Raw genomic sequence first — 72089 nt, forward strand, 5'->3', positions numbered from 1 at the left:
GTGGATATAAAAGAGAATGGATCTGACATCTATCTTTTCATGTTATCTCTATAACTCGGAAGTTATAGAGCTCAACATGTAACACTAAACATGAGTGGAGTCATTTATGTACTTTACGTAGCAAGTGATCTCATCCTTGCTTGCCCCTTCCTCGGGCGTAGGCATCACTATATTAAGGACATACGCGATTTTCTCTACCATAAAAACAATTCTTAAGTTTCGAAGCCAATCCATGTAATTTGGACTAGTAAGGCAATTTACATCAAGTATGCCACTAAGAGATTTGAAAGTGACATGTTTCTGACAAATAGAAGATGTAGCATAAATAAATAACATACATATTTTATAAAAAATAAGCAATCAAGATATGGACTTCTATCTTGATGTTGTTGAATCTCGGATTTTGATAATGAAATCAATTGGTAAATTATTTGATCCAAACTATATATTAAGAAAAGTGTGCATGATTAACTACGATGGCGATCAAGGCATAAAGAAAAATGAAGTGCCAGAGTCAAAATCAAGAATTCTTTACGAGTTCGAGAGTTTGTCGGGAGTCCGGAGGTTCGTTTGAAGTGCCACCGGAGTTGACCGAGAAGAAGCTTGTCAGAACTCGCCAAGAAGATCATTGTAAAGTTCAGGAGCTTGCTGGGAGTCCATCGAAAGATTGTCGAGAGATCATCGGAAATCCACCAAAAGATCACTCGAAGCCCGCCGAAAGAAACCTAGACTTACCATACTTGTTTTGTTTAGTGTATGCCTCAAAAATCGAAGTTAGCACATAATTAGGGTAAGGTTTGGGAAGTAATCCTATTAAACCTGTTAAGGGCCTATTGGGCCCGTAATTGGACTGGTTTAGGCCGGATTCAAGGCCTAAATAGGTTGTTGAACCGTGTTTGGCAATGGCACCGCCCGACTGGGGCGATGGAACTGCCTAGGGCTTAGTCACCAAGAAGCTTGGGCGGTGGTACCGTCGACAATTATTGCTGTCAAGCAGTGGTACCGCCCTATTAGGCGATGGTACCGCCCTGTCAAGCGATGGTACCATTAGAGCCTAGTCTCCGAGGCTTTGTCAAGTGGTAGTACCGCCAAACTGGGTGATGGTACCACCTAGTGTTAGAGTGTCAGACGGTAGTACCACCCAATACTGACGGTGGTACCGCTAGTACCCCGAAAACCCGGAATAAGATACTTTTAGGCTTCAATTTTGAAGCCATTGGGGCCTATAAATACCTCATTCCTTTCTGCATGAAAGTATATCAAACTGTGAACAAAATCTTGAAGTGTTGGAGTATGAAAAAATTGTAAAAGTGCTAAGTGTTCTCCTCCCTCTCTAAGTTTTATGATCATTCAAGTGAGGTGTGAAGCTGGTAAGAGTTCTCTCCTAAACCCGTGAAAATGAGAAAGTATTGTTAGAGGGTGCTTGGTCTTCGCCCATTGAAGGAAGACCATTAGTGGATGCTAGTGACCTCGACGGAGGAGGAATCAGAAGTGGACTATTATGGACTTAGCTAGTTTTACCTAAGTCGTGCGGCACATGTACGTGTCCATCCGCAAAGGTCAGCCTCCCCGAAACCTCCTATGGTCCCTTAGGACATACAAAAGAGAAAACGGGTTAGAGAAAGTGCCTTACTCGAGATCCACAAGCAATCATTTTAGGAAACACTTCATAACCAATGTAAATTACAAACAGACTTCATAAACTCTGAACGGTCGCACAACAAAGGATCCAAAATGGTCCACTATAGATCGAAATCTCCCACAAGTGTTCACATGACACAACTTTTATTTACAAGCCAAAAATGGCCACCAAACCTAACTAAATTGGGGCTGTTAAGCCTTTAACTGTCCCTCTATATGCTATGTAAAGCATAAACAAACCAAAAGACATGGACATACATGAGCATTATATTAAACATCATGTTTACAGTTTTATCCATGATAGGACGTAAGTCACAACGGCTGAACCATTATAAATCCAGTGTGTTCTTTCCTTACTACTTTCTTTCATTACTTATCTGCACTCTATGCTTTACATTTACCCTAAGTCATTACTTTCATTACTTTCCGATATGGGCTTTGATGAAATGATTTTGTCGAACGAAACTTTCCAAATCAACGTAATTTTTATCGCTGCACTAATTCACCCCCCCTCTTAGTGATGTATTGATCCTAATAATTGGTATTAGAGCAGGTCACTCTCATTTTGGTTTGAAACCCCAAAGAGATGGCGTTTGATGGCAACCAAGAGGGTCACTCAATCACACGTCCACCCATATTCAATGGGACGAATTACACCTATTGGAAAAATAGAATGAGGATTTTTTTAATTTTTATGGATTTTGAGTTATGGAACATTGTGGAAAACGATTTTCAAAAGTCTTCTCTTCCAATGAACAATTGGAATGAGTTGGAGAAGAAGACTTTCTCTTTAAATGCCAAGGCTATGAATGTTTTGTTTTACGATTTAGATAAAAATAAGTTTAATCGAGTATCTATTTGTGAAATGATGTTCGATATTTGGCATATACTCGAAATCATGCACGAAGGTACTAGTAGAGTAAATGAGTCCAAAATAAATCTTTTAGTCCATACTTATGAATTGTTTCGGATGAAACCAAGTGAGACCATTGGAGACATATACACCTAGTTTACGGATGTCATCAATGGTCTAAAAGCGCTTGATAAAAAATTTTCTAACTTTGAACTCGTTAATAAAATATTAAAATCTCTTCCAAAGAGTTGGGACCCTAAAGTTACGGCAATTCAAAAGGCCAAGGATTTGAATAATTTCCCTCTCGCAGAACTTATCGGGTCGTTAATGTCCTATGAGATGACTTGCAATGCTCATAAAGAGCTTGAGAATAACCTTCCAAAGAATAGGAAGGATATGATACTAAGAACTTATGAAGACCACTTAAAAGGAAGTTCAAATGATGAGGACTGTGATGATGACTTGGGACTCTTGACAAGAAAGTTCAAAAAATTCATAAAAATAAATAAATTTTAAAATAATATTAAAAATAAAATTGAACCTAAGAAAGAATAACTTATATGCTACGAATATAAAAAGCCAGGACATTTCAAAAGTGAATATCCCCAAGTGAAGAAGAAACAACCAAAGAAGAAGAGGGTGCTCAAAGCAACATGGGATGATTCGAGCTATTCTGAAGATGAAGAACAAAGCAACAAGAAAATCACCAACAACGCACTAATGGCTATCAAAGATGAGGTAAGTGGTTCTTTAGATACAAATTTATCTTTCAATGAGCTTTTAAGTACCTTTTATGATTTGTTCGATGAATGTAGAATAATACGCAACAAGTATAACTATGCACTAAGTATAGTGCTTTTCAATATTATGATACGCTTCTTGATGATGGTATAATACATGCAAAACTCTAAGAATTAGGTATGTTAAATCTTTCTGATGCATGAGTTTCTCTTTTATACTTCTCGGATTTCTTGATTTTTTGTAACTTAAATTTTCTTTTTAAATTGAGATCGTTTCCTATGAATTCTTTATCATTCTATTTACAAGAAAAGAGATTTGATTTATGAAGTTTGATTCATGGATTTTTGATTTTTCATTTGATGATCCTTTCCCATGAATTCTTCCTCACTCTTCTCACGAAAGAAGAATTTTTATTCAAGGACTTTTAGTATGTGATGATCATTTGCAAGAATAGGGATTTGATTTTGTATGGACATCTTGATTCTTTTAATGAATCCTTTCTCTTTGCTAAAATAGAAGCTTGATTCAATGAAACTCATTTATTATGGATTTGACTTGGTTCAAATCCTTTCATGAATTTGGTTCTTGATTTCTTATGGAGAATAAATTCCTCCCTTACTCTTCTTCCTCTTCTTCTTATTTTTATAATAAAGGAAGAAAGAAACTTGCATATCTTAAGAAGAACCAGAAAGTTTCTAAGCAAAAATGCTAGCTTCTCACTTTTTATACAAAGTTTTTACTAAACTTCTCATGTTTGCTAGCATGGATAAATTGGTGTAGAACCTACTTGAATATTTCAAAAAAAAAAAACACTTGCATTGTTGAATGGTTCTCCTTTTTGTTGATGACAAAAGGGGAGAAATGTAGCAAATTGATAACAACTTGACATTATGAATGCTTGAAATAATGTGTAAAATGTATCATATCATAAATGCTTGAATGTATTACGAATACTTGAAATATGATTGGTATCATCTAATATATCGTAAATACCTAAAAAATATCAAAATGTATCGCATATGCATCATATGTATCATAAATGCTTAAAACGCATCGTAATATGGCATGGATACTTGAAAATGTTTCATTCTTAAAATCATGCTTGATTTCGTATCATAATGATAAATGTGACAAATTGATGACAACTTGGCATTATAAATGTTTGAAATAATGTGTAAAATGTATCATATCATAAATGCTTGAATGTATTGTGAATACTTGTTGAAATATGATTGGTATCGTCTAATACATCGTAAATACATGAAAAATATCAAAATGTATCACATATGCATCGTATGTATTCATAGACCTTGAATTCAAGAGTGACTTTTCTCAAGTATGGCATATAGATAGGGAGAGTTAAGGTTAACTCCGTCATCAATTGATTGTCATCATCAAAAAGGGGAAGATTGTTGAATTTTGAATTTTGATGATGAAATCAATTGGTAAATTGTTTGATCCAATCTATATATTGAGAAAAATATACAGGATTAACTACTATAACGATCAAGGCATAAAATAAAACGAAATACCGAAGTCAAGATTGAGAATTCTTTGGGAGTTCGAGAGTTCATCGGGAGTCCGGAGGTTCGTTGGAAGTGCCGCCAGAATTTGCCAAGAAGAAGCTCATCGGAACTCGCTAAGAAGATCATCGTGAAGTCCAAGAGCTTGCCGGGAGTCCGCTGGAAGATTGCCGAAAGATCGTCGGAAGTCCGCCGGAAGATCGTCGGAAGCTCACTGGAAGAAACCTAGACATATCAGACTTGTTTTGTTTAGTGTATGCCTTAAATGAAGTTAGCTTATAATTAGGGTTAGGTTTGGGAGGTAATCCCATTAAACCTATTACGAGCCAACTAGACCCGTAATTGGACTGGTTTGGGCTGGATTCAAAGTCCAAACAGGTTGCTAAACCTTGTCTGACGCTGGCACCACCATACTAGGGCGATGGAACCGCCCAGGGCTCAATCACCAAGAAGCCTGGGCAGTGGTACCATCGATAATTATTGCTGCCAAGTGGTGGTACCGTCCTGTTAGGCGGTGGTACCATCCTGTCAAGCGATGGTACCACTAGAGCCCAGTATTCGAGACTCTGTTAGGTGGTAGTACCGCCAGGCCGGGAAGTGGTACCACCCAATGTCAAAGTGTCAAGCAGTGGTACCGCTAGTACCCCGAAAACCCGGGATGAGACACTTTTAGACTCTAATTTTGAAGCCATTATGGCCTATAAATATCCCATTCCTTTCTGCATGAAAGTATATCAAACTGTGAATAAAATCTTAAAGTGTTGAGGTGTGAAAGATTTACAAAAGTGATGTGTCCTCCTCCTCCCTCTCTATGTTTTATGATCATTGAAGTGAGGTGCGAGACTTGTAAGGGTTCTTTCCTAAACCCATGAAAAGGAGAAAGTATTGTAAGAGAGTGGTTAGTCTTCACCCATTAAAGGAAGACCATTAGTGGACGCCGGTGACCTCGACGGAGGAGAAATCGGAAGTGGACGTCAGTCACAATGACCGAACCATTATAAATCCGATGTGTTCTTTCCTTACTGCTTTCTTTCATTACTTATCTACACTCTAGGCTTTACATTTATCCTAAGTTATTACTTTCATTACTTTTCGATACGAGCTTTGACGAAACAATTTTATCAAACGAAACTTTCCAATCAACATAATTTTTATCACTGCACTAATCCCCTCCCCCCTCTTAGTGACGTATTGATCCTAACAAGCTTAGGGTGGTATTTTATATTTTCCCTATTGATTAGATTTTTTTGAAATTACAAGAACATTTGCATAAATATGTTTAGCCTCAGGTCTAGTGTCAGTGCCATACAAGACGGTTTTAACTATCATGGTCTTCATGACAATAATTTTCAAGAAAAGTTACTCTTTGAAAGTCTAGTTCTACTTTTTCGGTTGTCTATCATGTCCTACCGAATCTTTAAGAAAATATGTACATGCCAAATTCTCATGAAGAATTTGTTCACTTTTGTTTGTATTTTGCAATATGGAAAATTTGTTCCACGTCCAACCCAATAGGTATTATGTTTAATCATATATACCCTAACATGTATCAAGAAGCAAATATACACAAATCTAAATCTTTAAGGTTACACGTAAAATCTAGAGGGACAAATATGGTATTATAAAGGTTTGGCAAGTATATATACAAAAATTTGAAGATAAGCAAGCAAAATACAAAGTAACAAGGCTTCTTATGAATCAACAAACACAGTAGAAAGACATACCCTAGGTGTTAACAATGGTTCTGCTGTCGTTGATGACGAGAACAATAACTACTCCAGGGGTCTGAATAAGGGTGCATCTGCACCGTAAAAGATGCAAAGCATTTATTAAATACGCATATTAACGAATAACATCAATACATATGAAAGGTGACTATCGTGATAAACACGTATCACAAATGCTATGTGATATACAAGACATACAAGAATAAATATGTGTACACATATCACAAATCCTATTGTGATATACAAAAACTAATAAATATGTATATTAATGCATATCGTGAATATTTCTACAAAAAGTTCATTCTGATTATCCTCATAACATTGATGTGAAAAAGCATATGAAAAGTTGCTAAGTAACCTACTATATAACATTTTTAATTCAAAAGGAAAAAAGATTGACTTGATCTATCCCTAGAAGGTCAGGGTCGAGTATGAGCCACTATTAGAAAACAGGGTATGACTTATGCAATAACATGGGGCTGGCTATAACGCTTTCTTTTTCTCAAAAACTGCTAGTCCAATATTGACTCATTCTATTCCCAGTCTCTGGTACATTAAATCTAAGTTTGTACACATGATAAACAAAGTTCACTTACAGTTCATTGATACATCGTCTTCGGTCAGAGTCAAGTATCCTGATTATCCTCATGACATTGATGTGAAAAAGCATATGAAAAGTTGCCAAGTAACCTACTAGATAACATTTTTAATTCAAAAGGAAAAAAGATTGACTTGATCCATCCCTAGAAGGTCAGGGTCGAGTATGAGCCACTATTAGAAAACAGGGTACGACTTATGCAATAACATGGGGCTGGCTATAACGCTTTCTTTTTCTCAAAAACTGCTAGTCCAATATTGACTCATTCTATTCCCAGTCTCTGGTACATTAAATCTAAATTTGTACACATGATAAACAAAGTTCACTTATAGTTCATTGATACATCTTCGGTCTTCTGGAAGAGAGTTTTCGAGTTCAAACTGAAGAGACAGCAAGTCAGACTGCAATCCTGAAATCTGCTGAACTATACCATGTGCTGATACATATGTCGGTAATGCTGATTGAGAATCTAAAAGAAAAGCATATCAGTGTAACTAAATATATTATAATCAAGGTTGTATTGAGTCATTATGAATATCAAGGATTACTCGAATGGATGCTTAGAAGATCCCGGACACTATGCAGAAATGTATCACGGTCATCAACTGCCCCTTGTTCATGTACTTCTGATGCAGCTTGAATAAGGGAGAGACAATGACCCTGCATGGCAAGCAAAAGCCAAAACACAAGTGACATACAAGAATATTTCTATTTGGTAATCTCCCTAAAGCATAAAAGTTTAAATGGGAATGAGGATAGGATTTGAACAAATAGAACACAAGCATTGGTATCAATTTGGAACTTGAACCAGCCCTCCTACATATGATGCTGAAATGATGAATAGTTGTTTGCATACCACGCGACCATTGCCTGCTGATAGATAGCCTTCCAACTCTGACTCAATCACTTCAAGCAATGAATAAGCCCCAAGTATCGTCTTTCGCTCCAGTTGACAAGTTATTTTCAAAAATTGATGTCTGGCAAGTTGATTAACTAGATGACTAATATACTGCAAAACATGAGATTCTTTAGTATGATCCACCATCATGAATTCAACAAAAGAAGAAAAGAATGTGCCAATAGAATCATATTGTTGAAAATAGAATGATGAGATCAAAACAGTGCTTGAAGTACTCCGCCGAATACAAAAAAGACGATAAGAAGTCACAACCACAATTTTCACATTTTGATACTAAATAAATGAATAAATCCATATTGTCATGTCATTATGTAGACAGGCTTCTTTTACCCATTGAAAAGGGATCAAAAGTGCACAATTTTGTTGTTCTACCCAGTAATTTTGCTGCATGACAGTCACTGCCAGATTCATTAATTTTACAAGTCATGTATAACAATACATTGTCCTCGTACTCGGTGAAGACTTCTGATAGGAGGATTTTTTGGATGGAAAGTCAATATCTCAGCTAAAAAGCTAGAGTTTTTTTATTACTTTTGCAAACAATTCGCGATGATGTTAAGTCTATAATGGTTGTCATCACCTTGTGCTTCTTTCCCTCTCACTCTCACACTCACTCATTTTCATTGTCACACTCTTTCTTCCTCTCTCTTGTAGTCCTTATTTCATAATCCTAATTGATAAAATGATATACACTGTCTATTTTTCGCTTCAAAGGAAAAGGGATAGTCCTTGTACAAGGGATAAAGTTCCAGGTTGTTTCATCATCAACACATTAAAGAGAATTGCCTAAATAATTACTTCAAACATATTTTCAGCCAAATATATTACCATCAGATATGGGGACATCTAGATGGTGGTACCAAAAAAAGTTTTCATTGGTTACTCTTCTGCACAGAACTTCTGGCATTACTCATTTGTAAATTTAATTTTCTTATAAGAAACAAGGATCACCATGTTGTTTAGAACAGGATGGCATAGGTCAAAAGTGTACACATAGAAAGGCGCTGGCACCAAAAATGATGTCCCAAAAACAACAAGAATAAAAAAAAGACTAGATATTAAATAAACAATCTGCAAAGTTAAACAAAAATTATTTGTTGCCTCATTTTAATAACAGTTCCAGCATGATGGAGAAATCAACAAACAATACTATTGTTATAACACCAAATATCAGGAAGCCCCAGCATTTACAATCAGGATTGCTTGCCATTGATACTAGCACCATAAACAGTGCACACTATATTGTTTACATGAAACCATGGAACTTTCCATTGCTCTGCAGGCAAGAAGGTGCAGTTTCAAAAAAAAAAAGAAAAATTCACATCAGAGCACACCTTTGTGTTAGTAAGGGCCAGCATCTGATCCTGCATGGAGTGCTTATTATTTGACCTAATTCTTAACAGGTAAATGCTGATTTGAGGTCTCATACAGCATACTGTGTCAGGTTTAGCCAACAGGAATTCACAGTCGTCTGAAAGGTATGGACAATTCAAGCTGTGTTCTTCAAATACAACTATAATGGGTAATCGGATAAACAGATATTACAAAGGATTTTATTAAATTAACTCAAATATTACAGGGAGACTCCATGGTTGAAGAACAAAAAAGAAGGAGTTCAATTAAAAAGTTGGCATTTAAGGGAGGAAAATTCAAGGAAAAGAATGTCTCTCATGTGAAATTTTATTCTTAGCCAAACCATAATTCCTCATGCTTAATGAACTGCATGTTAGTCCATATTCCATTAGATGCTACAGGATTTGACTCGTGTGAATTTGATTACTTGTGAAGAAGCAAGACAAAAAGTTGCATATGCCATATAGTGCACTAAAGAGTAGAAGTGTGTGGATTTTTGTCAGTTTTATTCTTCCCGTGAGTAGTTACCACCAATGCACTCTCACCCAATTCCATCACTAGCCTCTCTTCATCTTGAACACACATGTCAATTAATTCATTGATTGACCATTTGTCATTATGTGTATTATATGAAATCTTAAAAGGCTTGTATTAATGTGGAAGGGTATTCATAATATAGTGCACCAGGAAAGATTTTGACATATTAACCTCGGGTTTCTTAAGTTGAGTTGTAATATCTCGCATTTGCATTATATGCTCATGCACACCATTTATGTTGGTGAGTCCGAAGGATGAGAATATCATTATTAGGGTACTTGCTAGTGCCTTTTTTGAAGTGATGAATTGCTCATTGATAACTTGTAGCAAGTCTCGGACCTTCTCATGTTGGTCAACAGAACCATGTATGCCAACAGTTATTTTAGCCTTGATAAACATTACGTTGGGCCGATTGGATCGCTCCCATCGCTCATATAATGCGACCTCAACTAGAGTACTGGTATTAGTGACTGTAGGTGGTTTGTCCTTCCTAATGGCATAATCAATATCCATCCGCTCTAAATAGAGGAGAATCCTTTCCTTCCATATCTTATAGTTATCACCCTGAGAATGTCACATCGAATATCAAAGAAATTAACAGTTTGAGAAACGACATAAAATCAAATATGTTATGTCAAAATTTAAGGCTTAATAGATTAAATTGCATGTTTTACCAATGTTAAACATCCCAAAAGATAAATCTTATGACATAAAAATTGGCTATGGGTTAATATTTTAATTCAAATAGTCTTTATGAAAAAACTATCAAATTATATTCCAATTCATAATCCATGTGGGTAAATTATAAATTAATATAATCAAATATTCATATATAATATATAAGCATTTTACCGACTAAAAATACTGAAAATGTTATATTTTCATGATTTTCAACATGAAATATATCAAAAGGTTTAAAAACGAAACCAAAATCAAGCCATATTCATGGTATAAAAATAAAAACTCTTTCATATCAAGGTAAAGGTTAATCGCTTTGATACCAACTGTTAGAAAATTTAATACGAAAATGTGTTTCTAAACCACCATAATAGGAACACAAGAAAACTAATGCGGAAATGAAAATTGTGTACCTCTAGCCATTGTTGTCGAAAATTTCAACAATGGTTTCTCTTTGTATTTTGACACTTCTAGGCTCAGAACTCTCACATTAGATGGTGTTGGAAATCCTTTAGACTTGAGAGAGAGATAGAGCCAAAACCAAAACTCTCGTTTATATAGACGTTCTCCCATCAAGAACATTTATTGGTGCCTTCTAGTAGTCAAGAAATCTATTGGTGCCTAATGGATCCTTCCTATGTTAAACCATAAAGATAAACTTTAGGCCACTATACAACAAACTAAAAATGAAGATATTCAAAGATTGATTATAAACACAATAGAATCTTTAAGACTAGGTGTGGTCTTTGCCATTTGATTTCCCTTGTTAAGAGCGAGCTTAAGAGAATCATCAATATTGGTAGCACCATAAAGGTTTGGGATGACCCTTGGCTTTGTAATATTCCTTCGAGCAGATGGCCCACTTACTTTAATATTAATGTTGCTATGAACATTGATACCATATCTGATCTTATTATTAGAGGAAACTGAAATTTAATTATTTTGTAAGATCTTTTCCACCCTCTTTTGATTTGAAGTAATTTTTATATTCATATTCCCCAAGTCCCATATGCTGATGCATGGATCTAGACCCTTACCCCTAAAGGTCTAATCAACGCCAATGATGCATCTAGATTTATTAAAGAGGATGACTAGAATAAGAAAACTTATTAGACAAGTTGAAAGGCATTATGGTAACTTGTAGTTGCCCAAAGATCAAACCTTTCATTGGGAAACTTTTAAAACGGCCTACCTACAACCAATCAATTTGCTCAAATCTTGCACTTTTAATCTTAACTATACCTGATTTGCCACCTCTTTACTGACTTCTCCAAACATTTTCTTTTTTAGTATAATTTGCTACCTCTATTTGGTCCTTAGTTATGAAAAGACTTCTATACTCCCTCCTATCCTTCAATAGCTAGGATGAAGAGTCCTGGTTAGAGGAAGGAACAAACTTGTTGCTAATGAAATTATAATTTCAACATGACGGGCTCGGACTAGGTACTTGACTTCAGCACCCTTTCCAGAGCCAATATAAATCCTTTGATTTTGATAAGTAAGCCTAAACAAAACTCTGGATCAGTGAGAATAACCGAAATCCTGATCACAAGCACTTTAGAAAGAGTAGTGAATGTTGAAACTAGATAGCATAAGCCAAGAAAATTCGTTCTACCAAGTGACACTATCCAATCATTCCGTATCTACATAATGTAATTCTAGTTACCTGAGAAATGAACGGTCCAAAACCATTAATAAATTGCTCACTAATTTCATCAGACACCTTAATAAGCAAAGACCGGAGGTCAAGGAGTTTATAGATTATTAAATTTTGGTTGTACTATTCCATGATAATTTTAAAAAACAGAGGGAAAGACCCATGTTATAGGAATGTCATTTGGTCACTAATCCTTGTAAAAAATGATAAATAACAATCACCATGAAAGAACTCTAGGATCACAAGAAATGCAGCTTTGTATTTAATATTCTATTTAAAACCACAAAAATATATAGAAAAATATATTTTTCTTTAGAATTTCTGACTTCTTCATAATCTCGAGCTCAAAGCAACATTAACATAACCAATGAATCCGACAGTACCTAAACTTATTCAGCCAGATAGCAAGCAACCACGATTGTGAGTGTTTGAATTATAGTCACAAACATTGAAAAGTTCAACATTATATGACCCTAATAAATATAACCAATCATACAACATTTCTAATCTTCACCTGTTGTTTTGTTGTTGGCAACACTTTATGAATTTTGAAGGAGACAAATACAACAGGATGTATAAGTTACTAAATATGACATGTCATGTAAGTCTGGGTAAGTGACATCAATGAAATATTTTCTATGTAACATTAGAGGATAGAGTTTATGCCAAAAAAACCCTCAAAAAGATATATTTCTGAATTTCATCATTCAATGACCCAAAGCAATAATATACTCCTAAATTCTGGACCTCTAGAAATGCACACTTAGAGAAACCATAGGACTATTCACTATATCATGTTCAACCGAGAGAATAAGAAACATACTTTTGATCAAGATTCACAATTTTGGTTTGTACTGGCTCGGTACGGTACATATCGAGGAATACCATATCGAGAAGTACATCTAAAATAGGATACAAGTCGGTAATGATTGAAATTTCGACTGTTACTGCCTAATACAACCCTGTATCGAGCGATACGGGGCCAAAAATTTGGCACCGGCTGATAGCAGGCAGTCCGCGTGTCGAGAGGCTCTTGGACCAGTACGTACTGCCTATATCGGGCAGTACACATCGAAATTAAAAACCATGTTTTTGATAAGTGGAGCAGTATAAGCTAATTGTGCAAATTATAAGTGATTAATCAATAGAAAAAGTATTATCTTTAGTGCCTTTATATTCAACTCCAACAAGGTAGGCTTTCTTTGGACAAACCTACATTCTTAATATGATAATTCTTTAGTTTTAAAATGATGGAAAAATGAGCTAAATATCAGTTTGCAATATATTTTTGCAGAAAAGTGCAAAGTGAAAGCACACAAATCAACAAGAAAAAGAAAAAGCTAAAGGAATTGATATGTGTAAAAATATTATTGATGAATGCTCTTGTGACAAATGAATATCTAGAATGCAATTCAAGAATTAGTTAATGTCTCTTTTTTCCTTCTTACATAAATATAGCAGAGACTAACAAAAGTCACAATTCCTATAGAGTAATTGCTAATAGTTCACAAGAAATATTATAGAATGTTGAGGGGCAAACCATAAGTTAAACAAGAATGAGAAGCAAGTAAACAAATAGACTATTCAATAATAAAATTTGAGAAACCCCTAAATATATTTTCTAGTAAAGGTCTAATATAATAGTTAAAAAAAAAAGATAAATGAACATGATTCTCAAATTCCAATAAGTGAAGCATCAATGCTCTGAGCCTCTTTGTCCCTAATGAACAAAAGAAAAAATGTGCTTTGATCATAAAATAAAAGAAAGATAAGCCTCAACATATGACTAAAGCATCACAAATGGCAATTTATAAGAAAGCTTTTGCAGGTGAAATATCCATGTAGCATGAACCATGAAACAATTTGCTAACAAGCTAATCATCATGATGATTGTCGTGATGTTATAATAAGCATTTCATGACTTAAATATTTCTACTGGAATTATCATGAAAATTTAAACTTTTTACCATATGTGATATTAGGAATTGCAAACAATAATCACAACAGCTGTTGCTAACTTAATCTCATTAAATAAACTGGGAATTGGCATGAAGAAATACTGATTCAGATGTTAGTTTTATGCTTGCAAGGCGCATAATTCAAACCACAAGGTGTGGATGCTGAAACTTGTGATAAATGATAGCAACACCATAATTAAAAATACTGAAACAGTAGCCATGTCATTAGTTGGTGAGCATTTGTATGAAACTTAACGAGCTTCTCTAACAATCTCATGAAGATTGCTACTAGTCTTCTACAAGCCAACAGCTGATTCAGCAAAAGATAAATCCCAGAGACTAAAATAATCACAAATTAGAACCTTTAGACTCGACTAAGATCCTTTTATCCAAATGGACCAGAACTACACTATCACTATAATCAAGCATTTGTTAACTGTTGATATAGTAAGCTAACTTCCACAATTTAGAACTTGTCAGGCCCTATCTTGAGTCCAGCAGAAGACAATCTATTCATAGAAAGTCATGTACCTCTGTTCATATCACAGAAAAAAACCATAATAGACAATCATTTATATAGACGTTCTCCCATCAAGAATATTTATTATCACCAACTTCGTAACGTTCAAGAATTAATTCAAATTTATAACATTTAGACCATAATGAAAAATTATATTAATAATAAATAAAATATTTAATAATAATAGTTATATTTATAATGAATGAAAAATTAAAATATATAAATCATAATAAATGAAGAAATTGATGATAATGAATGATGAACTTAATGAGAATGGTTACATTCTCCCACTTGGTTCTTAATAATTTAAATTAATCTTTATCGAATAATTTTTTTAAGAAATAAATAAATGAATCATAGTGATAAGTCCTCTAAGAGCAAGTATTATCATCCATATATCATGATATTTTTAGTTTCTTGAGAATTAATCTTAGTATGATAATTTTGCTTAATGAATAAACCTTCTGTTTATTCTTAGTCCAGTATAAATATATTTTCTCAAATTAATATACACATGAATGAGAAAATATCACTATATATATATATATATATATATATATATATATATATATATATATATATATATATATATATATATATATATATATAAGTGTTTCAATATAATTATAAAGTGGAACCAAGTTTATTTTCTCTACATGATCCTTGAATTTCAGAGGTGGCATGCCTTTAGTCAAAAGATCAGCAATCATCAATTCAATGCTAATATGCTCAATGACCACTTTCTTTTCTTTTACATATTCTCTTATGACTAAATACTTAATGTCAATATATTTACTTCGACTTCGACTTTTATTATTTTTAGCCATAAAGACAATAGTTGAATTATCACAGAAAATTCTTAATAGCCTAGCAATAGAATCCATGATTTTAAGTCTAAAAATGAAACTCTTATGCCATACACCATGTGAAGCAGCCTCAAAATAGGAGACAAACTCAACTTCCATGGTAGAAGTAGTAGTCAAGGTCTGCTTGATGCTTCTCCAAGAAATAGTTTCACCAACCATCATAAAAATATATCATGATATAGATTTATGAGAATCAACACAACCGGCGTAGTCTAAATTTGAGTAACCAATCACATCCAGATTATCTGTATGTCTATAAATAAGCATGTACTCTTTGGTTCCTTGAAGATACCTCATCAAGGAACTAAAGAGCTTATCAGGGAGATCGCTGAGAGTTCGTTGGGAGCTCGCTGAGAGTTCGTCGGGAGTTCACCGAGAGCTCATTGGGAGTTCATCGAGAGTTCGTCGAGAGCTCACCGAGAGTTCGTTAGGAGCTCGCTGAGAGTTTGTCGAGAGTTCGCTAAGAGTTCATCGGGAGTTCACCAAAAGCGAGTTGAGAGTTCACTGAAAGTGCGTCGTGTTAGTTTGGCAAGTCCCACATAGTCCCACATCAGGAAAATCAAGTTTGGTATCTCCTGTTTAAACTATAAATAAGGGCCTGGGCTTTGAAGTCAGATACACCACAAGAAAACCTAATTGTTTGCTTTAGGCTTTTCTTGTTTAGTAGTTTTAGATGTTTTATGGCCTATGAACATCTTCCTCAGGCATTTGTAATTATCCCTTTTATAGTAGTGATTTGCTCCTCCTTCGTCGGTGGATGTAGGTCAATTGACCAAACCACGTAAATCTGGTGTTATTGTCTTCTTTTATTTTTCTGCTTTATTATCCTTATTAGCTTGCCAAAATTACCCTTTGGTAAATTTCATAGGGCTAGTTCTAACAAACTGGTATCAAAGCTTGGTTTCGGGATCTTTTGGCAACGATGACAATAACAAAGATCGTTGTCGAGAAATTCGATAGAAATGTCAACTTCGGCATGTGGCAACTCAAGATGGAGGTCATTCTGATTTAAGATAGAGTTGATTTGGCACTATAGGGGACTGAGAACATTCCAGATGGTACGTTAAAGGAAGATCTTGCGGGTATGGATAAGAAGGCCCGATCAATTTGATTCCTTAGTTATGAATTTGGAGAATATAGATGCAAAAATTGATGATGAGGATAAGGCTCTATTACTTTTGTGTTCTCTTCCCCAATCTTTTAAGCATTTTCGTGATACTATGATTTATGAAAAAGAAACAATTTCATATCAGGAAATTAAATCTGCACTAAAATCTAAGGAGCAGATAGATAGGGATATCATTGGGAAAAGTAGAGGGAATCAGACTTAAGAGTCTGGTTGTCAGGAGGAGAACAAATAAAAGAGAATTTGACAGTAGTAGATCTAAATCTAGATCTAAATCTAGACATAGAAATTTGGAGTGCAGATATTGTCAAAAAATAGGGCACATTAAGGTTGATTTCTTTAAATTGAAAAATAAATTAAAGCAAAAGCGAAAAATTGTTGAGAAAACTATTGAGTCCGCTGAAGCTAGTGTAGCAACTGATGAGAATATTGGAAATATTTTCTTTGCTACTGATGACAGGACGAGGTCTAAAAATGAATGGATTTTAGATTCGGGTTGTTCTTATCACATGTGTCCCAATAGAGATTTGTTTTCCACATATGAATCTTATAATGGTGGAATTGTTTTGATAGGCAATAATGCCGCGTGTGATGTTGTTGGTAGAGGCACAATCCAAATTAAAATACATGATGGTATTGTAAGGACGCTCACTAATGTTAGACATGTTCCTGATTTAAAAAAGAATCTCATCTCTTTAGGCACCCTAGAGGCCCTTGGGTGTAAATACGCAGCTGAAGGTGGAGTTATGAAAGTTTCTAGAAGTGCCCTTGTTGTTATGAAAGCTTGTAGGTCTGGTAGCTTGTATATTTTATAGGGAACTACTGTCACAGGCTCAAGTGCAGTCTCGTCATCATCATTGTCTGATTTTGATATCACTAAATTATGACATATGCATTTGGGTCATATGAGTGAAAAAGGTTTGAGCATATTGAGCAAAAGGGGTCTTCTTTGCGGACAGAGTACTGGGTCATTGGATTTTTGTGAGCATTATATTTTTGGAAAGCAGAAAAGAGTCAGCTTTAATTTTCCGACAGTTCAAAAAACAAAAGGTACTCTTGACTATATTCATTCAGACCTTTGGGGTCCAGCTCATATTCAGTCTAAGGGTGGTGCCAGGTATATGTTGACTTTTATTGATGATTATTCCAGGAAAGTTTGGGTTTATTTTCTGAAGCATAAAAATGATGTTTTTCTAACCTTTAAATAATGGAAGGCTTTGATTGAGAAGTAAACATGTAAACAGATTAAGCGGCTTCGAATAGATAATGGCATGGAATTTTGTGAAGGTGACTTTAATGAATTCTGCAAAAATGAAGGAATCGTTCGGGATCGCATTGTTAGGATGACACCTCAGCAAAATAGTGTGGCTGAACGTATGAACAGAATAATCTTGGAGAGAGCAAGGTGTATGATCTCAAATACAGGGTTGACAAAGGACTTTTGGTCAGAGGCAATTAATATGGTCTGTTACGTTGTTAACTGTACTCCTGCTGATTACTTTGATTTAAAAATTATTGGGTGTCCAGTATACATGCATGTAAATAAAGGAAAATTAGAGCCTCGAGCGAAAAAATATATTTTCCTTAGGTATGCTTCTGGGGTGAAAGGATACAAATTATGGTATTCTGATTCCAAATCCCCAAAATTTATAATCAGTAGAGATATTACTTTTAATGAATTGTCTATGTTATCTTCTAAAGAGGAATCTACTAGTTGTACAAATGATAGTGTGCAGAAGCAGGTGGAGCTTGAGATTGGTAGGTCTGATTATTTTCAGTCGAAATCTTCTACTCAAAGAATGTCAGTAGATGGTCCCGAGTCTACTAACGCAGATGATCCAGAGGAAGAGGAATATTCCATAGCCAAGGATAGACCACGGAGAGATATTCGACCACCACAAAGATATGTAAATTTGGTTGCATATGTTTTGTCTGTTGTAGAAGAAACAAGTGAAGTTGGTGAGCCTACTACCTACTCAGATGCAGTTTCTTATGATAATTCCGCTAAGTGGTTGATTGCGATGAATGAAGAAATAGAATCTCTCCATCAGAATAGAACTTGGGATCTTGTGAAGCCACCTTCGGGTAAGAAAATTGTTGGATGCAAATGGAATACTATTGTTGAGGGAAAGGTCCTTATTCAGAAAATTCATACGAAGGATAATCCAACTGATATGCTTACGAAGCCTCTTCCGGTTTACAAGTTCAAGCAGTGCTTGGACTTGGTTGGTGTTCATTGTTGGTGATTACCCATTGGGGCTTTTGTGAAAAAGGTGGAGAAGTTTTGCTGGGACATGCCAAGGTGGAGATTTGTTAGTTTGGCAAGTCCCACATAGTCCCACATTAGGAAAATCAAGTTTGGTATCTCCTATTTAAACGATAAATAAGGGCCTGGACTTTGAAGTCAGATGCACCACAAGAAAACCTAATTGTTTGCTTTAGGCTTTTTTTGTTTAGTAGTTTCAGATGTTTTATGGCTTAGGAACATCTTCCTAAAGCATTTGTAATTGTCCCTTTTATAGTAGTGATTTGCTTCACCTTCGTCCGTGGATGCAGGTCAATTGACTGAACCACGTAAATCTAGTGTTATTGTCTTCTTTTATTTTTTTACTTTATTGTCTTTATTGGGTTACCAAAATTACCCTTTGATAAATTTCCTGGGGCTAGCTTTAACACGTCGAGACTTTGCCGAAAGAATGATTGACATACCGGACAAAGATTGTTTAGTTAATGCCTTGATTATCATAGTTAGAACTTAGATTGAGTTAGGATTAGGAGGTAATCCCACTAACTCAGTCAGGGACCAATTGGGCCCAAATTAGGACTGAATTGAGCCAAGAGAAAGGCCCATTTGGTGACCCAAGCTAGGGCCGACGGTGGCACCGCTTAAGACTCAGTCTCCTAGGTTGTTTGGGTGATGGTACTATCGGTAGTTAATGCTACCAAGCGGTGATACCGCCCTATTAGGCGATGGTAATACCAAAGCCTAGTCTCTGAGGCTTTGTCAGGCGGTAGTACCGCTAGACTGGGCGATGGTACCGCCCAATGCCAGAGTGTTAGGCAGTAGTACCGCCTAGTACTGGAGGTGGTACTACCAGTACCGTGAAAACCCGGGATGAGACACTTTTTGGCTCCAATTCTGAAGCCATTGGGGCCTATAAATATCTCATTCCTTTCTACTTGGAAGGGTATCAAACTGTGAATAAAATCTTGAAGTGTTAGGGTGTGAAAGAATTGTAAAAGTGCTAAGTGTCCTCCTCTCTTTCTTCAGCCTTGTTATCATTAGAGAAGAGGTATGAGGGTTGTAAGGGTTGTCTCCTAAACCCAAGAAAAGGAGAAAGCTTTGTAAGAAGGTGGTTGATCTTCACCTATTAAAGGAAGATCATTAGCAGACGCTAGTGACCTCAACAGAAGAAGAATCATAAGTGGATGTAGGTCATAATTACCGATCTATTATTAATCCAGTGTGTTCTTTCCTTACTGCTTTCTTTTACTACTTAGTTGTATTCTACACTTTGCATTTACTCTAAGTCATTATTTTAATTACTTTCCGATATGGGCTTTGTCGAAATGATTATATTAAAAAAAAAAATTTGAATCAACGAAATTTTTATCACTATACTAATTCACCCACCCTCTTAGTGTCATCCTAACATTTGTAACTAATGAAATTTTTTGCTTGAAGATGGTTTATTAATGGTTATATTATTGATTTTTATGATTTTTATGATGAATCAAGATCCCTTACTCTTTGTTCACATATGATTTTGTAATTAAAGAGAAGATTTATCCTAATGAATCATGTTCTTTCTCTTGATTCCTCTATATTTATAACTTGAGATTTATTCTACATGAATCAAGATATGTTATTCTCCTATGAATCTTTTTGTTAGTTACTAAAGAGGAAATTTATCCAAATAAATCATGATATGTCACTTGACTTCTTGATGGTTAAAACTTAAGTTTTATTATGTACAGTCCCTTGTATTCATGAATTGTATACCTCATTACTCTTGATTTAAATTTATCTTTTTCGTCATGATTTAAAAATTGATGTAAATGAAAAAGAATTACAATATTATATTATTCCCTTCTTTTTGACAATGATAAAGGGGAGAAAGGATTGATAGTTTTATTACGTACACTCCATTGTATTCAGAAGATTGGACGTCAGGCCGAAGATTGGTACCGCTAAGTCAGATAGTGGAATCGCTTATGAGACAATGTACGTCTCTAGGAAACCTGGGCGGTGGTACCGCTGGGGCTATATGGGTCACTGAATGGGCCTTTCACTTGGCCCAAAACAGCCCCAACGTCTGACATATTCTACTCTAACCCAATGTCTGGTTCTTCTAACATGTTCCACTCTAACGTCCACTCTTATGATATGTTCCACTTTAGCTCAATGTCTGATTTTTCCTGCTTTAATCAAATTGCCTTTCCATGATCGAAGTTAGTCCTACGTCACTCAAAACACACATTAGATCATAACTTCATCAATTGATTTTATCATCAAAATTCGAGATTCAACAGAATAGTGCTTGAGCCAGGTTCTCTAACTTCGCTCAACTCTATCACACTCCCACTATCTCCACTAAAAATATCTGCCTTCGTAAGGAACACTACTCTCTTGGCTATAAAGACCTTTTGGTCCTCATGGTGATAGAAATAATACCCACAAGATTCCTTGGGGTATCCCACGAACTTACACCGTTCCATCCTAGATTACAACTTGTCGAGGTTATCTCTTACTATGGGCAGGGCAGCCCCAAATCTTAATAACCTCATAATTGAGCTTCTTCGCTTTCTATATCTCATATGGTATAGACACTACCGATTTAGTTATAACTCTATTCAGAAGGCAAGTTGTGGTCTCTAGGGCGTATCCCTAGAATGAGACAGATAGGTCGACGAAACTTATCATGGACCGCAATATCTCTAATAGTGTGTGATTCCTTCTTTTAGATATACCATTGAGCTGAGATGTATAAGAAGATGTCCATTAGGATAGAATCTCATGGTCCTTGAAGAACTGGGTGAACTTTGTACTCAAATTCTCACATCCTCGATCTAATCGAAGAATCTTGATACTCTTTCTAGTCTTGTTCACCATTTCATTCTTATACTCTATGAATTTCTTGAAGGCTTTGGACTTATACTTAATCAAGTACACGTGTCCATACCTAGAGAAATTATTAGTGAAAGTAATGAAGTAGGAGTAACCACCTATGACAAGAGTTGACATGAGACCACATATATCACTAGGTATCAGTTCCAACAACTCAGTAGCTAAATCTCCAGTTCCACTAAATGTAGAGTTGGTTAGTTATCCACGAAGGCAAGGCTCGCAAGTTGCTATGACTCATAGTTAGATGGATCTATATATCCATCCTTTAGAAACTTTTGAATCTTTCTCTCATGGATATGACATAGTCTACAATGCCATAGGTATGCACTATTCACCTCATCTCGTTTTCTCTTGGTCGCACTTATATTCATGATATATGGAGCAATGTCCAGCATAAACAAACCATTATGCATGTTCCTCTCGTAATGATCTTATCATCTAATAATTTTGAATAACCATTGTTCTAAAGAACTAATTTATATCCACTAACTATCAAATATTAAATGAAAATAATATTTTTGATAATACAAGAAAAACATAACATACATCCAATTGAATAATAGCTCTACCAAGCAGATGTAGGACGACCTCGCCAACAATCACTACAGCAACTTTTGCTCTATTGCCCATCTTGAGGTCCATCTCGCCTCTCACCAATCTCCTAGGTCTTGCCAAAACCTACAACGAATTGTAGATGTGATAAGTACTATCGGTATCTAATACCTTTGTACTATCACAAAAATCTTACAATTGGAGATTGATCATGAATGTACCTGAAAGCTTATTCAAGCTTCTATTTCACATTCTCTGTAAGGTAATCTTTGTAGTTCATCTTCCAATGCCCATCTTTGCTGTAGTGGAAGCACTGGCCTTTGTCCTTTGTCGGGTCCTTCTTAGTAACCTTTGCTTTACTTGGTCTGCCCTTGCCCTTGTCCTTCTTAAGAGACTTTTCTGTCTTCATTTTCTTTCTGGTCTCACCAGCATAGAAAACTGGCTTCTCTTTCTTGATAGTGCTCTCAGCCTCCCTCAACATATTAAGGAGCTCAGGGAGAGTCACTTCAAGCTTGTTCATATTAAAATTCATGATTAATTGAGAAAAGAATATGGTAAGTACTGAAGCTTAAGATCCACACACAGGTTGTCCTGTAGGACCATTCCTAGTCTCGTGAGTTTCTCTATCCACTCAATCATCTTAAGGACATAGTTCTGAACCAGTGTCCCTTCAGTCATCCTAGCATGAAAGAGACTTTTGGATATCTCACATCGTTGAGTCATTCCCTATTCCTCAAATAATTTATGGATATACAAGAGAATGGATCTGACATCTATCTTTCCATGTTATCTCTATAACTCAGAAGTTATAGAGCTCAACATGTAACACTAAGCATGAGTGGAGTCATCTATGTACTTTACGTAGTGAGTGATCTCATCCTTGCTTGCCCCTTCCTTGGGTGTAGGCATCACTATATCAAGGACGTACGTGATTTTCTCTACCATAAGAACCACTCTTAAGTTTCGGAGTCAATCCATGTAATTTAGACTAGTGAGGTGATTTACATCAAGTATGCCACTAAGAGATTTGAAAGCGATATGTTTCTGACAAACAGAAGCTGTAGCATAAATAAATAACATGCAGATTTTATAAAAAATAAGCAATCAAGATATGGACTTCTATCTTGACGTTGTTGAATCTTGGATTTTGATGATGAAATCAATTGGTAAATTATTTGATCCAAACTATATATTAAGAAAAGTGTGCATGATTAACTATGATGGCGATCAAGGCATAAAGAAAAATGAAGTGCCAGAGTCAAAATCAAGAATTCTTTGGGAGTTCGAGAGTTTGTCGGGAGTCCGGAGGTTCGTTTGAAGTGTCGTCGGAATTGACCGAGAAGAAGCTTGTCAAAACTCGCCAAGAAGATCATTGTAAAGTTCAGGAGCTTGTTGGGAGTCCATTGAAAGATTGCCGAGAGATCATCGGAAGTCCACTAGAAGATCACTAGAAGCCCGCCGAAAGAAACCTAGACTTACCAGACTTGTTTAATTTAGTGTATGCCTCAAAAATCAAAGTTAGCACATAATTAGGGTAAGGTTTGGGAGGTAATCCTATTAAACCTGTTAAGGGCCTATTGGGCCCGTAATTGGACTGGTTTGGACCGGATTCAAGGCCCAAATAGGTTGCTGAACCCTATTTGGCAATGGCACCGCCCGATTGGGGCGATGGAACTGCTTAGGGCTTAGTCACCAAGAAGCTTGGGCGGTGGTACCGTCGACAATTATTGCTGTCAAGCATTGGTACCGCCCTGTTAGGTGATGGTACCGCCTTGTCAAGTGATGGTACCATTAGAGCCTAGTCTCCGAGGCTTTGTTAAGTGGTAGTACCACCAAACTGGGTGATGGTACCACCTAGTGTTAGAGTGTCAGGCGGTAGTACCACCCAATACTAACGGTGGTACCGCTAGTACCCCGAAAACCCAGAATAAGATACTTTTAGGCTTCAATTTTGAAGCCATTGGGGCCTATAAATATCTCATTCCTTTCTGCATGAAAGTATATCAAACTGTGAACAAAATCTTGAAGTGTTGGAGTATGAAAAAATTGTAAAAGTGCTAAGTGTTCTCCTCCCTCTCTAAGTTTTGTGATCATTCAAGTGAGGTGCGAAGCTGGTAAGAGTTCTCTCCTAAACCCGTGAAAATGAGAAAGTATTGTTAGAGGGTGCTTGGTCTTCGCCCATTGAAGGAAGACCATTAGTGGATGCTAGTGACCTCGACGGAGGAGGAATCGGAAGTGGACTATTATGGACTTAGTTAGTTTTGCCTAAGTCGTGCGGCACCTGTACGTGTCCGTCCGCAAAGGTCAGCCTCCCCGAAACCTCTTATGGTCCCTTAGGACATACAAAAGAGAAAACGGGTTAGAGAAAGCGCCTTACTCGAGATCCACAAGCAATCATTTTAGGAAACACTTCATAACCAATGTAAATTATAAACATACTTCATAAACTCTGAACGGTCGCACAATAAAGGATCCAAAATGGTCCACTATAGATCAAAATCTCCCACAAGTGTCCACATGACACAACCTTTATTTACAAGCAAAAAATGGCCACCAAACCTAACTAAATTGGGGCTGTTAAGCCTTCAACTGTCCCTCTATATGTTGTGTAAAGCATAAACAAACCAAAAGACACGGACATATATGAGCATTATATTAAACATCATGTTTACAGTTTTATCCGTGATAGGACGTAGGTCACAACGGCTGAACCATTATAAATCCAGTGTGTTCTTTCCTTATTACTTTCTTTCATTACTTATCTGCACTCTACGCTTTACATTTACCCTAAGTCATTACTTTCATTACTTTCTGATATGGGCTTTGACGAAACGATTTTGTCGAACGAAACTTTCCAAATCAACGTAATTTTTATCGCTGCATTAATTCACCCCCCCTCTTAGTGATGTATTGATCCTAATAATTGGTATTAGAGCAGGTCACTCTCATTTTGGTTTGAAACCCAAAAGAGATGGCGTTTGACGGCAACCAAGAGGGTCACTCAATCACACGTCCACCCATATTCAATGAGACGAATTACACCTATTGGAAAAATAGAATGAGGATTTTTCTAATTTTTATGGATTTTGAGTTATGGAACATTGTGGAAAACGATTTTCAAAAGTCTTCTCTTCCAATGAACGATTGGAATGAGATGCAGAAGAAGACTTTCTCTTTAAATGCCAAGGCTATGAATGTTTTGTTTTATGACTTAGATAAAAATAAGTTTAATTGAGTATCTATTTGTGAAATGACGTTCGATATTTGGCATATACTCGAAATCACGCACGAAGGTACTAGTAGAGTAAATAAGTCCAAAATAAATCTTTTAGTCCATACTTATGAATTGTTTCGGATGAAACCAAGTGAGACCATTGGAGACATATACACCTGGTTTATGGATGTCATCAATGGTCTAAAAGCGCTTGGTAAAAATTTTTCTAACTTTGAACTCGTTAATAAAATATTAAAATCTCTTCCAAAGAGTTGAGACCCTAAAGTTACGGCCATTCAAGATGACAAGGATTTGAATAATTTCCCTCTCGAAGAACTTATCGGGTTGTTAATGTCCTATGAGATGACTTGCAATGCTCATAAAGAGCTTGAGAATAACCTTCCAAAGAATAGGAAGGATATGATACTAAGAACTTATGAAGACCACTTGATAGGAAGTTCAAATGATGAGGACTATGATGATGACTTGGGACTCTTGACAAGAAAGTTCAAAAAATTCATAAAAAAAAATAAATTTTAAAATAATACTAAAAATAAAATTGAACCCAAGAAAGAATAACTTATATGCTACGAATATAAAAAGCCGGGACATTTCAAAAATGAATATGCCCAAGTGAAGAAGAAACAACCAAAGAAGAAGAAAGCGCTCAAAGCAACATGGGATGATTCGAGCTATTCTGAAGATGAAGAACAAAGCAACAAGAAAATCACCAACAACGCACCAATAGCTATCAAAGATTAGGTAAGTGGTTCTTTAGATACAAATTTATCTTTCAATGAGCTTTTAAGTGCATTTTATGATTTGTTCGATGAATGTAGAATAATGCGCAACAAGTATAACTATGCACTAAGTATAGGGCTTTTCAATATTACGATACACTTCTTGATGATGGTATAATACATGCAAAACTCTAAGAATTAAGCATGTTAAATCTTTCTGATGCATGAGTTTCTCTTTTATACTTCTCGGATTTCTTGATTTTTTGTAACTAAAATTTTCTTTTTAAATTGAGATCGTTTCCTATGAATTCTTTATCATTCTATTTACAAGAAAAGAGATTTGATTTATGAAGTTTGATTCATGGATTTTTGATCTTTCATTTGATGATCCTTTCCCATGAATTCTTCCTCACTCTTCTCACGAAAGAAGAATTTTTATTCAGGGACTTTTAGTATGTGATGATCATTTGCAAGAATAGGGATTTAATTTTGTATGGACATCTTGATTCTTTTAATGAATCCTTTCTCTTTGCTAAAATAGAAGCTTGATTTAATGAATCTCATTTATTATGGATTTGACTTGGTTCAAATCCTTTCATGAATTTGGTTCTTGATTTCTTATGGAGAATAAATTCCTCCCTTACTCTTCTTCCTCTTCTTCTTATTTTTATGACAAAGGAAGAAAGAAGCTTACATATCTTAAGAAGAACCAAAAAATTTCTAAGCAAAAATGCTAGCTTCTCACTTTTTATACAAAGATTTTACTAAACTTCTCATGTTTGCTAGCATGGATAAATTGGTGTAGAACCTACTTGAATATTTCAAAAAAAAAAAAACTTGCATTGTTGAATGGTTCTCCTTTTTTTTTATGACAAAAGGGGAGAAATGTAGCAAATTAATAACAACTTGACATTATGAATGCTTGAAATAATGTGTAAAATGTATCATATCATAAATGCTTGAATGTATTACGAATACTTGAAATATGATTGGTATCATCTAATATATAGTAAATACCTAAAAAATATCAAAATGTATCGCATATGCATCATATGTATCATAAATGCTTAAAACACATCGTAATATGGCATGGATACTTGAAAATGTTTCATTCTTAAAACCATGCTTGATTTCGTATCATAATGATAAATGTGGCAAATTGATGACAACTTGGCATTATAAATGTTTGAAATAATGTGTAAAATGTATCGTATCATAAATGCTTGAATGTATTGTGAATACTTATTGAAATATGATTGGTATCGTCTAATACATCGTAAATACATGAAAAATATCAAAATGTATCACATATGCATCGTATGTATTCAAAGACCTTGAATTCAAGAGTGACTTTTCTCAAGTATGACATATAGATAGGGAGAGTTAAGGTTAACTCCGTCATCAATTGATTGTCATCATTAAAAAGGGGAAGATTGTTGAATTTTGAATTTTGATGATGAAATCAATTGGTAAATTATTTGATCCAATCTATATATTGAGAAAAGTATACAGGATTAACTACTATAGCGATCAAGGCATAAAGCAAAACGAAGTACCGAAGTCAAGATCGAGAATTCTTTGGGAGTTCGAGAGTTCATCGGGAGTCCGGAGGTTCGTTGGAAGTGCCGCCAGAATTTGCCGAGAAGTAGCTCATCGGAACTCGCTAAGAAGATCACCATGAAGTCCAAGAGCTTGTTGGGAGTCCGCTAGAAGATTGCCGAAAGATCGTCGGAAGTCCGCCAGAAGATCGTTGGAAGCTCACTGGAAGAAACCTAGACATATCAGACTTGTTTTGTTTAGTGTATGCCTTAAATGAAGTTAGCACATAATTAGTGTTAGGTTTGGGAGGTAATCCCATTAAACCTATTACGAGCCAACTGGGCCCGTAATTGGACTGATTTGGGCTGGATTCAAAGTCCAAAAAGGTTGCTAAACCTTGTTTGACGCTGGCACCACCATACTAGGGCGGTGGAACCGCCCAGGGCTCAATCACCTAGAAGCCTGGGTAGTGGTACCATCGATAATTATTGCTGCCAAGTGGTGGTACCGCCCTGTTAGGCGGTGGTACCATCCTGTTAAGCGATGGTACCACTAGAGCCCAGTATTCGAGACTCTGTTAGGTGGTAGTACTGCCAGACCGGGAAGTGGTACCACCCAATGTCAAAGTGTCAAGCAGTGGTACCGCTAGTACCCCGAAAACCCGGGATGAGACACTTTTAGGCTCCAATTTTGAAGCCATTAGGGCCTATAAATATCCCATTCCTTTCTGCATGAAAGTATATCAAACTGTGAATAAAATCTTAAAGTGTTGAGGTGTGAAAGATTTACAAAAGTGATGTGTCCTCCTCCTCCCTCTCTATGTTTTATGATCATTGAAGTGAGGTGTGAGATTTATAAGGGTTCTTTCCTAAACCCATGAAAAGGAGAAAGTATTGTAAGAGGGTGGTTAGTCTTCATCCATTGAAGGAAGACCATTAGTGGACGCCGGTGACCTCGACGGAGGAGAAATCGGAAGTGGACGTCAGTCACAATGACCGAACCACTATAAATCCAATGTGTTCTTTCCTTACTACTTTCTTTCATTACTTATCTACACTCTAGGCTTTACATTTATCCTAAGTTATTACTTTCAACTTTCATTACTTTTCGATACGAGCTTTGACGAAACAATTTTATCAAACGAAACTTTCCAATCAACATAATTTTTATCACTGCACTAATCCCCTCCCCCCTCTTAGTGACGTATTAATCCTAACAAGCTTAGGGTGGTATTTTATATTTTCCCTATTGATTAGATTTTTTTTGAAATTACAAGAACATTTGCATAAATATGTTTAGCCTCAGGTCTAGTGTCAGTGCTGGCAAGACTGTTTTAACTATCATGGTCATCATGACAATAATTTTCAAGAAAAGTTACTCTTTGAAAGTCTAGTTCTACTTTTTCGGTTGTCTATCATGTCCTACCGAATCTTTAAGAAAATATGTACATGCCAAATTCTCATGAAGAATTTGTTCACTTTTGTTTGTATTTTGCAATATGGAAAATTAGTTCCACGTCCAACCCAATAGGTATTATGTTTAATCATATATACCCTAACATGTATCAAGAAGCAAATATACACAAATCTAAATCTTTAAGGTTACACGTAAAATCTAGAGGGACAAATATGGTATTATAAAGGTTTGGCAAGTATATATACAAAAATTTGAAGATAAGTAAGCAAAATACAAAGTAACAAGGCTTCTTATGAATCAACAAACACAGTAGAAAGACATACCCTAGGTGTTAACAATGGTTTTGCTGTCGTTAATGACGAGAACAATAACTGCTCCAGGGTCTGAATAAGGGTGCATCTGCACCGTAAAAGATGCAAAGCATTTATTAAATACGCATATTAACGAATAACATCAAAACATATGAAAGGTGACTATCGTCATAAACACGTATCACAAATGCTATGTGATATACAAGACATACAAGAATAAATATGTGTACACATATCACAAATCCTATTGTGATATACAAAAACTAATAAATATGTATATTAATGCATATCATGAATATTTCTACAAAGAGTTCATTCTGATTATCCTCATAACATTGATGTGAAAAAGCATATGAAAAGTTGCCAAGTAACCTACTAGATAACATTTTTAATTCAAAAGGAAAAAAGATTGACTTGATCCATCCCTAGAAGGTCAGGGTCGAGTATGAGCCACTATTAGAAAACAGGGTACGACTTATGCAATAACATGGGGTTAGCTATAACGCTTTCTTTTTCTCAAAAACTGCTAGTCCAATATTGACTCATTCTATTCCCAGTCTTTGGTACATTAAATCTAAGTTTGTACACATGATAAACAAAGTTCACGTACAGTTCATTGATACATCTTCTTCGGTCTTCTGGAAGAGAGTTTTCGAGTTCAAACTGAAGAGACAGCAAGTCAGACTGCAATCCTGATATCTGCTGAACTATACCATGTGCTGATACATATGTCGGTAATGCTGATTGAGAATCTAAAAGAAAAGCATATCAGTGTAACTCAAGGTTGTATTGAGTCATTATGAATATCAAGGATTACTCGAATGGATGCTTAGAAGATCCCGGACACTATGCAGAAATGTTTCACGGTCATCAACTGCCCCTTGTTCATGTACTTCTGATGCAGCTTGAATAAGGGAGAGACAATGACCCTGCATGGCAAGCAAAAGCCAAAACACAAGTGACATACAAGAATATTTCTATTTGGTAATCTCCCTAATGCATAAAAGTTTAAATGGGAATGAGGATAGGATTTGAACAAATAGAACACAAGCATTGGTATCAATTTGGAACTTGAACCAGCCCTCCTACATATGATGCTGAAATGATGAATAGTTGTTTGCATACCACGCGACCATTGCCTGCTGATAGATAGCCTTCCAACTCTGACTCAATCACTTTAAGCAATGAATAAGCCCCAAGTATCGTCTTTCGCTCTAGTTGACAAGCTATTTTCAAAAATTGATGTCTGGCAAGTTGATTAACTAGATGACTAATATACTGCAAAACATGAGATTCTTTAGTATGATCCACCATCATGAATTCAACAAAAGAAGAAAAGAATGTGCCAATAGAATCATATTGTTGAAAATAGAATGATGAGATCAAAATAGTGCTTGAAGTACTCCGCCGAATACAAAAAAGACGATAAGAAGTCACAACCACAAAATTTTCACATTTTGATACTAAATAAATGAATAAATCCATATTGTCATGTCATTATGTAGACAGGCTTCTTTTACCCATTGAAAAGGGATCAAAAGTGCACAATTTTGTTGTTCTACCCAGTAATTTTGCTGCATGACAGTCACTGCCAGATTCATTAATTTTACAAGTCATGTATAACAATACATTGTCCTCGTACTCGGTGAAGACTTCTGATAGGAGGATTTTTTGGATGGAAAGTCAATATCTCAGCTAAAAAGCTAGAGATTTTTTATTACTTTTGCAATCAATTCGCGATGATGTTAAGTCTATAATGGTTGTCATCGCCTTGTGCTTCTTTCCCTCTCACTCTCACACTCACTCATTTTCATTGTCACACTCTTTCTTCCTCTCTCTTGTAGTCCTTATTTCATAATCCTAATTGATAAAATGATATACACTGTCTATTTTTCGCTTCAAAGGAAAAGGGATAGTCCTTGTACAAGGGATAAAGTTCCAGGTTGTTTCATCATCAACACATTAAAGAGAATTGCCTAAATAATTACTTCAAACATATTTTCAGCCAAATATATTACCATCAGATATGGGGACATCTAGATGGTGGTACCAAAAAAAGTTTTCATTGGTTACTCTTCTGCACAGAACTTCTGGCATTACTCATTTGTAAATTTAATTTTCTTATAAGAAACAAGGATCACCATGTTGTTTAGAACAGGATGGCATAGGTCAAAAGTGTACACATAGAAAGGCGCTGGCACCAAAAATGATGTCCCAAAAACAACAAGAATAAAAAAAGGACTAGATATTAAATAAACAATCTGCAAAGTTAAACAAAAATTATTTGTTGCCTCATTTTAATAACAGTTCCAGCATGATGGAGAAATCAACAAACAATACTATTGTTATAACACCAAATATCAGGAAGCCCCAGCATTTACAATCAGGATTGCTTGCCATTGATACTAGCACCATAAACAGTGCACACTATATTGTTTACATGAAACCATGGAACTTTCCATTGCTCTGCAGGCAAGAAGGTGCAGTTTCAAAAAAAAAAAGAAAAATTCACATCAGAGCACACCTTTGTGTTAGTAAGGGCCAGCATCTGATCCTGCATGGAGTGCTTATTATTTGACCTAATTCTTAACAGGTAAATGCTGATTTGAGGTCTCATACAGCATACTGTGTCAGGTTTAGCCAACAGGAATTCACAGTCGTCTGAAAGGTATGGACAATTCAAGCTGTGTTCTTCAAATACAACTATAATGGGTAATCGGATAAACAGATATTACAAAGGATTTTATTAAATTAACTCAAATATTACAAGGAGACTCCATGGTTGAAGAACAAAAAAGAGGGAGTTCAATTAAAAAGTTGGCATTTAAGGGAGGAAAATTCAAGGAAAAGAATGTCTCTCATGTGAAATGTTATTCTTAGCCAAACCATAATTCCTCATGCTTAATGAACTGCATGTTAGTCCATATTCCATTAGATGCTACAGGATTTGACTCGTGTGAATTTGATTACTTGTGAAGAAGCAAGACAAAAAGTTGCATATGCCATATAGTGCACTAAAGAGTAGAAGTGTGTGGATTTTTGTCAGTTTTATTCTTCCCGTGAGTAGTTACCACCAATGCACTCTCACCCAATTCCATCACTAGCCTCTCTTCATCCTGAACACACATGTCAATTAATTCATTGATTGTCCATTTGTCATTATGTGTATTATATGAAATCTTAAAAGGCTTGTATTAATGTGGAAGGGTATTCATAATATAGTGCACCAGGAAAGATTTTGACATATTAACCTCAGATTTCTTAAGTTGAGTTGTAATATCTCGCATTTGCATTATATGCTCATGCACACCATTTATGTTGGTGAGTCCGAGGGATGAGAATATCATTATTAGGGTACTTGCTAGTGCTTTTTTCGAAGTGATGAATTGCTCATTGATAACTTGTTGCAAGTCTCGGACCTTCTCATGTTGGTCAACAGAACTATGTATGCCAGCAGTTATTTTAGTCTTGATAAACATTACGTTGGGCCGATTGGATCGCTCTCATTGCTCATATAATGTGACCTCAACTAGAGTGCTGGTATTAGTGACTGTAGGTGGTTTGTCCTTCCTAATGGCATAATCAATATCCATCCGCTCTAAATGGAGGAGAATCCTCTCCTTCCATATATTATAGTTATCACCCTGAGAATGTCACATCGAATATCAAAGAAATTAACAGTTTGAGAAACGACATAAGATCAAATATGTTATGTCAAAATTTAAGGCTTAATAGATTAAATTACATGTTTTACCAATGTTAAACATCCCAAAAGATAAATCTCATGACATAAAAATTGGCTATGGGTTAATATTTTAATTCAAATAGTCTTTATGAAAAAACTATCAAATTATATTCCAATTCATAATCCGTGTGGGTAAATTATAAATTAATATAATCAAATATTCATATATATATATAAGCATTTTACCGACTAAAAATACTGAAAATGTTATATTTTCATGATTTTCAACATGAAATATATCAAAAGGTTTAAAAACGAAACCGAAATCAAGCCATATTCATGGTATAAAAATAAAAACTCTTTCATATCAAGGTAAAGGTTAATCGCTTTGATACCAACTGTTAGAAAATTTAATACAAAAATGTGTTTCTAAACCACCATAATAGAAACACAAGAAAACTAATGCGGAAATGAAAATTGTGTACCTCTAGCCGTTGTTGTCGAAAATTTCAACAATGGTTTCTCTTTGTATTTTGACACTTCTAGGCTCAGAACTCTCACATTAGATGGTGTTGGAAATCCTTTAGACTTGAGAGAGAGATAGAGCCAAAACCAAAACCCTCGTTTATATAGACGTTCTCCCATCAAGAACATTTATTGGTGCCTTCTAGTAGTAAAATAATCTATTGGTTCCTAATGGATCCTTCCTATGTTAAACCATAAAGATAAACTTTAGGCCACTTTACAACAAACTAAAAATGAAGATATTCAAAGATTGATTATAAACACAATAGAATCTTTAAGACTAGGTGTGGTCTTTGCCATTTGATTTCCCTTGTTAAGAGCGAGCTTAAGAGAATCATCAATATTGGTAGCACCATAAAGGTTTGGGATGACCCTTGGCTTTGTAATATTCCTTCGAGTAGATGGCCCACTTATTTTAATATTAATGTTGCTATGAACATTGATACCATATCTGATCTTATTATTAGAGGAAACTGAAATTTAGTTATTTTGTAAGATCTTTTCCACCCTCTTCTGATTTGAAGTATTTTTCATATTCATATTCCCCAAGTCCCATATGCTGATGCATGGATCTAGACCCTTACCCCTAAAGGTCTAATCAACACCAATGATGCATATAGATTTATCAAAGAGGATGATTAGAATAAGAAAAATTATTAGACAAGTTGAAAGGCATTATGGTAACTTGTAGTTGCCCAAAGATCAAACCTTTCATTGGGAAACTTTTAAAAGGGCCTACCTACAACCGATCAATTTGCCCAAATCTTGCACTTCTAATCTTAACTATACCTGATTTGTCACCTCTTTACTGACTTCTCCAAACATTTTCTTTTTTAGTATAATTTGCTACCTCTATTTGGTCCTTAGTTATGAAAAGACTTCTATACTCCCTCCTATCATTCAATAGCTAGGATGAAGAGTCCTGGTTAGAGGAAGGAACAAACTTAGAGGTTCAGGGTAAACTTTAGATTAGGAGTTTTATTACTAGTTATCTTTAGCTTTCTTGATTATATCGTAATAATTACAATCATCAATCTACTCTTCTATCCCTATTCTATAAGGCTATGGTTGATTCTAAAAATTTTATTAGCTATAGAAGATCTGAGGGGACCAGTAATAATGAAAAACACTTTTTATATCGCCTTTTAGTTTGGAATGTGACCATTCTCATAGCTCTATTTCTATGGGTACAAGTGGTGGATTTGCTTTCAAAGATCCTGAAGGCAACCTATTGATAGCTAGTGGCTTTCCTTGTGTTTCCAATCCACTACTGGCTGAGGGAATGATAATTTTAGAGGGATTAAAGCAAGCCTTGCTCCTCCATCTAAATCACTTTAAAGCCTTTATTGATTCACTTCAACTCATTAATATTATTAATTTTGACTAAGATCCTCCTTGGACTCTAAAGAATATTATTTTAGATATCAAGGCCTTAACTTCATGATTATATATCATTCACTTCAATCATTTTGATATAAACTCTAATTGTTTAGCACATAATTATATCAATCTTTATAGGTCTTTACGCTCCTATGCACTTGGATGTGCTTCCAAACCCATGACCTCTTATTTATAGCACAAACTTAGAATATATATATATATATATATATATCCTAAATTGTCTTTGAACCTATTTTGAAGTTTTGTAAAAAGACATATACTAAACCAAACTACACATTGAATAGGTGGTCTAAGATCCACAGGTTTATACAGAGATAAAAAGGCAAAAAGAAAAAATTATGAAGGGACGTTTCGTAAAAAATAAACAAAAGAAAGCTTTTTGTGGAAAAAATATATATTTTTTACCAAATTTATCTTCAGAGCAATATTAAGTTTCCACTGTGAAAATAACTTTCCAGAGAGTGTAACTATAAGGCTAACCTGTTGTTGTGAACACTAGCAACAATAAGATCTATATTTTGTATATGAGATATATTAATTAAAAAGGTCAAAAGAAAAACAAAAACCTACCCAAGAATTTGCCACCAGTATTCAACACGATATGAAATGTCAATCATAGAATGAACCATAAATCGTTTTCTGATTCATGACTTTTTGGGAGAAACCTAGCAAATGAACATATGAAACCTTGACAAAGGCTAGTATAAATGGTTTTAGACTGTAAATGGAAACGAGAACTAAACCTTGAGTTTGAAGATTTTCCCACCGTCAACATTTCTCACATCCTACATAGGCCATCACTACACTACAACATGCAAATAAATTTCATAAATTTAACAGGCACATCCACACATTTAAACAAAACAATCAAGTTCACAATGTGAACATAAAGTTTCAAGGCTGTTTTTGAATCTGCTAATTCAGCTCACGCTGTTGTTCAACATCATTGCTATGTTTTTATGTTTTCATATACTCCACATCATTGCTAGTGTTATATACAATCTGGATCCTGAAGTACATCGACTAAAAGAATGTTATTTAAGTTATTGTGATCAGCAGATTGGCATAATACAATCATGAAAAAATATTATACTGTACCAAACTGGATTAAGTTGATGTCTTAAGGTCTATGCATGCAGAAATGTACATTCCAAAATACTGAAAATGTAATTCGTCAAGATAACTTCCATTTGTCCTTTAGGAGGTTATAGATATGATCTGTAAATAATCCTAAAATATAATCATATATATCCATAAGTAGCACTTAATTGTTTTAGAGTATAATAAACTATAGAACCATATGTTATCACATGCAAGGACACACCAGAAAGATGCAACAGAACACGTATATAAGAAAAGGATCCAGGATTTTTTGGCTTTGTTTTCGGATTCTAATGACCTACATAAGTATCTTTATCTTATGCAAAAAAATACACAAAAATATCTTTATCTTATGCAAAAAATACACAAAACTGATAATACAATAAAGAAATGCCACAAATATAGGAAAAGTACACAAAACCTATTGGCAATGATTTTGGAACACCAATTCCAAGCAAAGGTAACACAACATTAGAGGAGACATCAAACCCTACTCTTTCGTAGAAACAATGTGAAATTCTACATATGTATTGGTCAATATTCCACTCATATAGATGTCACCATGAGCTTATTTTTGAAAAGGTACAATAGGACTACTTCCACTCAACTTCAAATCTGACATCTATAGCCGACAATATTTTAACTTTTTTTACCATAATTTAAAAATTAGATCTATTCTGAGCTTTTCATCATAGTCAACTAATCATGGTTGAGTCAATACATGAAGCCTGCCAACGTGTAGATTGTGCTATGCTTTGGTTTTGATTTTTGTACTTTTTACAAATGAATTCTTCCCATGAACAGATTCTGATTCATGGGAAGAATTCATTTAGCAGCAACTTAAATAACAATCTCAAGGCTAAATCAGACCACTGATTTAGCAGCAACGAACATATGATATTTTCAACAGGGTCTGCCATTTGCTTCTTTTGGCTGCACTTGCATTTTGATGCAAAGATTTTGGAAAGAAGGTTGCCAACCTTGACACATGATATCTACCAACTAGCATGGAAAGACCAGCCTATGTGCTGAATGGGGGCTTCATACCAAACCAATATAGAAGGTCCACAATGGCGTTCCTCCAATCTGTAGACCATTTTTGTTGTGCAGAAAGGTGGAGGTAGCAAATAAGCACCAAGGACTTCAATAATAGGAAAAAAATCTTACTGCACAGGGAGAGACAACTGCATACATTTGAATTCCCAAAATTTTGTAGTAACCAAAGCCTCTTACCGTGGCAGCCATTTCTACCTTGCATAATCTGATTGCATTTGACCGAGGGTAAGGCCGAGAAAGGAAAGAAAGAACTTCCCCAATGAAGTCCTTGTTTCCGTGAAACCTCTAATGGTTGTCCATTAACTCTGCTGATTGATCCAGTACATTCAGACTTATGATGATGAACCATAATACATGTCTGAAAAGCACCGGGCATGGATTTCTTGCAGTAACCTGGAATTGTATGACCATAACTTGATACAAAAGCTAAAGGATAGAAACATGCAAACATCATCAAATAAGAATTATCTTCATGCAGATGGAAGTATTTGATGGGAATATCACTCTAGAATTAGGATAAATTATGCTCTCTCACAAAACAAATCAAAACATTCCCCCTCCCACTTATCTCATTTAGAAGAATATTAGGGATTAATGACTGAAAAAAAATTTAAAAATCATTTTCCAGTAGCTAATGTGGACTGGAATCCCAAATAGAGTGTGTCGGAAGATACCAAATCTGTATATGCTTCAAGGAGATATGCAGAAGCTATGCGGACTAGAATCCCATAGATCAATCTTATACCAGTCTCTTCTCATAACACGGTTCTTCAGAAGGAATTAAGATGATGACAGCTAGAGATAAGAAAGCAAATGCAAAATAAAATTTATCACCTAGAATTTACAAACAGCAAGTTGACCAACAATGTTACACAAAAACATAGATTGTCGTACAAAATCACTAAATCAAGTCTTAAATTCATTTGAAAAGAAACTGTATACAAAATCACTAATTCACCCCCCCCCTCTTAGTGCGCTCTTGATCCTAACACCTATTAGGATAGAATCTTATGGTCCTTGAAGAACTGGGTGAACTTTATTGAATCTCGTATTTTGATGATGAAACTACTGGATATGTATTTATGATTTAATCTGCATTTTGAGTGATGCAGGATACTTCGATCAGGATGAGACAATTAAAGCAGGAAAATCATGTTGGGCCAAAGGAATATGTCAGAAGATTGGACGGGCTGGTGGATCGGTCGACGTATCGATAGAAGGCTTCGGGCTATGGATTCGGACATCGGGCCATGGATTCGGACATCGGGCCAAGAAGAGCGAGTATTGCGCCAAGGAAGTGTCATTTTAGTTTGAATGTTGTGAGTAATCATTTTAGTTAAAACAAAGCAAGCAATATAAAATACCACATTAGAAAGCTTTAATGACTATATAATAATTACATCATAAATGCATACAAACTTGTTGCTAATGAAATAATAATTTCAACATGAAGGGCTCGGACTAGGTACTTAACTTTAGCACCTTTTCCAGAGCCAATATAAATCCTTTGATTTTGATAAGCAAGCCCAAACAAAACTCTGGATCAGTGAGCATATCTGAAATCCTGATCACAAGCACTCTATAAAGAGTAGTGAATGTTGAAACTAGATAGCATAAGCCAAGAAAATTCGTTCTACCAAGTGACACTATCCAATCATTCCGTATCTACATAATGCAATTCTAGTTACCTGAGAAATGAACGGTCTAAAACCATTAATAAATTGCTCACTAATTTCATCAGAACAAAGACACCTTAATAAGCAAAGACCGGAGGTCGAGGAGTTTATAGATTATTAAATTTTGGCTGTACTATTCCATGACAATTTTAAAAAACAGAGGAAAAGACCCATGTTATGGGAATGTCATTTGGTCACTAATTCTTGTAAAAAATGATAAATAACAATCACCACGAAAGAACTCTAGGATCACAAGAAAGGTAGCTTTGCATTTGATATTCTATTTAGAACCATAAAAATATATGAAAAATATATTTTTCTTCCGAATTTTTGACTTCTTTATATTCTCTTTGATTTTTTTAAATTCATCTAACCAAGATCTCGAGCTCAAAACAACATTAACATAACCAATAAACCCAACAACACCTAAACTTATTCAGCCAGATAGCAAGCAACCACGATTGTGAGTGTTCGAATTTAAGTCACAAACATTAAAAAGTTCAACATTATATGACCCTAATAAATATAACCAATCATACAACATTTCTAATCTTCACCTGTTGTTTTTTTGTTGGCAACACTTTATGAATTTTGAAGGAGACAAATACAACAGGATGTATAAGTTACTAAATATGACATATCATGTAAGACTAGGTCAGTGACATCAATGAAAAATTTTCTATGTAACATTAGAGGATGGAGTTCATGCCAAAAAAAACCTTAGAAAGATATATTTCTAAATTTCATCATTCAATGACCCAAAGCAATAATATACTCCTAAATTCTGGACCTCTAGAAATGCACACTTAGAGAAACCATAGGACTATTCACTACATCATGTTCAACCGGGAGAATAAGAAACATACTTTTGATCAAGATTCATAATTTTGATTTGTACTGGCTAGGTACGGTACGTATCGAGGCATACCATATCGAGTAGTACATCTAAAATAGGATACAAGTTGGTAATGGTTGAAATTTCGACTGTTACTGCCCAATACAACCCTATATCGGGCGATACGGGGCCAAAAATTTGTCACCGGCTGATAGCAGGCAGTCCGCGCGTCGAGAGGCTCTTGGACCAGTACGTACTGCCTATATCGGGCAGTACACATCGAAATTAAAAATCATGTTTTTGATAAGTGGAACAGTATAAGCTAATTGTGCAAATTATTCAAGTGATTAATCAACAGAAAAAGTATTATCTTTTGTGCCTTTATATTCAACTCCAACAAGGTAGGCTTTCTTTGGACAAACCTACATTCTTAGTATGATAATTCTTTAGTTTTAAAATGATGAAAAAATGAGCTAAATATCAGTTTGCAATATATTTTTGCAGAAAAGTGCAAAGTGAAAGCACACAAATAAACAAGAAAAAGAAAAGGCTTAAGGAATTGATATGTGTAAAAATATTATTGATGAATACTCTGGTGACAAATGAATATCTATAATGCAATTCAAGAATTAGTTAATGTATCTTTTTTCCTTCTTATATAAATATAACAGAGACTAACAGAAGTCACAATTCCTATAGAGTAATTGCCAATAGTTCGCAAGAAATATTATAGAATGTTGAGGGGCAAGCCAGAAGTTAAACAAGAATGAGAAGCAAGTAAACAAATAGACTATTCAATAATAAAATTTGAGAAACCCCTAAATATATTTTCTAGTAAAGGACTAATATAATAGTTTTAAAAAAAAAATAAATGAACATGATTCTCAAATTCTAATAAGTGAAGCATCAATGCTCTGAGCCTCTTTGTCCCTAATGAAAAAAAAAAAAAATGTGCCTTGATCATAAAATAAAAGAAAGATAAGCCTCAACATATGACTAAAGCATTACAAATGGCAATTTATAAGAAAGTTTTTGCAGGTGAAATATCCATGTAGCATGAACTATGAAGCAATTTGCTAACAAGCTAATCATCATGATGATTGTCGTGATGTTATAATAAGCATTTCATGACTTAAATGTTTCTACTGGAATTATCATGAAAATTTAAACTTTTTACCATATGTGATATTAGGAATTACAAACAATAATCACAACAGCTGCTGCTAACTTAATCTCATTAAATAAACTGAGAATTGACATGAAGAAATACTGATTCAGAGGTCAGTTTTATGCTTGCAAGGCGCATAATTCAAACCACAAGGCGTGGATGCTGAAACTTATGATAAATGATAGCAACACCATAATAGAAAATACTAAAACAGTAACCATGTCATTAGTTGGTGAGCATTTGTATGAAACTTAGCAAGCTTCTCTAACAATCTCATGAAGATTGCTACTAGTCTTATACAAGTCAACAGCAGATTCAGCAAAAGATAAATCCCAGACATTAAAATAATCACAAATTAGAACCTTCAGACTCGACTAAGATCCTTTTATCTAGATGGACGAGAACTACACTATCACTATAATCAAGCATTTGTTAACTGTTGATATAGTAAGCTAACTTCCACAATTTAGAACTTGTCAGACCCTATTTTGAGACCAGCAGAAGACATAGTCTATTCATAGAAAGTCATGTACCTCTGTTCATATCACAGAAAAAAACCATAATAAACAATCATAATGCCTCAGTTTCATCAAACTCATAGAATTATTTGTTTGATATCTCTTTACTATTATATTATTCAATTTGGTTTACTATTCTCATAGGTCTAATGATTGTTTTTTAAAATAGAAATTATGACGCATCATACTAAAATTGGAATATTTTAAGCTTGGATTTCACTCTTGAACTTATCTTTTACGGAGATTATTTACTATATACTAACTTATTGAAACCATTTCAGATTATAAATTATACAATTTATAATCAGTTTTTTCAACAGCATTTGAGTGGTTGATGAGGACAGCTCTTTTGATTGTCAAACACAATTATAGTTGTATAATTGTCATGCTTCTCTCCCTATATAATCAATCAAATGTCCTCCAATTATATATTTTGAATAAAAGATTCTCCTTAGATTTGATAAGTTTTTTAGGAGTTCTAATTATATTCAATTTAGTTGAAAAAAATTTCTAGTTAAATTAAAATTTCTAGGTGAATTAGGATTTATTCTAATAAATCTCAAGATTTTGATGAGAGAAAAAAGTAAGACATTTAAGTGCTCTCGGAGATCTAGAGTTAAAGTGAAAAGTACTTTAGATTTATATAAGAAGATGTTAAAAAAAAATCATACGAAAGAGAATAACTCAAAAAACCTCATAGTTAATCTTATATAATGAAGAATTTAATTTTTTTTCTATAAATATAGGTAGAAATTTATCAAACCAAGTTAATCTTATGTTGATTTTCTGAAACACTATTTATTTGTCAATCTGCATATTTTGATTCATTTGTCTACTATTATTTTTATATTGATAATAAAATGTTTTCAATAATTTGCGCCAAGTTATTGTTCATTGAAATTTTTTTTAGAGTAGTTTGACTAGAGAATTTTCACAAACACACATGTTTTGGTGGTTTCGAGGTATAAAATTATATATATTTTACTATTTATATTTTTATATACCCATGATATATCATCTGTATATTATGTGCCTGATTTACAGATATGATATTACAAGGATCCTATCATTTATTATGTCCTAGTTGTTTTAATTAGCAACAACAACAGTCGTAATGAAGACATTGATTCATATTTTTATACTGTCGCATTTTACTAACGATGATTGTTTAACAAGTTATGTTTCTAATATTAATATCAATTTGAGTTCATTATAACAATCAATTGATGAAGACTAACAATGTCGGCATATCTATAAGTTTTTTTTTTAGCTTTGCATGAATACATTAAATTGGCATAGGATATTAGCAGTAGATAGGAACAAATAGAATGAGACAACCAAAACATGAAGTTGTCTGCATCTATCAAATTGCTTAGTTTAACTACAAACCATTTTAATAGATGGAAGGCTGCAGAACTCAAACAAGGGAAAAAGAAGAATGCAGTAAATGAAACCTGAAACCGGCCACGGTTTATTGACTCGATGTGGGGTTGTGGTTGACTCGACCTGCATCAACCTGTCAAATAATCTCATCTATGAAATATTCTCTTAAGTCAAGAAAGAAAGATATAGAATATCATAGAATCACTTTTCTGATAGGAATAAAAAAATAAAGTTGGTAGTAAAAGTCGATGACAGTTATCATTTCTATATGAAAGCATACAAAAGCACTCGTCACTATGTTTACTTCACCGCCATAGTAGCCACGAACTGTGCCCAAAAGCAATTCCTACCAACAAATCTATGTGGTCACCGAACAAGTTTTGCACACCAACAGTCATTACAAGCATTACTATTTATTCGCTCATCCAGTTCCTGGTTTTCATCTTCACACTACTCTCGGAAAACATAGCTTCCACACTTGACCTTTTATGAGGTGAATGCTTACCAAAGTTCACTTACAAAAATGCAGGCAACTTGGGTTTACAACCAAGGTGACCGCAGAGAGCATGTGCGATGCTACTGCTTGTCAAAGAGAATTATAGGAGGATAGAAATTGCAATGGCATGGCAAGGCGAAATCAGCTATCAATCAGCACTGACCAAGAAAGGGTGTTGACAGACACCACATTTGATTGTTTGGGAGCTTGAGGCAGGAACTTGCACCAGAAACTCAAGGTAAATATCGTAGAATTCAGTCCTAACAACACATCAGCAAAATTCCAGTTTGGAAAATAGATGAAGAGATAAGGAGAAAGCTTATCATGTTGCAGAAAAATAAAAGTTCTGATATTATAGACCTGAAGGTGGACTGTGCAGATGGGACATGCTACTTCCCTCGTTGGCTTCCAAGACTCATCAGAATTTGAACCTATGAAATAGGTACTACCATAAATTAGTCAATAGTAGTACATGTTATATCAGAAAACATAGTATAATGCTCTACAATATAGCAGTAAAGTACCCGACTTACGATTCTTGTTCAATTCCTCCTGTTGCAAAAATCAAGACCAAAACCTTAATTATTCATCATAATATCTGGGTTAAAGAAGTTAGATGCAAGAACTAATAAAGTTGGCTAACTGGATCATTTTCCAACAGTGAGAAAAATATGCCCTCCATATAAAGTACCACAGCGAGACATCTGTCTAAACATGATGGTCTATAGCAATAAAAAAGACTGCACCTGAAGCCTTCGCGCAAGATCTTCATGACTTTGCAGACCGGCAGGTTTGCTGACAGCTTCTTTTGCATTGCTTAACCTTTGAGAAACTTCTGCCTATTCAACATGAGAGACTCCCATGTAACATCAAGCAAATCACTTCTCAAGTCGTGTTTTTCAGTTAATGCTCAGAATATCTAACATTCATACTAACAACCATGCAATTTTAAGTTTCAGTACTTAAATTAGCAGATCAAGCATGTTAGGGCTGTTTTATTTCCACAGTTTCTACACTATATGTGAAGAAAAACGAAATTTTCCAGCTTTATACAAAATTAAATTTCACATGACAGTGAGATTTACATAGTTCACAAAAGTTAATTCAGTAATTTTCACTATCCCAGGAAATTAGTTCAGCAACCACAAAGTACATAATCTGGCCCCATTGACAACACCTTTCTCTAGTGAAAGTTAATCAAAATTGGTGACCACATGTCAGCATTTGGTGACAAGTCAACACTAGGTTCACACATGCAAAGCAACTTGCCAACTCTAATGCTTACATGTAATATGAACTCAGAGGGCCTGAACACAAGACAAGACAGTGAATTTCTCGAGGACAAACTAGTTCAAATTTTTTGTAGAACATCCATGAACAAAGAAAAGAATGTTCAAGTAAGACAATTCAAGCTATAATATAAGTGTACCACCACTAGCTAATAATAGCCATAATGTAAGAACTAATTTAGATCTTTTGTAGAACATCCATGAACAAAGAATAGAATATTGATCAACTAAGACAATTTACGCCATAATGTAAGCGGGACTACCGCTGGCTGATAATAGTGTTTTATCAACCTAAGGTGCAAAATCTAGCTAATGGACTTGCAGCAAATCCTCTGGATGGAAATTCAATAAAGATGTAAAATGAAAAGTAATTCACTCAATTGGCTAAACAAATCATATTTTCTTTAAAAAACACTTTCTTCACCCTTATGATTAATGATAATACTAAAATATATGAGTCTATCACTGCAGATTGTTTCAAGGAGGATCCTTATAAAAACACAAATCTCTTTAAAAGACAGTCAATAGTCAGTGGAGGGGTAAAATGTTTTTAGCAAACCTAGCTTCCAGAAAAGAAAAAGATCTCCTTTTAGCAACAATACATCAGATTTTATATGAGATTGGAACAACAAATAACTACTGCTAGAAGAAGACCCATTATAAATATAATATCTTAAAAGACTTAAATAACGTTTACCATCGTCATCTCGACTTCTAGAATATCAACAACCGAAACTTTCTCCTGAACCCAAAAGGTTATGCAGACATCTAAATTTGAATCACTATTTAATATACATTATCAGTGAAGACCAACCTGACATAGTTCAAACTTAAAACTGCATATCTCTACATGCATCAATTTTCAGGAGTAAGAAATGACATCATCAAAAGTACAAAAACCAATTTGTGCAATGATGTTAAAAGCAAAGGATAAACCAGTCAATATACCATGCATCTATCACAAACTCGGACTTGCTGAGCATTTTCTTTTGCAGTGAGAGCAATTCTACCCTTTGTGCACTTATCGCAGAAAATATCGCCACAATTCCTGCAATGATGCTGAAAGTAAAGAATGGAATTGTCATGCTATATCACAAGGAAAATTGTGAAATCAAACAACGTTGAAAAGAAAACTGATTAGATGAAAATCATCACCCTGCGATTGAAAGCTCCAAAATCTGATCCACATGATGTGCATTTGCTAACAGCTTCATCCGGAACCTAAATGTATGGCAATATAGGTATGCTTCAACTACTGCAGATCATAAGAATCGTAATAGCAATTCTGAATCAAGGGAAATACAACAATAACTCAAAAATTAAGATACCCAACTGGCCAGTCAATAATATGGATAGTCTCATTCAGTATACATTGCAAGCCAAATTTACTAATAGCTTCTTTGACCAAAACAACCAGCATATATGAATACATAAACAAAATACATCACAAAAAAAAGGGACACTTCAGCCTCTCATATGCAGCAAACAATATAAAATCAACAAAGGGCAATAGAGCCAGCACCAGCTCCAGAAACAAATAAGGTTTTAAGCAAGGTCCGCCATACCGTACCGTACCGAAATTTTGACCCGGGCTCGGTACGGTACGGTACCGGTGTACCGGGCGGTACATCAGGGCGTACCGAGCGGTACACCGTGGTGTACCGATAATTTTATATTATTTTTATACTGTAGCAGTGCTATAGTATAGTACTGTAGCACTGTAGCGGTACCGGGCTGTCATGGACTTAGCTGGTTTTACCTAAGTCGTGCGGCACCCTTGCGTGTCCGTCCGCAAAGGTCAGCCTCCCCGAAGCCTCCCATTGTCCCTTAGGGCCACCAAAAGAGAGAACAGGTTAGAGAGAAAGTCTCCATCGGGATCCACAAGCAAACATCTCCGAAAAACACTTCATAGACAATGCAAATTACAAACAGACTTTTACAAGCTCTGAACAATGGCACAACAAAGGGTAAAATGGTCCATTACAGACCGAAAATCTCTCGCACGTGTCCACATGACACAACCTTTATTTACAAGCCTAAAGAGGCCACCAACCCAACTAAAATGGGACTATTAAGCCTTCGGCCGTCCCTTTACATGCTGTACAAGGCATGAATATGCCAAAAGACACGGACATACATAAGCATTACATCAAACACCCTGTTTCGAAGTTTGTCCGTGACATTCTCCCCCACTTATTCCTTCGACGTCCTCGTTGAAGCCTTTGTCGACACTGCAACTCCTCGCCTTTGCTGAGTCTTCAATCTTCTGCTCCAGCTACAATGTGCCTCTTGGCTCCTAGCTGCTCTCCACTGCTGTTTTTGAGTAGTCGAACCTTTGATCCGCCATGCTGCTTCCACTCACCAACGACTCTGACTCTGATGTGGGGTTGGCTGAGTTGTGTTGATCCTTGTTGATTCCTGCGGATCCCCCAAATGAAGGAAAAGACCATCCTTACTGCGCCAGTCTCTCAAATTCCTCATGCTGCTTGAACTGGGTGGATGCTTGTTGGAGCTTTAACGAGCATCGTCTCGCAAACTTCTGAAGTTTTGGGTCCTTCCTCCATAAAATTTGCTCATTGACTCTTCTTTCACTTAGTTGTCACATCCAAGTAGGTTTGCATCACTTCCGCTTTCGATTGGCATTTCATTGGGAAATGAAGCGGATAATCTACTCTCAGTAGCACTGATCACCATTGGTGAGGATTTGACAACTATTGTCTTCCATTATCTTCGAAGGGTCTTTGAACTTGTGCAGAGCTCCTCTACTGGATAGATAAGAGGATTGGGGTACTCGGTTTCGCCCATTCTCTTAAGAGTTGAGAAGGCAAAGGTTACTTGACTTCGCCCGCCTCCTCGAGGTTGTACTCCATGCATCGAGCTGGTTACTAGCCTTCGCCTGCTCTTTGCTCACACTTCTGAAGCACTTGAAGTGTTTGCACTCCTTGCGTTGAGTTAGCTACTGTGATTCACCTTCTCAATGCCATCGAACTTCTAGAATGCAGGAAGTTTTCACCCCAACTTGGAGTAATTCTCTCATAGGTTTGGTCGCCTCTGGGATTGTACCGTCTTCTCCATCAGCCCTGCCGCCTACTCCACTGAGTAGCAAAGGTACAGTACCGCGTACTGCTTGCTTCGTTCCTTGGTTATGCACTCTTGCATGACCCGAAGTCCTTCACTTTCGGCTATCTTGATGAGAAGCATATTGACACCGGTCTTACGAAGTTCTTCGGCCTCTGCCCTTCAGCCTTGTCTCGGTACTTGGAGATTGCCTCTGCATTCTCCACCTCCTCGGCCCCTTTCATGACCAAGCGCTCTCCCTCCATGAGAGCAAGGGATCAATGACTTTCACGGAAGTCCCGCCTCTGCGGTACCATGGTGCTGCCATGCACATGGCCCTACTATCCGTCGCCTCGCATCTGCATCCCTTTTCTTCACGATCAGTAGATATGTCTCCGTGGCACTCCTCTGAGTCCACCTCCATTCTAACTGATGCTTGATTTTGGGTAGCTAAGTCCCTCTGGACTTGTCGTCGCTTCCTCGCCCCTTTCGACCCCCTGCTTCAGCACCTTTGTGTTCTCCAAGCAGTCCGTTTGGTCGATGGAAAGATAGACTGCAACTCCCATGTATGGCCTCTGCCATCACGTTGTAGGGTTTGCACCGATTCTGTTCTCCTTAGCTTCCTTGGTAGCAACGTTCGCTTACTCGGCCTTGTCCTCTGACTTGCTGGGCTCCCTTAAGCGAATATGAGCTCTGGAGCAGTCCAACTCTCCAGCTGCTTCGATCCTAACAATCAAGTTCCTCCCATGGAACTCACTGGTACTTGCATTCGAACTTTTCCCTTGGTGGAACCCAGCCCCCATATGCTGATGACCAAGGTTTTCATCCGATGCAAAATTCGATGCACGCATGGAAGACCCGCCTCTGCGGTACCATGGCCTTTACTCCTTGAATCCATAGCCCTTCTTGTCGTCGTGTTGTTCACCGAAGTGGAGCTCCCAGTAGCTCCCGATCATACCTCCATATGACCTAGTCCCTCCCGGGACTATGTCGTGTGAATCGCATTGCCACGAACTGTTCCACCACGATCCGCTGCACCATGTCGCCTCCTGGTGACATCTCCATTGCATTCTGATCCTTGTGGAATAAACTCGAATTGTGAACCCTCCATGTGTGGCCTCTGCCAATACATCGCAGGGTCTCCTCCACCTTCGATTTTGTTCGCTCCTTTGGCAATCGACCTTCATCCACCCACTCTTGGGTCACACCTAGATGAAGCACCGCTCTAGGACAGTCCGTCGCCTAGTAGCTCCCGAAGTCCACCAACTGCACTGTAATTTGTGCACTATTATCTGGATCCTGGGCCTCTGCCCCTACCAGCACAATCTCCGCTGCGCACCGCTTCCTTCATAGCAACTCGAATGGCAACACTCTGGCATTTTCTTCAAGAGTACCCGCCTCTGCGTCCTCTTGCCCCGTGCTAAGGCCTTCTGTACCCAACTTCACCTCCGCAAATTGAGTCACCTTAGTTCCTCCATCAAATGCTTCTCCGAGATAAGGTGCATGTGCCCCGAAGCTCCCTTCGTCTTTGGCACCATGCAAGATGAGTCCGCTCCGTCAGAATGAAGGACCCATGGAACAACATGATCCTACTCTTGCCTCTGCAAGAGTTCATGTCCTTGACCTCTGTCTAAGGAAAGCACTGTGCCTCTGCTCCACGTTCCAACTTCTATGCTGGCTCCCTTCATGCGGCTTGAGTACTTCGCCAAGTTACACCCAAGTTGCTCCGCTCCTCGTTTTCACATTGAGTTGATGGTGGCCCTCGCGCCCACCATTCCACGGGTCAGCCCTCCCTTGAGTCCGATCTCCACATCGACTCCAAGTGTGCCCTCATTTAAGTTGCTTTGGGTCGCTCCCCCACTTGATCTCGCAATGCATCCACCAATGCATTCTCTCAAGTGAGATCATGCGATGACTCCTCGCCGCTTGCTCAGTCCATCGAGCTTCGTGGAGTTGTTGTTTGTTGAGGTACTCCTCCTCAACATGTGAGGTCCGTCTCACATGATTCTCCCTCTGGAGAGCCGGGACTTATCCCTCCTGGATAACTATCCCGTTGGAGCAACACATCTCTTCATTTCGGAGACCACCATCCCCTTGGACTACTTCGACCTGCTGAACAAACTGTGCATTGTTCTGCCTCCTGCAAACGCACTTGCTAGATTGCGACTCCCCGTCAATACAGTCCCCGCTGCACCCCTCAAGGCCTAGCAACATGCTGAACTCGTTGCACACTTCAGCCTCCTACGGACGTATCCTTCACATGCCGAAGAGAAAGTTTCAATGCTCCATGGCGCCGAGTTTCGGTCGCCTTGGGATGGCCGCGAACATTCCATCGTCCGCATACAAGCCCATGCATTAGTACCAAATTCTTCGAGTTAGCAATTCCCCTCACCTCTATGAGCTTTGCATAACTCTTTTAGTCGTTGAGCAACTCATTCCACCTTGGATGGTCTCATCCTTTACCAAACGCCTCGCTTGCCTTGAGCACCATCAAGTATAGTTGTCAACATTGAGCCGTAGCTCAAACTCAGCCATCCCAACCTTTGTGCGCTCCACATTCTTCCAAGCTTGCCTATTCTCGTGGTGCCTCTTGCGCGAAGGGTTGGCCATTCCTCTGAATGCCAATCTCAGATGCCCGCTCCTCTGAGCGACTCCTTTTCCCTACATCTCCATACCCGTTTTCCCCCAAACGGTCGCGCGTGTGCTGACTGCCCTCAACGCAGCCCCGCTAGGTCCCCCACGTTTACATGCTAAGTGTTTCTATGAGTGCTTGTCCCGCTCTGATACCATCTGTCACGGACTTAGCTGGTTTTGCCTAAGTCGTGCGGCACCCTTGCGTGTCCGTCCGCAAAGGTCAGCCTCCCCGAAGCCTCCCATTGTCCCTTAGGGCCACCAAAAGAGAGAACAGGTTAGAGAGAAAGTCTCCATCGGGATCCACAAGCAAACATCTCCGAAAAACACTTCATAAACAATGCAAATTACAAACAGACTTTTACAAGCTCTGAACAGTGGCACAACAAAGGGTAAAATGGTCCATTACAGACCGAAAATCTCTCGCACGTGTCAACATGACACAACCTTTATTTACAAGCCTAAAGAGGCAACCAACCCAACTAAAATGGGACTATTAAGCCTTCGGCCGCCCCTTTACATGCTGTACAAGGCATGAACATGCCAAAAGACACGGACATACATAAGCATTACATCAAACACCCTGTTGTCCGTGACAGGGCGGTCCACGTACCGAGAACCTATCGGACCGGGCGGTACGTACCGGTACGTACCGCCCGGTACGGGGCGGTACGCTTCGGTACGGCAGACCATGGTTTTAAGTCACAAAAACAAATGAAAGTATCTCTAGAATAATCATTTTTTCACACCAACAAATATCAAGTTGAAAAAATTCTTTAATAACCAAAGAAAAAGCATCTAAACTTACCCAGTGATCTTTCTCCCCATTAGCAGGTTTAATCAAGTTCATCTAGTCCACCAAACTTTTTTTCCTTTCAGCTGATTGATCAGATACCTTGCTAGCATCAGCAGCTTCTTCGCCTCTGGTTAGGCTACCATTTCAACCCATCTCCTTAAGCTACAATTTTTTGTCACATTAATTAATTTGTAAACAAAAAACATATTTGCACAAATGACATTGAAATACATAAAAAGATACTATGGAAACATGTAAAGATTACAGCCAAAAAAAGAAACAAAATAGCTAAGAAGTTTGAGTGACATATTGAGAGAAAATTTATTTACAGTTACAGACACTGTAATGATCTATAGTGTCAAAAGAAGTCCAAATATCTAATTAATACCTGTAGCAGGAATTTGACCAGTAATTCAAGGAGTTCAAGAAAGTTATCTACATTCAAAAGAGAAGCTACTCATCTAACAAAATAAGGATTAATGGTTTGCCATGAAGAACTGATCTTTCTGCTGTTTCTTCTTGAGCTTGACATGTTTTGCACAATACTAAGATTAGGCAAGGTCAGATAAGTTTGGGCCGTGCAGATCCTCTAGTAACATGATCAACCTGAAATAAGAGGATGATTCTATGTGTTTTGTGAGATCAAAGAACAATAATTGGTAAATCTGAAAGTACTGTATGATTTTAGAGTATCTGGTCGAAAAATAGATAGTGATGTTGGGTCTTGAAAATTCAAATTATCGCAAATCTGCCAATATACTGAACGACAAGATTTCTAATTTTCCTCTCAGATACATAGGGTTTACCCTTAGACCAGATGTCTCATGTCTCGTGAGCAAATGATTAATCCCAACTGATAATATCATAGTTTTCTTCCAGACAATCTTGTCTCACATCTAATCTCAATGATGACTTAGGTTTATTACGAAACAGTTAAGATCATGCATATGAGTTCTCAAATGTTTTTCAAGCTGGCTTTTAGCGGCCTTCCACAACCCTCCACCTTTTTCATTCGGGCTTGGGACCGACATCGGCGGTGTTAAAAACATTTGTACGGATATTCTCCTTACAAGAGAGAATAAAAACTAAATCTTTCTTTTAAATAAGATAAAACCCGAAAAACCTAGTAGGAATTTGAAAATGACAATTGTAGAAATGGAAATAAGTATGTCTAAGAACATGGCTTTACTTCCTGTTAAATCACACAAATCAGACCTTGTATGACAATACCATTTTTTGTGCACCTTTTGTTCAATTTTCTAATCCATATATGAACTAGTTAGCACAGATGATCATAATAGAAAATGATTTGATGGCATTCTTCATAAGGGAAGGCCTTCGAAGATCAAGAGATAACTTCATTAACAAGCGTATTAAAAGAAAATAAATGGAAAGTAAAAAATTACCAAGAGATTGGAAGAGAATCTTTTAGATAAAAATTTATATGAAAGGAAATAATTAAATTGCTCAAACCATCAACGACTTGACTTAAAGAGCCATACTGTAATATCAAAAAACAAATGTTCAAAATTTCTCAAACTATCAGAAATTGAGTTATCTGTCATCATGTTTGCTGTTGTGGTCAAATGCAACTTCTATTTCAGCAGACCCTAAGAGTTCTGCAATAATATATACAATATTTGTAACTTGGATTACATATAATGTGTCTCTAGGATTGCATCCCTAACTTTTAGGTTGCTAAGGTATAATGAAACAAGCAACAATAACATCTGGGAAGTCAAAAACTAAAAATGAATAACAAATGCATGTTTAGTGACATGACATTGGCTCCCATGAAATCTAAAATAGCTAAAATTGAAAAAAGCCTAGTGGGCACTTGCTTGTAAGGCTGCTTCATGAATTTTGCACCCATTTGGTTGAAGATACTGACAATGAGAGTAGTTCCATCATACATCCTAACATCCCCACCAAGTGCCTTCTCTAAGTTACACAATCATCTAGAAGTAAGATTCCATACGTTACCAGAAATAATGTTAATTCAAATCAAAGATGCATCAGAATTACTCCTGAAATAAAATAAATATACACAACAAGGTCTATAATCTCTCTCTAATATCAGTTTCAATATTCTATGAGACCAGCATGGTACTAATATATTGGGACATACCTGATATCACCTGAAAAGATAATAGAAAAAACAAAACAAACTAGCGTCGGACCGTATGGTCTGAAACCAATCCATAGTCGAAGGTACCGCAGCAGAAGCACACTATTTAAATCCATGCAAAAGACAATTAAAAGACAAGGATACTATTTGAATATAATGCATTGGAGTTTTTGTAACTTACACTATTCAGATACTAAAACTATCCATGCTTGTGAGGTTTTCTATCGTTTTCGACATTAAAGAAATATCATCGACAAATCTGAATGAAAGTGTAAGATAATTAGATATAGACAACAAATGATAGATATCATCAAACATCATAAAAATATGTCTTAATTGAGATATACTCGACTTGAAAGAAATCTTGGCAGAAATTTTCTACCAACTATGCATTACTCTTTCTCTAAAATGGTGAGCTAGAAGATTTCATTACATTTATAAAATGCATTTAAATGGCAGAAATTAACGTATCTTTCCCACGTTTTACCAAATGGCAGAAAGTAACTCAGAAAGTAATGAATTACATCAGAAACTGAGACACAACACAATTTTCATTTATTTCAATTTTAGTCAGTTTGATTGATAATGACTGTCCGGGCATGATTTAAGACTTCGACTACCTCATTTCAGGCTGTATGGTATGGTTTTATACCTTTTCTGTAAAAAAAATGCTAGGCCCGTTTTCCCTTTTCGAAGACCCGAATCAAACCATTTTTTCTTTTAAAATTACTTGAACTAGTTCTCCTTCTGAGGTTCGTGTCTCCTCACAAGCCTGTTTTGCTCTTTGTGCAACCACCGCCAAGTGTTCTCATCTTCTTTTCCTCCTCTTCCACCATAGCCTCCTTCTACCTCTATTTTTCTTCCTCTTTCCTCCTTCTCCCTTCCTCACCCTTAGTAATATCATTTTAGTTCATATTGTTGCGACTTGCGAGTAAAGTCATTTTAGTTAAAGCATAGTAAGCAATATAAAATACAACATTAGAGAGCTTTAATGACTACATAATAATTATATCATAAATGCATAAGAACTTCTTCCTGATAAAATTACACATTCAATATCAAGGGCTTGGATTGCACACTTGGCTTCAGCACCCTTTCTAGAGCCAATATGAAGCCTTTGATTTCAATAAGCAAGCCTAAACAAAACTTTGGATCAGTTAGCATAACTAGAATCTTGATTACAAGCACTCTAGAAAGCTACTGTAAGTTCAAACTAGACAGCATAAGACCTGACAACGAAGAAAATTCATTCTACATATCGCAATTGTGGTTACCCAAGAAATGAAGAGAATAAAACCATTAATAAGTTACTCTCTAATTTCATCAGAACAAACACACTCAATTGGGAAAAACCCAAGGTCAAGGAGAGTTTATAGATCATTAAATTTTGGTTATACTATTCCACAGCAATTTTGGAAACGAGAATGGAACGACCCAAATTATAAGAGTGTCATCTGGTCAATAAGTTACTCCCTAATTTCGCCAGAACAAACACACTCAATTAGAAAAAATCTAAGATTGAGAAGAATTTATAGATCATTAAATTTTGGTTGTACTATTCCATAGAAATTTTGAAAAGGAGAAAGCAAATAGCCCATATTATAGGAGTGTCATATGGTCACTAATCCTTCTCAAGAATATGACGAATAACAACCACCAAGAGAGAACTCCAAGATCACAAAAAAGGTAGCTTTGCATTTAATATTTCTATTTAAGGGCACAAAAAAATTTGAAAATTACATTTGCTTTCATAATTTCAGACTTTTTGAGATTCTCTGATTTTTTTTTTTATTTCTCTAACCCAATTCCCTAGCTTTAAGAGACATTAACGTAACCAAAGAAGCCGCCAACACCAAAGCTTATTCAGCCAGATAGAAAGCAACTACGATTGTAACTATTTGAATTTAAATCACAACCATTGAAAAACTCAACATTATACAACCCCAATAAATATAACCAATCATACAACATCTTAATGGATGACAATAGCTATCCATGATGTCTTCACCTGTTAGTGTTGTTGACAACACTGGATGACTTTTATGAATCTTGAAGGAGACATATATAAAAAGATGCATAAATTACTAAATATGACATGTCATGTAGGACTAGATAAGCGACATCAATCAAATATTTCCTATGTAAGATTAAAGAATGGAGTTCAAGTCAGAAAGATACCTCAGAAAGATATATTTTCTGAATTTCATCATTCAATGACACTGCCAAAGCAATAATATACTCCTAGATTCTAGACCTCTAGAAATGCACATTTATAGCAACCATAGAACTATTTGCTGCATCATGATCAATGGGGGAAATAGAAACATACTTTTGGCAAGTGTAACAGCATGAGCTAATTGTGCAAATTCTTCAAGTGATTCATCAACAGCAAATAATGATGTTGATAATTCAATGCCTTTACATTAAACTCCAACAAGGTAGGCTTCCTCTTGACAAACCTATATTCTTAATATGATAATTTTTTATTTTTAAAATGACGAAAAAATGAGCTACATATCAATTTGTAATATATTTTGCCAGAAAAGTGCAAATTGAAAAAGACACAAATAAAAGAGAAAAAACAAAGGCTAAAGGAATTGAAATGTGTCTAAAAATATTATTCATGAATGATCTAGGATAAAAGAATATCTAGGATGCAATTCAAGAGTGAGATAATGTCTTTTTTTTCTTTCTTAACAAAAAGACTAACAGAAGTCACAATTCCTGTATAGTAATTGTCAATAATTCGCAAGAAAGGTTACATAATGTTAAGAGGCAAGCCAGAAGAGCAAGTAAAATACTAATGACTTTTCATAATCAAATTTGAGAAACCACTAGTGATATACTCTAGTCAAGTTAATATAATAGCTTCAACAAAAAAAGATACTCAAACCTGATTCTCAAATTCTATAAGTGAAGCATCTTTGCTCTGGGTATCTTTGTCCCTGAATGAACAAATAAAGAATATGCCTTGATCATAAAATAAAAGAAAGATAAACCTCAACATATGAGTAAGGCATCACAAATGGCAGTCTATAAGAAAGTTGCTGCAGGTGAAATTCTCTGCGTAGCATGAACCATGAAGCAATTTGCTAACTTAATCATCATGGTGATTATAATCAAAAGATGTTAGGCAAATCTATTGTACAAAACAAAAAAAACAAATGAGGCCTGCACTGATATGATTACTAAGTTAACATAAAGATGTACATCACATTGCATATCAACTGATGAACAACACAAATTTGATATGAAAGAAAAACTGAATCTGGTTAGCATCAAATAAAACTATGTAGCAAAATTCCTATTCAATAAAGCTAGACAAGGATGGACATGATACATAGGAAGAACTGTAGAGTTTACTAATGATAGAAAGATATATTTTCTGAATTTCATCATTCAATGACAGCCAAAGCAATAATATACCCCTAGATTCTAGACCTCTAGAAATGCACACTTAGAGCAACCATAGAACTATTCGCTGCATCATGTTCAATGGGGGAAATAGAAACATACTTTCGATAAGTGTAACAGCATGAGCTAATTGTGCAAATTCTTTAAGTGATTCATCAACAGAAAATGAATTATATATTCAGTGCCTTTACATTCAACTCCAACAAGGTAGGCTTCCTCTAGACAAACCTATATTCTTAATATGAAAATTCTTTAGTTTTAAAATGATGACAAAATGATCTAAATATCAGTTTGAAATATATTTTGCCAGAAAAGTGCAAAGTGAAAAACACACAAATAAAAGAGAAAAACCAAAGGCTAAAGAAATTTAAATGTGTCTAAAAATATTATTCATGAATGATCTGTGATAAAAGAATATCTAGGATGCAATTCAAGAGTGAGATAATGTCTCTTTTTTCTTTCTTAACAGAAAGACTGACAGAAGTCACAATTCCTGTATAGTAATTGTAAATAATTCACAAGAAAGGTTACAGAATGTTAAGTGGTAAGCCAGAAGAGCAAGTAATAAACTAGACTTTTCAATAATCAAATTTGAGAAACCACTAGAGGTATTTTCTCTAGTAAAGGGCTAATATAATAGCTTCAACAAAAAAGGGCTAATATAATAGCTTCAGCAAGTAAGTGAAGCATCAATGCTCCGGGTCTCTTTGTCCCTGAATGAACAAATAAAAAATGTGCCTTGATCATAAAATAAAAGAAAGATAAGCCTCAACATATGACTAAAGCATCACAAATGGCAGTCTATAAGAAAGTTGTTGCAGGTGAAATTATCTGCGATGTTAGGAAAATCTAAAGCATCACAAATCTAAAACAGTTAACAAATGCTTGATTTGTGATACTTAATCATCACGGTGATTGTAATCAAAAGATGTTAGGCAAATCTATTGTACAAAACTGAAAACAAATGAGGCCTGCACTGATATGATTACCAAGTTGACAAAAAGAAGTACACATCATGTTGCATATCAACTCATGAACAACACAAAATTTGATATGAAAGAAAAACTGAATCTGGTTAGCATTAAGTAAACTATGTAGCAAAATTCCTAATTAATAAAGCTAGACAAGGATGGACATGACAGATAGGAAGAACTATGGAGTTTACTAATGCTCTAATTTGAGCTCAATCAAACAGGAAATACTGGACCTAATGCCACTTTTGATTTCAGATCTGAGATTAGCTTTGTTAGGTTGAAAATCTTCAAGCCAAACTAACTAGAATGGTCAAAGCCACACAATTGGGCCAAAATAAGCAAGTCAATTAAATGACTCAAAAAAACAATCACTTAAATGTTTCAACTGGAATTATCATGTCAATTTAAACCTTTTACATATATGATATTAGGAATTAAAATCAATAATCACAACAGCTACTGAAAGCTTATTCTCCTTAAATAAACAGGGAAGGTGGCATGAAGAAATACCAATTCAGATGTCAGTTTTATACTCACAAGTAGCAGATTCAAACTACAGCACGTGGATGCTGAAACTCGTGAAAGATGACTGCAACAGCATAATTCAAAATACTGAAACAGTAGCCATGTCATTAGTTGGTGAGCATTTGTATGAAACTTAGCAAGCTTCTCTAACAATCTCATGAAGATTGCTACTAGTCTGCTACAATGCAATAACTAATCAGCAAGAAAAATCCTGCAGACCGAAATAATCACAAATTAGAACCTTCAGACTTAACAAAGATCTTTTTATTACTATAATCCAGAAGGACCAGAACGACACTATCACTATAATCAAGCATTTGTTAACTGTTGGTATAGTAAGCTAAATTCCACAATTTAGAACTTGCGTAATATCCTATTTGACTCCATTTGTCAGGTTCAATCTTGAGACCAGCAGAAGACAGTCTATTAATGAAAGCCATGAGCCTCTATTTATATCACAGAAAAAAAACATAATAAACAGAATAATAATGCCTCATCTTTAACAAACTCATTATATTATTTGTTTGATATATTTTTACTATTAAATATTCAATTTGGTTTGCAATTCTTATAGGTCTGATGACTGCATTCTACAGAAATTATGACACATCCTATTAAAATTAAAATATTTTAAGCTTGGATTTCACTCTTGAACTTATATCTTACTTGGAGGTTATTCACTATATAGTAACATATTGAAACCATTTAAGATTCAAAATTATACACTTTATAACCAGTTTTTTCAACAGCAAGAAAAGTCTGAAATTCTGGAGGCTACATTAAAATAATAAGAAATCTCAACTCAGTAGAAAGAAAAAATATATATAAACAGCTACCTCATTGGTCTAATTATGCATAATTAGCATAAACAAACCAAGAATAAGATCAACATGAAGATTCTCAATATGGTAAAAGTTATACCAAGATATATGCAAAGCTGAAAGAAAAATTGGATACAAAAATCAAACTTGCAGCTGCAACCACATTTGTTTGTTGTATAATAAACCTATTAAAATGCTGTAAAAATTAAAGCATGGTTGTAAATTTCTTACTTAACTTAGGCGCTTGCACCCGTATCTGAAGATCTTAAATGTATGATGCTTGTATTAAAATATATTGCCTCTTTGATGTCACAAACTGCTCTATGCAACGCTATCAACAATGGATCTTCTTGTCAAGCACTAAAGAAGTTTTCCGTATTACTCTCCTAGTCTTTTCCAACCATCAGCATTTTCATCTTATGACACTAAATTGGGCAAAGGGCACAGTGTTTGCTTCAGGTTTTGGTGGTTTGGGAGTCTCAAAGATATTCCAGAACTTGAGTGTCTCATCTTCTGCTGCAGAAGCTACTACACCTCCCAATGGGCTCCCAGCCAAGTAAAGAACACGAGATGAATGACCAAAAAGCTCAGCTTTTCTCGTCATGGATGTGTAATTCCACAAGATGAGTTGATTGTTTGGAAACCCATGGGAGGTCAGCAATTCAGAATTGTTCTTGTCCCACAACAACGCACAAACTTCAGAGCCGGTATCAATCGAGTTCAAGCAAACACCATTAATAGCACTCCAAAACTTAATGCAATGATCATTACGTCCTCCACCAGAAGCCAGCAGATTGCTCCTGGTAGGGCACCAATCAAGGGCCCTCACAGTGGAAGTGTGGTTGCTGATCTTGTGAAGCAATTGATGTTGGCGCGGATGGTGATTTGCAACAGCCATGCGGGTGTCCCATATGTGCACAAGTTTGTCCTTCCCTCCGCTAGCCAGATACCGCCCAAACAATTCGGACCATTTAAGACTACAAATTTCTAGTCGATGCCCTCTATAGTCACAGATGGCCCGATCATCTTTTCTAATGTCATAATCAACAATACTACCATCGGATCTCCCAGCCGTCAAGATTGCATTACTTCTCCACGCAAGTGAACAAACAAAGGAGTGGCTGTCACCTTGGATCCCAACCAACACACGTCTTGTTGCTGCATCAACCAGATCTAAATCTGAATTGCCTAATGCCACAGCTAGAACTTTGCCGTCTGGCGACCAGCTGATGCTAGTGACAGGGCTGTTGTCTTCTAGGGCTCGTGAAAACTCCGTACTAGACTTATTCGCAGCATTCCATGGGCACACTTTGTCATTGAGGCCAATCGCCAACACGTTATTGCTTCCCCAGTCGAGTAGATTCAACCTATCATCATCTAAGATATCATAAGCAGCCAAAACCCTATCTGCATCTTTTGGGATTCGCCTCTGTTGCTTCTTGTGCGGTCGATTGTCCTCGTCAAATTGGGACACCTTGTCGGCCGGTGATTCGGGTGCACTCTTGAATGCGAAGATGCGAGATCTGTTCTTCAAAATACATTGAACAAGAAGTTTTTGGTACGCCACACTCGATGGGGATTCTATCGAACCATCACGCTGAGGTCTGGAAGGCATGGTTAGAGCACAGCGAGCGAAGTCCATGTCCATCGCCGATCGGAACGGGATGAAGCGGTCGTACTCCACACGCCTGGAACGAGAAGAAGCCATCTTGCGAATCGAAACCAGAACGAGAAACGCCGAGGTGACGAGAGACGAACAAGAAAACCAGAAAGATCGAACTTCCCAAAAGAAACTTGAAAACCCAGACGATCGATAACGAAGAATTGATCAAAGAGAACCCCGAGAACAACAAATTTTCTGATTTTTGGTCACCGAAATTGTCAATTATATCAATAAAAAAGAAGCCAAATCATCAAAATTCAACAATATCTTGAACCCTAAAAAATTTCGAGAGCGAAGCGAAACGAAACCTCAAGCAAAGGTAAAGGAATGAGATCACCACGACAAGAATCTAAATTCTCCCCTAAATCGGAGGAGAGGACGCTCACTCCCAGCCGACGATCGTTCGAAGCTTTGTCCTTTCGTCGGAGAGCAGCTCCGACCTTCGCAGAAAGACGAGATCGCCAAGAGAGCAAAAGGAGAGCCGAGAGGAGAGCGCGCGAGAGAGAAGACAGAGGTTATGAGGTGCGAAACAGGGTGGTCTCGGCTTATATAGACGCCACCGACCCAGCCTTGTGTTAAATCGTGAAATCGTGCCGTTATATTCAACCGACCAATGTGTACTGACGTTGAAACGTCCCGCTATGTTTAACTAATAAGGTAACGGCATTGAAATCGCACCGTTATATACACCTAATCACCGTCAAATTTCTGTTGCGTTACAATTTCCTCTGGAATTCTGCCGTCGAAGAGGTAGCAACAATTGCTTGTAATTGACCGTTTCACTTCAACGATAAAATACGTTAAGAGAACAGACTCAGACGGAAGTAGAGATGAAAGCAGATCATATATGACAAATAAGATTTACTTGTCTATGTAAAGAAAATCCTAATTTTGTAGATGTTGATATTATCATTTTTAAGTAATACTTATAAACCAATAAAATTATCATTAGTATTATATGTTAAGATCATCAACTCACAATATGATGATCCATATATGACAAATAAGATTCTAACAATAATGTTAAACTTAGTAATTTTTTTCGATATAAGAATAATTTTGATTCTAACATATTATACATCTAACGGTATCATGAGCTTGTGCCATCTTAAGATACTAAACAAATTTTTGTTACAATCAATAGACGAGATCAAAACTCAATATCATGGTAAGACAATATCATTTACCTTGCTTCGATAAAAATAACTTCCGTTGATATGTTTCAAAAATAATTATTGTAAAAAAAGGTAAATACCATCAAATATTGTGTGATCAATATGGTAATAGAATAAGTATGCTCTTATCCTTGACTTTTATTACATAGTTTAGATGATTTAATTGTGAAATGAACCAAACTAGTTTATCTGAACCAAATATGTCTCACATGGTATCTCCTCCTTCCTCCACTATTTTCTCTCCTATATTGATATCACTGGTCTTTTCGCCTCCCATCACGCTCTTATCTCTTTTTCCTCATCGTTAATATCTTCTTAATTTTTGGATATATTCATTTTTTTTATATACTATTTTATTATTCTCTCTATCTTTAGCCATACGCAATCTTTCCCTTTCTTTCATTACTACCCCTCATCACCCTATATGCCTTCCATACTCACCCATGTTGCTTCACCTAAAAAATATGCTAGATTAAACTTAAAATATCTTAAAATAAGCAAACTTTTAAAAAATATTGACTCACCTTTCAAATGTTGTATCTCATATTTGGTAAAAGTCTAGAGTATAATGGACTTCATTTTTGTTGATACATTAATAAATGAAGCTGGTTGCATTTATTTTCGTTAACAATATCAAAATATCCCGAATTATACTGCAAAAATCTCTAATATTACCAAAAATTAGAAAAAAATTATTGATTCATTATTAAGATACTATCACCCATTTTTGGTGAAAGTCTGAGATGAAATGAATATATTCCAATGGTTAAATTGATTAATGTATGTGGTTAAATTTGTTCATAAAATTAATCCAAAAACATGTCAAATTGGATTTAAAAATTGATAAATCTTAAACAATATTAAATCCTATGTATTTATTATTGAGTTGTTTGTCCATTTTTTGTGAAAGTTTGAGGTCCAATCAATAAGTATTCTAAGTATTCTGAAGTTAAAATGATAGACTTTAAAATTTTGGCATAAGCATTCTGAAGTTAAAATATATATTTTTATATTTAATTTGAAAATGATTTTACTGCCAACCAATGCAAAATATCTGATCTATTAATATGTAATGAAATACAAGGAGTGCTACAACTTAATGAGATGTGAAAATACACTATATTTTTCTTTTTGATAGGTTAGATGGCATTTATGGAAATTCCTCATATTTTTATTTTTAAATATAATTAAAATTAGTATTAAAAGGTAATGATAATATTGAAAATACATTATGCTAAAAAATATCAAGAATGGTAATAACTGATATTAACAAAATTATTTACAACAATTGGATAGTATATTAAAAAAGGTGATTGCTTGGGAAAATACCTATGTTATAGGTTTTTCCTGATTAGTCACCCCACTCTAAAAGGTGGTATACAAAACAATCTCTTAAAATATTGTCATCCCTTTTTCTCGCTATTATGTTGGATCGGTTGAAGGCACCCCCATTGATTAATCCGACCCCATTGATTACTATTAGAATGGCTATCAAATAGACTTCTCTTCGTTGAAATTGAATCCAATTGACTCTTCTTTCTCTCATGCTTTTTCGGTCTCTTAGTACTCTAATGCTCACCTCAGCCATAAATTAAACCCCTTTGTCAACTTTTCTACTTCCTCTCAAACCTTGGCTATCTTGCTTTGTATTAGAACTCCATTATTTGCTCTCCAACATCCTCTAGGACAAGTGTTGTCGTAACCCTTATTCCAATGCTACAACTTCTTGTTAAAAACGAGTCGGCACTAAGAGGGGGGGTGAATTACTGCAACGGTAAAAATTACGTCGGTTCAAAATCTCTCATTCGATTAAAGTCGATTTCGGAAAGATACTTAAAATTGAAAGCGTACGGAAGAGCGTAATGGATGTAAAGCAAGTAAGTTTGTAGTAAAAGTAAATAGTAAAAATAAAAATGCAAACCGAGTTTATAGCGGTTCGGTCATCGTGATCTACATCCACTCTACTGATTCCTCTTCCGTCGAGGCCACCGGTAACCGCTATCGGTCTTCCTTCAATATCCGAAGGCCAACCACCTTTTACATCTCTTTCTCCTTTTACCTGGTTTAGGAGATAATCCTTACACCCCCACTTACTCCTCTCTCAAACTATTCTAATACTTAGATTTTTCAGAGGAGTTCACACAAGATTACAACAGCGTTTTTTTATTTTTAACTCTCAATTCTTGTGTAGGTTAACTAGGGATGAGAGGGGTATTTATAGGCCTCAAGTTAATTCAAACTTGGAGCCTAAAATTATCTTATCCCTAGTTTTCCGGGTCCTGGCGGTACCACCGCCTAGTCTGGCAGTACCACCACTTGGGAGACTGTGTCTGGGCGGTACCACTGCCTGACACTACCACTGGGCGGTACCACCGCCTGACACAGTCTCGGAGATTGTGCTACGATAGTGCCACCTGTTGGGTCACTGTTTGAGCCTTTCATTGGGCCCAACATAGTCCATACATGGGCCCAACTGGCCACTAATTGGGTTGGCCCAATTTCAATCTCAATTATGTGCTAACTACGTAATTTAAGACATTTACTAAGCTAAACAAGTCCGCAAGTCTAGGTTTCTTTCGGTGAACTTCCGACGATCTCTCGGCAATGTTCCACCGGACTCCCGACAAGCTCCTGGACTTCATGACGATCTTCTTTGCGAGTTCTGACGAGCTTCTTTGGCAAGCTGCTAGACTTCTCGGTCAATTCCGATAGAACTTCCGACGAACTCTCGAACTCCTAACGAAATCGCATTCTTGACTCCAGGACTTCATTTGGCTTTATGCCTTGCTATCGTAGTTAATCCTGCACACATAAAACCTACTTCGATCTAGAAAATTATTACAAAGCAAATCAAATGTTGTCCGGCATGTCATTGGTTTATCGGTGCTTCGTTCGAATCTTCGGCGCATCATCCTCTCTTGCGGCCTATTGCCCAATCGGCTAGTTGACCTCCGCAACTCCAATTTACTTGGTGCAATTTCCGCTCTTCTTGGCCCGATGCTCGAACTCATGGCCCGAAGCCTTCTGCCGATACGTCGATCGATACACTCTCGGATTTCTTCCAGCGGACTCCCAACAAGCTCCTAGACTTCACGATTTGATCTTGGTGAGTTCCAATGAGCTTCTTCGGCAAGCTCCGATTTTTCTCGGCGAGCTCCGCGAACTTCCAATGAACCTTCCGACGAGCTTCCGAAAAACCCTTCGGCAAGCTCCCTACTCATTCTTGGCTAGTTCCGGCAGCATTTCTGACGAACCTTCAGACTTCCGTCGAACTCTCGAACTCGCAACGAATCCTTCGCGCTTGACTCCGACACTTTATTTCGCTTTATGTCTTCATCGTTATCGTAGTTAATCCTGCACACACAAGCTAAAACTCTACTCCGATCTAGACAATTATTACAACGCGAATTGACATTCTGTTGCCCGGCATGTCATTGGTTGGCGCTTTGTCCGATTCTTCAACGCATCGTCCTCTCTTGCGGCTTGTTGCCTAATCGGCGGTTGACCTTCACAACCCCGATATCCTTGGCGCAATTCCGCTCTCCTTGGCCCGATGCCCAATGTCCGAAGCCTTTGCCGTCCAATATCCATATGTGATCTCCTTCGGCGCAACGTCAATTCCTCTTGCGTCAACTGTCTAATCCTGATTGAGTAGACCTGCATCACTCAAAATGCAGTTAAACATCTAAACACAATCAATTAGTTTCATCATCAAAATCTGAGATTCAACAATCTCCCCCTTTTTTTATGATGACAACTAATTGATGACTAATGGAGTTAACCTTAACTCCCCGGAGTTTAACCAAACTCCCCTATCAATATGCCATTGATAGAACACTTGGATTATCCCAAATCCAAGTAACATTCATCACATGTTATGAAAGACATTTAAACCATCATGCGAATATATATAAAATATTCAATTCAATGCATGAAGTCATCAATATACTTTTCCCCCTATGTCATCAACAAAAAGGAGAAGTAGCTCTAGCTATTTTAAAAGATATGCAAGTTTTTGCAACATGAAGCTAGATTTTCATCACAACATATAAGCACAAAAGCATAGCAAGATTCTTAAGTTCAATCATGGCAATTCAACACTTGAATTTTTGTGCAAGATTGCACTTTGTTTTTCTTTACAAGTAACAATATTTATGATGTTTGATATAGCAAATTTCTTCGTTACAATGATCGAGCTAGCAAATTCTTCATTCAAGTGTGCAAGCTAGCAATAACTTTCTCCCCCTTTGTCAATGTCAAAAAGAAGGAGAGGAACCAATGATTTAGACTTTTACATCAACTTTGCATCAATCAATATTTTAATCATTACATGATGCATACAAGACAATAATGCAAAGAAATCATTTCATGAAGGATATCAATGTGAAAATTCTGTTACGATCAAGAGCACTAAGAGGGGGGGGGGTGAATTAGTGCAGCAGAAAACTTTCGACGATTAAAACTGCGTTCGTACGATAAGAGCAATTTTGGTAGAAAAGCCGATTCGTAAATCACTTTAACTTGTGATCAAGCAAGATGCAGTTAAAGCAAGTCTACGAAGGCCGTTTGTAGTTGTGATGAAAATTAGAATGTAAGCGTAAACTAAAAACTAAAATATGATGTTCGTATGATAAAACTGATTTACATCTAAACGCTGATTCGAAAAATACCAAAACGATCATAAATGCGTATAAGGCAGTAAGCTATTGAGGAGGTTTGCAGTAAAGATAATATACTCAAAGTAAATGCAAACCGAGATTTAGAGTGGTTCGGTCAATCTTGACCTACATCCACTTCTGGCTTCCTCCACCGATGAGGTCACCGACGTCCACTAGAGGCCTTCCTTCAATAGGCGAAAGCCAACCACCCTTTTACAGTTTCACTCCTTTTGACGGGCTTAGGAGACAACCCTTATAGAATTGTCTTTCCTCTCTTGACAGATCAAAACTTGGAAGAAAAGAGGAAGGAGAACTTTTAACTCAAACAACACTTTTGAGCTCTAAAAAAAACACAGAGTAAGATTAGGATTTCGGTGGTTTTTGGTTACTCTATCATTGCTGAAAGGGTAGGGTATTTATAGGCCCCAACCCAGTTTGAATTCCGAGCTCAAAACTATCAATTCTCGGAATTCCTAGGTCTGGCAGTTGCACCGCCTGACTGGGGTAGTTGCACCGCCTAGTAGAGCTCGAAGACTGAGCCTTTGGGTGGTGCCACCTCCTGTCAAGGGCGGTTGCACCTCCTGCCAGAGCTCGGAGACCGAGCTCAGGCGGTGCCACCGCTTGACTAGGGCGGTTGCACCGCCCAGCCAAAGCTCGGAGACCGAGCTCAGGCGGTTGCACCTCTATCAGAGGCGGTTGCACCGCCCAGCCAAAGCTCGGAGACTAAGCCTTGGGCGGTGCCACCGCCGACCCAAGCGGTGCCACCTCTGGCCAAGAAATCTGGGTCCGAATGGGCTGATCCATTCGACCCAATTTGGGTCTATCAAGGACCCAATTGCCCCAAGATTAAGTTAATGGGATCACCTCCCATTTCTAACTTAATCATCGTGCTAACTATGAATTTCTTAAGATATTTACTATAGCTTGCTTCTGGTGCGTCAATCGCTTCTTCCGGCGAACTTCCGACGAACATCCGACGGACCTCTAGCGATGCTCCGACGGACTCCCGGCAAACTCCTGGACTTGCGACGATCGACTTGGCGAGTTCCGACGAGCTTCTTTGGCAAGCTCTTGGACTTCTCGGATTTGTTCCCGCAGAACCTCCGACGACCGTCCGGACTTCCGTCGAACTCTCGAACTTCTAATGTGATCATAGTCTTGACTCCGGCTCAACTCCTGCTGCATGTCTTACTTTCGTTGTAGTTAATCCTGCACACTTATCTCAACATATGGATTAGATAACAAATGATAATTGACTTCATCATCAAAATCCGGGATACAATAATCTCCCCCTTTTTGATGATGACAATCAATTGATAACGGAGTTGACCTTAACTCCCCCTATCTATATGCCATAATTGAGATAAGTCATTCTTGAATTCAAAGCCTTTGAATTCAAGAGACATATTGATAAGTTAAAATCATTTAACCTTATCAATACTCCCATCATGATGTATCTCTCTGAAAATGATGTATGATGTCAAGGCTCGACATTCATTTTCAAATTTCAAATGTGAATGATGATAATGATAACAATTCATCATATGGTAAGATATCAACATGTAAAATTTTGAATTAAGATTTTGATATCTTAACATGATGCACACATTTCAAATATTTTAGCAATCATAGTATTTCATCACATGGTAAGATATCATCAACACGTAGGACTACGATGTAAGTTCTTGATATCTTAGCATGATGCAAACATGGCATATTGCTAATATGGCAATCATAGTTATTATTAATTCATATATTTTCGATGATGCAAGCATGGCATAATCATTGCATCAATTCATATATCTGCTTTTTTTTTCAACATAATATAGCATCAATTCATATATTTACTTTTTTCAACATAATATGACATCAATTCATATATTTCTCCTCTGTCATCAACAAAATGGAGAACGATATAAACAACTTTTAAATATACGTGTGATGCCATAAGTAGGTTCATGTCATTTATCTACATAGAGTGATAGGATATAAATTATACAAACATCTCAAGAAAAACATGACATGGAGATTATTTACATAGAGTGAAAACTTCTTCCTTTTTATTTGTTATTATCTTTTTGCATGAAGGAGGAAGGCCATTTGTGTAGTTTAAATCGATAGGATATTAAGGCATGCTTTACAAGGATCAGGATATTTATGTGAATCAAATCCTTGCACATAAAAATATCTTTCTTTTATAAGAATCATCAAATCTATTTCTCAAAAGGAATATTTTTCACATGATAAGTCTAAAAGATATGCATTTGCTGTTAGGATCGGAGCGGCACTAAGAGGGGGGGTGAATTAGTGCAGCGGATTAAAACTTCGATTTTAATCAAAATCTTTCGTACAATAAGAACGGAACTTGAAAAGTTTAACTTGAAAGCGTATTCTTAAAGTTGCGCAGCAAGGGTAATAAGGAACTAAAGCAGTAAGAAGATTTGCAGTAATGTAAATGACAATAATAAAATGCAAACCAGAGATTACGCCGATTTTTAGAGTGGTTCGGTCAAATGACCTACTCCACTTGCGAGGCCCCTCTTCGATGAGGCTCCCACCTTCCACTAGCAAGTCTCTTGAAATAGAAGGGTAAACACCCCTCTTACAACCTTTTACAAGCAGCTCAACCTCTTACAAATTTTCAATAAGAAAGAAGGAGGAGAACTCTCTAGCAAATTGAAAACAAGACCTGCTAAGACTTTCTAAGACTTTTCTCTCAATCAAAATGCTTCTCAAAAGTTGTAACCTCAGCTGAGATTTGAGGGGTATTTATAGGCCTCAAGAGGATTCAAATTTTGGGCTCCAAAATTTGAATTCTCTTAGGGTTCCCGGTGCTGGAGGTGCCACCGCCCAGCGCTCGGGTGTTGGACGGTGCAACTGCCCAGCCAAGAGGTGTCACCGCCCAGCCAGGCGGTGCCACCGCCTGGCTCTCCAATTCATTTGTTTGGCTTAATTTTAGCCCAAACCAAATCTGACTTTGGGCCCAGTTGGCCCCTAACCAGGATATAGGATTATCTCTTAATCCTAATCCTTATTACAGGTGAACTATATAACACAAAAAAAACATCCTAAGCAAGTTTTTTTAACCGCGAACGTCGAGTCTTGTTCCGGCGAGCTTTCCGACGAACTTCTTCCGACGGACTCCCTGCAAGCTCCCAATCTTTGTGATGACTTTAACGAGTAGCCAAGCCTTCTCGGTGATCTCCGCGAGCCTCCGACGATTTCTTCGGCGAACTTCTGACACGTTCCCGATTTCTTCTCGGTTGGTTCCGACAGCATCTCCGATGATTCTTCGGTCTCTTAAACGTCCATCGAGCTCGACTCCGGTATCCTTGCTTTATGTTTTCTGGTTATCATAGTTAATCCTGCACACTTAACTCAATAATATGGATTAGATCAATTAACCCATCAATTGATTATATCATCAAAATTCGAGATTCAACAATCTCCCCCTTTTTGATAATGACAATCAATTGATGACGGAGTTAAACATTACTCCCCTATCTATATGCCATATTATGAGAAGATAAAAAACACTTGAATTCCATCCCATTGGATTCAAGCATAACCCGATAAGTTCTAATCGTAGAACTTATCGTTATCCTCATTAAACATTAGTAAGTACGAAACTTCGATGAAAATCATAAGTTAAATGATAAGAGACGAATTTTGCTACGACAGAAGATAAAGATTTTCAATATAAATTTCATGATATCAATCTTGTGATATTTTCAAGGATTTGCAAGTCATGTAAGACATTCATATCACACAAGTTTTTGTAATTCAAATTAGTCATGCTATCGTTCTGGTGTAAGTAGTCATGCTATCGTTCTGGTGTAAGTCATCACTTCTCCCCCTTTGTCATCAACAAAAAGAGACAGGCCAGCTAATTGATGATCATAGAAAAAGGTTTAGCATTTATCAAAGTTCATCATTCAAATTTGCCAGAAATAGTTTATCCAAAAGACATCATCATCTATGCAGATTAAGACAGTAGTTATCTAAAAGGAAATATCAGTTATCGTACAATCGATGACAAACATGAACTTGTTTTTAAAAGCAAACAGAATAGAATAAAAAGATACATCAATTTAATCCTTAGGAGGTAATCCACAGTGCTGATACATGATATCTATTTTTTCATTCATCTGTCGTAGTGTCTTTAAAATTTCAACTTGTTGATTCTGAATTTGTTCTTGCTGTGATTTGATCTGAGATAGCTCCGCCATAATGATATCTTCAGAGGAGGAAACAGGAGCTGAAGGTGCTGCGCCAAAGGGACTAGGAGGAGGAGATTCATTTCCCATAAGAATTGGTGTTTCGGGTTGTTCTATTGGTGTAGGAATTGGATCCGTCCTTCTAGGCTGCCTAACCCATATGCCATTGCTAAAAGTGCACCTAAGTCTTTTCAGCAGGTTTTTATTTATTATGTTATATCGATCATTTTGAATAGATTCTTCATCGGGTGGAATGCAAATGTCATAGGCATGAAGAATTCTAGTGATTAACCTCCCATATGGCAATATAGTATCTTTAGTCATAATTTCCTGCATGTGTTGGCGAATTAAGTACCCAAAACAATTATGCTGACCGGTCATAATCCAATACATGGTTCCTATCTCTATTTGACTTACTTCGTCAAGATGAAATTGTTTGGGGAATATGATGCTTGTGATAATGTGATGAAGAATTTTAGAGTTGAAAGGAATTAAGTGTTCACAGCTCTTGGGTAAGAAGTCAAGGTTTGGATTTGCAAAAATTGTTTTTACGGCTTCGGCATAGGTTGCTCCTATTTTTTTGACGTCCCATTTACCTTTAAAATAGCATCCCCTATCTTTTTCAGTTATGCCAATTTGCTCACAAATGGTGCTATCAAATATTCTAATGGGTGTTGCTAGAATGTAAGTGCTTAGGCTATCATTGTCCTCATATAGGTTGGCATAGAATAATCTCACTAACCGTGGATAGATTGGTTCCTCTATTTGTAGTAGAGGTAGAGCTTCTAGGTGTGCAAACCACCTAATGGGATCTAAGTCCTCTAGTTCATCCAAATCAACGTATTTTCCCTTATGAACACATCGTGTTTCAAATTTTGGAAAGCTAAGGGCTACCTCTTTTGATCTAAAAAGGTCATGGTTATATGAATCTCCTTCAATCCTTATTCCGTTTGATCTCTTAGGAGCCATGTTCTAGACAAGATGATGATGAAATTGTGAAAAATAAGCAAGAGAAAGAGAAAAGAAAAGAGGGATTTCAAGTGTTACCTTGTGGAGATTATGTTGAGAGATGGAAAGCTTGGACCACCAAGAATCCTTCTCCAATGTTTCTAAGAGTTAGAATGAGGGTTAGAGGGAATGGGAGAGGGTTTTTGAGAGGTTTTTCTTCGGGTTGGGGGCGGTGTCACCGCCGGCCCTAACCCCTCGGGTTAAAAGGGTGACTCGGTTGGTGTCACCGCCAAACTGGTCGGTGTCACCGCCTGGCGCCCGAGCGCCAGTCGGTGCAACCGCCGGATCTGGC

General features: G+C 36.4%; 3 protein-coding genes across 3 annotated transcripts; all 3 read right to left on the minus strand.

Moving 5' to 3' along the window:
• Positions 1-6579: 6579 nt before the first annotated feature.
• LOC104000001 (AUGMIN subunit 3-like) lies at positions 6580-40468 on the minus strand. The gene is made up of 8 exons (XM_065093794.1): positions 37543-40468; positions 30723-30875; positions 30415-30526; positions 30208-30349; positions 29610-29685; positions 7940-8092; positions 7632-7743; positions 6580-7552 (listed from the first exon to the last, which is right to left on the minus strand). The coding sequence occupies exons 1-8, from the start codon at positions 37552-37554 to the stop codon at positions 7410-7412; spliced, it is 903 nt and encodes a 300-aa protein (XP_064949866.1). The 5' UTR covers positions 37555-40468; the 3' UTR covers positions 6580-7409.
• A 2618-nt stretch (positions 40469-43086) lies between these two features.
• Positions 43087-52217, minus strand: LOC104000050 (protein FREE1-like). Its single transcript, XM_065093795.1, has 7 exons — positions 51227-52217; positions 45886-45951; positions 45679-45789; positions 44188-44280; positions 43966-43993; positions 43802-43872; positions 43087-43701 (listed from the first exon to the last, which is right to left on the minus strand). The coding sequence occupies exons 1-7, from the start codon at positions 51266-51268 to the stop codon at positions 43696-43698; spliced, it is 417 nt and encodes a 138-aa protein (XP_064949867.1). The 5' UTR covers positions 51269-52217; the 3' UTR covers positions 43087-43695.
• A 464-nt stretch (positions 52218-52681) lies between these two features.
• Positions 52682-61236, minus strand: LOC103974767 (cell division cycle 20.2, cofactor of APC complex-like). Its single transcript, XM_065093796.1, has 6 exons — positions 61126-61236; positions 59308-60764; positions 58268-58466; positions 56236-56287; positions 53524-53601; positions 52682-53444 (listed from the first exon to the last, which is right to left on the minus strand). Exon 2 carries the CDS (start codon positions 60722-60724, stop codon positions 59489-59491), a length of 1236 nt encoding a protein of 411 aa, XP_064949868.1. The 5' UTR covers positions 60725-60764; positions 61126-61236; the 3' UTR covers positions 52682-53444; positions 53524-53601; positions 56236-56287; positions 58268-58466; positions 59308-59488.
• Between the last annotated feature and the right edge of the window lie 10853 nt (positions 61237-72089).

Source organism: Musa acuminata, chromosome BXJ2-1, assembly GCF_036884655.1.
Source record: "Musa acuminata AAA Group cultivar baxijiao chromosome BXJ2-1, Cavendish_Baxijiao_AAA, whole genome shotgun sequence".
In the NCBI taxonomy this organism is placed as follows: Eukaryota; Viridiplantae; Streptophyta; class Magnoliopsida; order Zingiberales; family Musaceae; genus Musa; species Musa acuminata.

Bases quoted from the DNA above. Each gene is read 5' to 3' on its own strand.
- LOC104000001 (XM_065093794.1), bottom strand. The intron at 30,350-30,414 runs GTAATCCTTGAT...CTTTTCTTTTAG, and splicing joins TCTTCTAAGCATCCATTCGA to ATTCTCAATCAGCATTACCG. The intron at 7,744-7,939 runs GTATGCAAACAA...CTTGCCATGCAG, and splicing joins CAGCAGGCAATGGTCGCGTG to GGTCATTGTCTCTCCCTTAT.
- LOC104000050 (XM_065093795.1), bottom strand. From the start codon at position 51,268: ATGAACTTGATTAAACCTGCTAATGGGGAGAAAGATCACTGG. The intron at 45,952-51,226 runs GTAAGTTTAGAT...CCATACATTTAG, and splicing joins ATGGGGAGAAAGATCACTGG to GTTCCGGATGAAGCTGTTAG. The intron at 43,994-44,187 runs GTGCAGTCTTTT...TTTTTGCAACAG, and splicing joins ATCTTGCGCGAAGGCTTCAG to GAGGAATTGAACAAGAATCG.
- LOC103974767 (XM_065093796.1), bottom strand. From the start codon at position 60,724: ATGGACATGGACTTCGCTCGCTGTGCTCTAACCATGCCTTCCAGACCT.